The sequence below is a fragment of the Hippoglossus stenolepis genome, chromosome 1, assembly GCF_022539355.2.
Source record: "Hippoglossus stenolepis isolate QCI-W04-F060 chromosome 1, HSTE1.2, whole genome shotgun sequence".
NCBI lineage: Eukaryota > Metazoa > Chordata > Actinopteri > Pleuronectiformes > Pleuronectidae > Hippoglossus > Hippoglossus stenolepis.
This window is the reverse complement of record NC_061483.1, coordinates 32,268,795-32,340,883: the sequence shown is the minus strand read 5'-3', so window position 1 is coordinate 32,340,883 and position 72,089 is coordinate 32,268,795. Positions and strand designations below refer to the sequence as shown.

Sequence of the window (72,089 nt, the reverse complement as noted above, 5' to 3'; positions counted from 1 at the left end):
GAGACTCGATGTCCTGCTTGCAAACTTCAGCCAGCAACTGAACTGAACTGAACTCAACAGAAACCAGCAAGACGACACAAAACTGCGAACTGCACAGCAACTTCCGTTTTCCCCTTTCCACAGACTGGTAACACAACTGGGCTTAATAATTATACTAGGCTAAGCAAGACTGTTTATTCGATTCTGTGTGAGGTTTATAAGTTTGATTTGTGGTGTTGTGATATTTTGGGTACAAGTTATTGAGAAAGTAATGTTAGTCTGTTATTCCCTTACACACTTTCGTTGCATCCAATCTAGTAACTTTCTCTAATTTGGCACACACACAGACACACGCATAACTCTTCACCTCATTAGCTCTACAGGTCGTAAACATTCCAATAGGTGGGGGACGGGTGTTATCTCTTTGGCCAGCGACCATCTTGAAAGCACGCTGACTCACACAGACACACACACATGTATACACACATACCTATCTTTGTTTAGCAATTAGACCGTTAGTAATTTGTGTTTTTATACTTTATTATATTCATAATAAATGTTTTTCTTTCACAAATGTTTTTTTATTAATGTTGCATAAGTGAATTTCGCCAACCTCTACACTGTCAAGAACTCCATATCCTTCAACTTAGCTAACTATCTATATGGTAATTTTGGTTATAGTTATTAATTTAATTGTTAATCAGAGTTCCAAATTTGTAGTTAGAACCTTTATGAGACTTAATCAATAAATTGGCTATCTTTTCCCTTCCTTTGAAGGGTGGTGCCCGAGGTAACTTTAATCAATTAAAGTTATTATTTAATATTAATAATAAAATATTAATATTTAATATTTTTATCTTGATAACCAAATTTATTGAATGCCGAAAGGCACACCATTTTATGGTATCACGTTTGATGCATTATGGCACAACATCGGTCTGGCTCTTTCGCGTCCTCTTCGGGTTCAGAGGATGGTTGCTGGGAGAATAGCTGTTGGAGAACCTGTTCTCTGGTGAAATGCTCCTGACGTGACATCGTGTCATGGTCCGGGAGAGTGGCACACGGAGAATTCTATGCGGGTCTAGTATACCCCCCTAGATTGTAATTGGAATCAGGTGTGGGTCTAAATGATCCCACAGAGCACCACAGCGCCCTCTCTGGGGGGTCTAAATGACCTCCCAGGAGAATCGAGAATGACAAACCATTGGTCTGAATTACCCCAGGAGAATTGGATAATGACAATCCTTGGGTCACCCTAACCCTAACCCTGACCGGCCAGGGCTTGCGTATGATCACACGCACGCACTCACGCACGCACAAAACTCTTGACTCTTGGCCAAGCAAAGCTAACTCAAAGGCTCCACAAAGTTTCAAACACACTATGACTCTGGACAGAATGTGTTGATTTTTTGTCCCCTCTTTGTTGTGCCTTCTAATGCTAATCCTGTAGCCTTTGTCAAGCTGCTAGGCATGCTGAAAAACTACAGTCTCATTTTGTTTTCTAAATGGCTGCGGCCACTTTCAGGCCGTTTGCATTTTTCAGGTAAGTGTTTAAGGTCTGTGATGGAAATCTGAAAATATAAGAGGCTGGAACACCAAATTTATCTACGTGTATTTTAATAGGGGCTTTCTGCAGAAAGGATCAACACAGAGAGTTACAGGTCTCGCACCCCCGTCGTTCTCCACAGTACCTCCATGCCGACACTGTGAAAAAGTAAACAGGGGAAGCAATAAAAGGCATTACTTACAACACATCAAGTTAGCCAACTCCGTTTCTCATAACAAGAGCGGTAGAAGCTTCGGATGTAAGCCCATCCTCGATCACTTGCAGGCTGCTGAATCTGTAAATCCGGTCGGTCCAGACCAATCTCCTTTATTCTCTCTTTTTTTCTTCCAGTGAACGCCCTGTGAAAGGGTGTTTTATTAAAGAAATTACAGCATTCATTGCAGTTCCACTTGAAGTTGACATATGATGTATCTTCTTGTGAAGAAGTGGGAGTAACCTCAATGACGGCGGATGTGAATTGAAATACAGTGTAATTCGCTGCTGGGGAGCAAAGAGCTGCGTCCCGTGGAAAATCTGCAACAGCCAATTAAAGAGCAGCCTCAGGTCCCTTGGTTGACAAAACTTTAGGCACTTACATTAACTCTCGTTTGGCTGGCGCCCCACACCCGAAAGTATATGTATTTTTAGTCAGAAATTACCAAATACAATTTTGAAAACAATTTCTATTGAATGCTACTGACAGTCTACCAGGTGCATTGTACAAAATTATAATTCTCATTAAATTATGATTAACATGTTTAAATAGCTATCAAAACTGCCAGCCTGTGTTTACCATCATCAACAAGCCTTTCCACACAGTGCCAGCATGCCCAACGTGTGTGATGGTAAGACTGCAAAAGTTCAATGGGACTTTCACCCACAAAACGGGAAATCCCCTTTATTTGACGGATATACTCCCACATTATTAAGGCGCAATGTAAGCAAAGTGAAGAACAGCCTGAGTTTGAGATAATGATTTCCAGCTATTTAGCTGATTGCTAACAGAGTTCTTTCAGCCGCTGTGATATTTATTCTATAATTTTAGTTTGGGGCACTACTAACATTACATTACATTTCTAGCTTTTATCCAAAGCGACTTACAATAAGTGCATTCAACCATGAGGGAACAAACCCCAAACAACAGGAATCAAGTAAGTACAATTTGCTTTAAAAAAGCCAAACTTCAAGTGCTACATGTAAGTGCCATATAAGTGCAACTAAATTATTATTATTTGTTTTTTATCCAAGTAGTCAGTAGTCGGAAGAGATGTGTCTTTAGTCTGCGGCGGAAGATGTGATTTAAGAGCCAGGACGGCAAACAGTCGTGATTTTGTGGGGTGGCTAGCTCACAGTGAGGGAGCAGCAAGCCGATTGGCAGATACAGAGTGGAGTGGACGGGCTGAGATGAAAGGTTTGAACATGTCCTGGATGTAGACTGGACCCGATCCGTTCACAGCATGGTAAGCAAGTAATAGTGTTTTGAAAACAGATGCGGGCAGCCACTGGTAACTAGTGAAGGGAGCAGAGGAGCGAAGTAATGTGAGTGAACTTAGGTAGGTTAAAGACCAGTCGAGCTGCTGCATTCTCGATGAGCTGCAGAGGTCGGATAGCACTAGCAGGTAGACCAGCCAGGAGGGAGTTGCAGTAGTCTAGGCGTGAGATGACTTCTGAGTGAGAAGGGAACGTATTCTCCTGATGTTGTGCAGCATGTATCTACACGAGCGGGTTGTTGCAGTAATGTTGGCAGTAAGGGAGAGTTGACTGTCGAGTGTTAAACCCAGGTTCCTAGCAGTCTGGGTGGGGGCTACCAAGGAGTTGTCAAAGGTAATAATCAGGTCATGAGTGGGACAGCCTTTTCCTGGAAGGAAAAGTAGTTCGGTCTTGTCAAGGTTGATTATAAGGTGATGTGCGGACATCCACTGAGAGATGCCACTCAGACAGGCAGAGATTCATGCTGCTACCTGTGTTTCAGATTGGGGAAAAAAAGGGAATTAGTTTGATGTCATCAGAGTACCTATGGTAGGAAAAGCCATTCGAGTGAATAGTTGGTGTACAGAGAGAAGAGGAGAAGGTTGAGCCGAATACTCGGATGAAACGAGTTCTCCTTTCCACCTTTGAGTGAGAGCCAGGCGGCATGCAGGGGATCCAATGGCAAAGTCAGAGTGCACCATGCCTGGCTAGACTCATATGGAGCGAGCGCTCCTCTCAACAAGCCAAGTGAGTCAGTGTGAGCCAGGCGGCTCGCAGGAGCTCACCTGGCCGAGTCAGGGTGCACCATGACACACACCAAGGGAGCGCTCCTCTTTCTCACTCACTCACACACACATCCACCCCATATAATTAACAGTGTGTTTTACTTTATGTAGAAATAAAAAATACAATACTCCCCCCAAAAAATCTACAACAGGTAGTAAAAAATCCCTGTGATCAGTCACACACACACACAAACATCACACTGTTTAAATATAATTTTTTTAAATATAAAAGTAAATAAAAAATAAAATGTTGAGGATGAAAACCTGCATTTTACTTAATACTGCATATGTTGTGTTGAATAGTTCTATTACTCTTTCGATCAAAAACATTGATCTGAAGCTCTATTCTAAGGCTGTTCTGTAAATAGTTTTCTAATAAACAATAAATATACCCATATCCATGTCAGCCTTACAGTAAAATATCAACTTTCACCCGCTTCAGATTTAAGCCCCGCCCACTTCCAAGTACAGCTACAGATACAGATACAGATAATTTAGTAGGTTGAACCGATACAGATACAGATATTGGTGTACTCGTTCATCCCTAGTTTACAGGCTCCAATGTTCCGAAATCACTGTATTCAGCTCCTGCAGCCCCCTCGCTAGAAAGCCCAGTCTGCTCTGATTGAACAGCTCGGGATTAGTTCAAGTACGTCAGGACGAAGGGAAGCTGTAAACACATGTTGCTACAATTAAACACAACACTATCAATTATTTTTAATTCTGGAGATGTAATTAAGTTTAAATATGTTTTTAAAAAAACGCTCCACAGCCTGCTGGCTTTTGTAAATAGGCAAACTGTGTAGACTGGGAGACTTTAGCTTGGTTGTACTTAATAGTAAAAGAGTGAAAACAACAGTGCAGTGTAGGAAATGAGTAATTATTTGATTTGATAAAAGGCTGTAGCAAACAGGACATTTTTTTGCATTGATTTAAAAGAACTCAGATATACAGAGGACCTGCAGTTCTCTAGGAGCTTGTTTTACAGATGTGGAGTATAGAAACTGAACACTGCTTCTCCATGTTTAGGTTTGACTCTGGGGACAGAGAGCAGAAACCACATGTATACCATGATGATCTCTTCTGTGTGGCATAGCAATGGAAGAGCGCATGTGACAAACATGGTTTACCATCAGGGTCAATCCACACTGAGTCTTGAAATGTGGCGCCAGATGCCTTGCTTGATGCTGTCCTTCCTGCAACCATTAAATGTGAAGCTCACACTAACACCTCTGACCCAGTTTCTACAGGAAATGCTGCAGCGGATGCAGCTGCAAATACAGCGGCTGTTTCTGGTTCCCTTACTCATTCTACGGTAATTCAGCCTTTTAGTGAAGTCTCAGTTCTTCAATCACTCTCTATATAACAGGAATGGAATGGTTTGGTAAAGACCAAACAGCACATTCCTGTCTCCAGCCTCTACAGTGTCTTGTTTAGTGGAAAAATAAGCAACTAGTCCTAAAGATGGTTACATGACATCTGTTTTGACACAAAAAACATGGGCAAATTCTTTTGGTCAACAATCTGAGTAAATGGCAGTCCCAACGTGGGAGCGGACTGTAAAGAAGACAAGTCTGCTTCGTCAGTCCAAGTTAATTTTTCATGTGCACTTTGATTTTTACCATGGACCATGAAAGAGAGGGGTGCCCCTTTTACTGAATAGTTTTGGGAGTTTGTAGGAAGGCTGAAGTGAGCTCTCCTTGATATGTTTGAGCTGGGAAAAGTGGACTGTGGGATGGATCCTCATAGACTGGGGAAGGAGAAGGCGGACTGCTACAGGGTTGATAACCCTGGAGATGGGGATTGGTCCCATGAACTTGGGGGCCAGCTCCCTGCTTTCCACCCGGAGGGGGAGGTCACAAGTGGAGAGCCAGACGCTCTGTCCCGGAGCGTATTGGGGTGCAGGGCGACGAAGGTCGGTGTTGGCTTTGCGATGGTAACGGTCAGAGGAACGTGGAGGAACGCGGACCATTCCTGCATCCAGGTGTGTCGGCACAGACGGATAAAGGCCAGGACTGACAGGACCCTGGCCTCCTGCTCCTGCTCAGGGAAGAGTGGCGGTTGGTCACCCGTGGAGTACTGGAACGAGGAGAGGCCTGTGGCTGAGCTGGGGAGTGTGTTTTGGGCATATTCGACCCAGATGAGTTGTTTGGACCAGGAGGAAGGGTTGCGGGACGAAAGACAGCGTAGCGCAATCTCCATCTGCTGGTTCATCCATTGTGATTGACCATTGGACTGAGGGTGAAATCCAGAGGACAGACTGACAGATGCTCCCAGGAGTCTGTATAACTCAGACCAAAAACAAGAGGTATTTTGGGGCCCCCTATCAGAGACAACGTCCCTGGGGAGGCCATGCAGACAAAACACATGATGGAGCATAATATCAGCAGTTTCTTTGGCACAAAGTAGTTTGGGTAAGTGGATGAATTGTGCAGTCTTAGTGAGCATGATTGTGTTACCATCAGAGGGGGGGAAGTCCAGTGGGAATGAATGAATCTAGGGAGATGTGCAACCAGGGACAACAAGGCACAGGTAAAGGTTGAAGGAGACCAAAGGGGGCCTGTTGGGTGTTCTACTGATAGGAGCAGGTGCGACAGGCTGTGATGAACTCCCCTGTGTCTTCTTCCATGGGAGGGCCACCAGAAACACTGGGGCAGCAGGGCTAAGGTGCATCTCACCCCAGGGTGACAGGCAAGGCATGATGAGTGACCCCATTGAAGAACCTGAGATTGTAGTTCTGGATGAAACAGCGATAGCAGTTTGCAAACACCAGGAACTGAGATCTTTGCAAGTTGAGGGCACAGGCCACTTGGTGACTGCCTGCACCTTGGAGGAGTCCATCATGATTCCTCTGTTATTGATGTCCAAGCCAAGGAACAAGACCTTGGACATGTGGAACTCACATTTCTCAGCTTTGACTAACAGCTTGTTCTCCAGGAGTCTCTGGAGAACTTGACGTACATGCTGCATGTATTCCTCGGGAGACTTGGAAAAGATGAGGATATCATCCAAATAGATTAACACACAGACATTGAGCAGGTCATGTAGTACATCTAACCATGGCCTGAAAGACAGCAGGGGTGTTGTTGAGACCAAAAGGCATGACCACTGGGCATGTTGAAAGCAATCTTCCATTCATCACCCTGTCTAATACAAACCAGTTGATATGCATTTCTGAGGTCAAACTAAGTGAAGAGGGTGGCTCCCTGCAACAGTTCAAAAGCAGAGGCAATGAGTGGGAGGGGGGTACCTGTTCTAAACAGTGACATCGTTGAGACCTCTGTAGTCAATACAGGGCCGGAGGGTCTTGTCCTTTTTTCTCCACAAAAAAGGATCCTTCCCCGGCTGCAGATCAAGACGGGCGGATGATCCCAGCTGTTAACGACTCCTTGATGTATTTCTCCATGGACCTTGTCTCTGGGGCGGATAGCGAGAAGAGCTGATTCTTAGGGGGTGTGGAGCCAGGAAGTAAGTTGATGGCGCAATCATAGGGGCAATGAGGAGGCATCAACATGGTGTTCATGGAGACGTCCGTCAATACGGATGGCGAGAGCGACTAGGGCATCCAGATCCACTGGGAGCTCTGCCGCCAACTCATCCTTAATGTCTTCCGACAGTCGATTATAAAAGGCATCAGGTGGAACATTTAACAATCAACTTTGAAACTTGTTAAAAAATGTTTGATTGGAAAATAAAATGAAAACAAAACACTAGGTGCGGACGATATAGTCTCAAAATTATATCTTGGTATTTAAAGGAAATTTGCGATAACGATATGTGCGACGATATAGAAAAAAAATATTGAACAAGGTTTAATTGGTGCTTGCAGGCAGCAGCATTTATTAGTGCAAACAAAGGCAACTTTCCATCCTTAATACTCCAATGAGCTACTGTCATGGATGAATTAGAATGGCATCTAATTCGAAGTGTTTACTGCTTATAAAAATGGTGTCAAAGCTTAAATAACAGTTGCCTTGCAACTTTTTGGGATTCCCATCAAATGAGGTAGAGTATCAGTGCTGGAACTGTACAAGTTAACACTTTTAGAGTTAGAGTTTCAGCTGGCAGACATATCACAGTCAGAGCTTTAGATTCTTCATCAGGAACACGAGCATATTCACTGATGTTGGCTTCAGAGCGGATCTTTGACAAGTTACTAAATTCCCTCCAGTGTTTGAACAGCCTCTCGGAAGCAGTGCTGGTAGCTGGGATGCATAGGTATTTCTTGGCTAAACGGCAGATCCAAAGAAGGTTCACCTGATGCGTTTTCCAACACATGAGGGGATCACTCTCGCTGTCTGCTGGTGGACAGTTCAAGTAGCTGTGTAGTTCAGCTGTGATCTTCTCTCTCTCTGACACGCCTGTCTTCTCTGTTGCTTTGCCCTTCAAAAATCTTCCAGGGTTCTTCTTTGGTCTCTTGGAGGCACCTTGTGTCAGTTGGGTGTCTTCTGATGTTTCAAAAGAGGGTGACTCTGCTCTGATAGAAGGGATCCACTTCTCCAACTACTCTGGCTTGGATGGCTTCGCTATCACTTTGGCTCATGTATTCTGTGCAGAAGCGTGGGTCAAGCAGAGTTGCCAGATTAATCAGTTCCTCTGTACTTGCTGTTCATGTAGTCCAGTACTGACTTCTTAATTGTCTTTGTGAGGTCTGTGTCATTCTCCTTTGCCTGTAGGATGTTATTACTGAATAACTGAAGAACAGGCTTCACACATGAGATGGTGACGTAGTCTTCAGCAGAGAATGTGTCATTGAATTCAAGCAGAGGAACCAGGGCCTTGCTCTACATCTTGCCACATTAGCACCAGGTGTCTGGTTGACCTTTCGGAAGCCAAGACCTGTGTGATGGCCTTCTCTTGTTCCAACAGTCGCTGGATCATCTTTTGTCTTGCCCCCCATCGTGTAGGAGATTCTGTGACCATTTTGTGTTGAGGTAGGCCTATTTTCCCCTGCGCATCCCGGAGTACCCGCTGCCGCTTCCAGCTGTGAGCAAAGGCAGCCACAAACTTTTTCCAGACTCCCACTGCTCTCTCAATCCTGGGGTCTTTTACACTCCCCTCTGCAGATAAAGAAAGATAAAATGATGAGAATGGTTGAAATTCGAGACAGAAGAGTTGAGGGTGAGTGTTTCATGTCAGAAGGAATAAAAAAAATTCTGAGTAAAATCAGACTCGAACTCTGATTATTTTGTTATTAATATTAGGATCAGTTACAGAGTTACTGAGGATGATATGACACACAATCCCAGCTGGTTATTAGACGCATGAACCATTCAGCACAGATGTCAGGTGTCACAGTCATTTATAACGTCTTTTTAGCAGATCAGATTGTCATAAAGCTATAGGTGCTTACAAACACATTTTAAGATATTTTTTATCACAGATTTCTCCCAAAGTTGTTGCTGCACCATCATCAGTTTTAAAACAGATTGAATCAACAATTGTATTATTTATAATAGTCTAATCTGTGCAATAGACAAATGAAAACACATCAATAACACTTATACATATTTTAACTAAAGGCAGGAATTATTGCCTATGGCAATATGACCGATGACAATAATTGTTTTTGGACTGCCTGCTATTATGAATAGGCATGGGAGTGGGGGTTCTAATAGAGAGGATAATAATTTTGGAATTTGTTCTTACTTGATTTTTGGGGAAAAAGTGACAGACATTTCTCATAAAAATGAATTAAAAGTTTAGATTTTTTTTATTTTTATATTCTTTACTTTTTGACAGTTGTTTTCAAAAACATACATCACCCCAAGGGCAATTTTCTTTCTTCTGCTGTCAATCTTTTTCAAAATTGGGTAACTTTGTACATTTTGGGAGAGGTATAGTGTGTACATGTAGACAATAAGCACAGATCAAAAGAGAAAAAACAAATAAGTGAATAAAAACAACCCCAAAAAAACAAAACAACAAAACAAAAAAAAACAACAACAACAACATGCTAGGGGGTGACTTGAGAGAGAATGGGATAGAGGTCGATGAGGCTTGCTAAATTAAGGCAACATTACAGGGTCATTCATTCAATACCTCCACAAAATCTGGCCTTAAGGGTTTTACATATCTCACCCATTTCTTCCAAAATTGAATGAACACAGTTTTCCGAAGACGAAGGGAAAAAGTAATCCTTTCCATAACATAAATGTCATTTACTATATCTATCCACTCCTGTATCGTGGGGGGCCCAGGAAGCAGCCAGCGCCTTGTGAGCGATTTTTTACAAGCGGTTATTAGTATGCCAATCATATATTTATCTGGGCGCCTTGTTTGGAAATCAACATTTCCTAAAAATAATGTTGTAAATTGCAGGGGCAGGTCAGTATTAAGAATGCTTTTTAATGCTTTATGGAACTCTGCCCAGAAAGGTTTTATCACTGGACAATCCCAGAATATATGCCAGTGATTTGCTTCCCGAGACCCACATTGTCTCCAACATGTGGGCTCCCCTCCAGCAAAACATGCTTTCTGCTTCGGTGTAATAAAGAAACAAATAACACTTCCACCCAAATTCCGCCACACGTTAGAGTTGGTGCATTCCCACTGGAATTTACATACATCCAACCAGTCCTCATTTGATATTTAGAGGCCACCTTCTCTTTCCCATTTTTCTCTAACACATTCAGCAGTGTGGGATTTTTTTGTCTTGAGGCCTTTGTAGAATCTAGAAATAACTCCTTTATTTGAATCATTTTGGTATCAAGAAATATTCTCAATATTGGGTCAGCAAGGTCTGTTCTGTTTCTAATGTTATGCTCAAAATAACTGCGTATCTGGAGGTACCTATAAAAATCAGATTTTTCAAGACAATATTTTTTCCTCAGGTGTTCAAAGTCCTTTAATTGCCCCTTTTCTGTAAGGGAATAGAATGTCGTTATACCTTTTCGAATCCAAAATTTAAATCTATAGTCAATTTCATTTGGCTTGAACCCAGGATCAAGCACACCACTGAAGTATTTGTAGTTTATGATCTAGTTTATATTCTCCTTTAATTGTATTCCAGATTTTTAATTGGAATTTGATCCATGGATTTTGCACTGAGTTGTCTATGAGTTTTCCCAAATTTTTATGTGCCAATACTGCATGAATTGGGGGATCCTCCAAGATGGAGAGTTCAATGTCTTTCCATTTGGAACAAAAATTTGGGGTACATATGTTAATTAAGGGTTTAGTCTGGGCAGCGTAGAAATAATCCTTAAAATTAGGTAGACCCATTCCTCCTTGCTCCTTTAGGAGTTGTAGAGTTTTAAATTTAACCCTGGGTTTTTTCCCTTGCCAGATAAATCTTGAAATCATTTTATTCAGTTTGGAAAATTGTATTGAGGGAATTTCTGCTGGAAGTGCTTGAAATAGGAAGAGATATCGTGGGAGAATGTTAATTTTTACAGAGTCAATTCTATGGCTGAGACTGAGGAAAGAAATAGAGTTCCATCTGTGTATGTCATCTTTAATTTTTGCTAGGAGGGGGGCATAATTTATCACTGCCAGTGTTGGGATATTTTTCGGTAAGTGTATTCCTAAATATTTCAATGAACTCTGGTCCCAGTTAAAATGAAATTTGTCTCTAATATTTTTTGGAGGCGTAGAGTTAAAAGTCAAAATTTGTGTTTTTTGCAGATTTAGTTTATATCCTGCATATCTACCAAATGTTTCTAGCAGGTTCATTCATTCTGAAAAAGAGTTTGAGGGGGTACTTAAATAGATCAGGATATCATCGGCGTACAATGCTACCTTGTGGTCTTCTCCATTTATACAGATGCCTTTAATACTTTCCGTCTGTCTTATCCACTGTGCGAGAGGTTCTATATAAAGTGCGAAAAGTAATGGGGAAATTGGGCACCCCTGTCTTGATCCGCGCTCCAATATAATGGTATCTGAGAGATACCCGTTTATTTTTATCCAGGCCGATGGTTTAGCATATAGTGTACGAATGCCCTTGATAAAACTGTTATGCATGCCAAATCTTTCAAGGACTTTATATAAGAAAGGCCAGCTAACTGAGTCAAAGGCCTTCTCAGCATCCAAACTGATTAGGTAGGCTTCAAGATTGTTCTGTTGTATGATTTAATATGTGCAACGATCGCCTGATGTTATCGTGGGTTTGTCTTTGTGAGATAAATCCAGTTTGGTCATTATGTACAAGTTGAGGAAGAATGTTTTCCAGTCTTTTAGCAAGTATGGTTGTGTATAATTTGTAGTCAACGTTCAACACTGAGATTGGTCTATAAGATCCACATTCCAGTTTGTCCTTTCCTTCTTTGTGGATAACGGAGATCACTGCCTCGCTCCAAGATGGAGGCATTTTGGCATCTGTTAAGGTTGTGTTGCAGGCCCTAAGAAGGCTTGGCACTAACTCAAATCGAAATGTCTTATACCACTCTGAAGGAAGGCCATCTGGACCGGGTGATTTATTAGCTTTAAGCTTGGAGATAGTGCTGTTCAATTCTTTCTCAGTTACCGCTGCTGTCAATATCTGATTTTGTTCTTCTGATAGAACAGGCAGATTGAGTGAATTGAGGAATTTGCCAATTTGTTGCTCGCTCTCTAGATGTGGTTGCGTATACAGAGATTTATAGTACTTTTTAAACGCTCTTTGTATTTCATCTTGTTTATAGTGTATAGATTTAGAAACCGGGTCCCTTATTTTGTATATAGTTCTGTCCGCTTGCTGTTTTTGCAGTTTTCTTGCCAGAAGTTTTGCTGATTTTGGGCCTGACTCATAATATTTCTGTTTTGTAAATATCATTTTCTTTTCAATTTCCTGTGAGTGTAATATATTTATTTTGTTTCTTACTTTTTTTATTTTTATCAGCACATTAGTTTTTTGTTCTCTCTTATGCTGTGTCTCAAGATCTTTTAATTCTTTATTAAGGTTTATTAGTCTTAATTGTTTTTCTTTCTTTTCATGGGCACAGTAAGATATAATTCTCCCCCCGATGACTGCTTTTAAGGCATCCCATACTATAGCTGAATCAACCTCCCTGTTATCATTTTCTTCAAGATACGTTTTTATTTCCTTTCTCATTTGGATCTTAAATTGTGGGTTGTTTAGAGTACTTGTATTTAACCTCCACAGTGTTTTTCCAACTTTGTGGCTTATAAGTACAGTGCAGGACAGAGGTGCATGATCAGATACATTTATACTTCCAATATCACAGCTATACACTCTATGGCGATCTCTCTTCAACACAAAAAAAATTCTATCCTTGAGTACGTATCATGGGGGCATGAGTAGAAAGTGTAATCACGGCCAGATGGGTAAAAGTCTCTCCATAGATCTAGTATGCCCAACTCTGCCATTAGAGCATTAACTCTTCTATGCATGGAGTAGTCATTATGTTTCTTGATGAATCTAGTTTTGGGTTAAGACGGATGTTCCAATCTCCACCACCTATGACAATTCCCGGTGCCCCTATCAATAAATCAGATATATTTCTGTCGAAAACAAAATCACTTCCAGGGGGGGCATAAATGTTACATAATGTCAATGAAACGGCATCTATGTTTCCAGAGACTATTATAAATCTCCCTTCTTTGTCTGTTACCTTTGACAGATGTTCAAATGATACTTTTTGGGATATTCAAATTGCTACCCCTCTCCTACGGCCTGATTTATAGGATGAGTAATATACCCTTGAAAACCCCATTCTCTTCAATTTTTCATGTTCTGATGGGCTGAGGTGTGTCTCTTGTAAGAACACAACATGTGCCTTTTCCCTTTTCATTTTTGATAGAATTTGACTTCTCTTTGCTGGGTTTAAAATCCCTTTCACATTAAATGAGATAACTTTTAGAACGTTCTCATTCATAGTTTCCAGCTTCGATTAGCACAAAAAGACCTCTACTGATATCCCTGATACCACAGAGGTTGTACACTAAAAATATCTCTCCCAAGGAACAAACACAATACAAACAAAAAGGGGAAACGTTTTTTAACGGAACATCACTGAAACAGTTTATAAGAGTTGTTTCCAGTGTAGAGGCTCGATTCAAATGAGCCTTAAAGGACTTTTTAAAGTCAAAGTCCCCATAAGGGAAAGACCCACTTCATGTCAGTGGTGGGGCCCTAAAGTGTGGCTTCATGGTAGCGCAGATCTAAACAAAGTTGAACTAAATCAAACCATGGATAACAAGCCAATTAACAAGTCCAGACTCCTTTAATTTGACAGAAAATAAAACTGTAGGAGTAATTGCCTGTTTTAAACGCCATGGCAGTCTTCTGGGCAACTAACCAGAATGAGTAACGCTCGAGTCAGTTACTACTTATCTGAATTTCTATGAAAAATCATCAGTCTCTTGTCGAAGGGGATCGCCTTCTGAATTCTTGTAGTTTATCCTTGTATTGAGATACTGGGTGTTTTTGGATTGTGTGGAGCCGTCCGCTGCGCCGGGTTCCTGCTCTCCACTCCGGTCACACCGTCTTCCCGCCACCTGCCATTCAGACAGGAGGCGGGTCTCCTCTTGGTCCGGAGCAGCAGAGGACTTCACCACCGTGACTGGAAACCCTCGTGAGGCCATGTCCCTCGTCGCTTCTGCAGCATCCTGGAATAGCCAGGTGCCATTCTCGTAGAAGACCCGCCGCATCCTTGCGGGGTACGGTATCTGGAACTTTATTCGTTTTTCTTTCAGGACTTTCTTGGCTTCGGCGTATTCACTGCGTTTCCTAAGCACCTCCGGGGGGAAGTCATGGTCAACGTAGAAGCGATCATTGTTGAAAAACACTTGTTTTTTCTGCCAAGCTCTTCGGAACACCTCTTCCTTCATCCGGTAGCTCCCGAACTTGACCACTATCGATCTGGGTTTTGGCTGTGGGCCGCTCTGCTTTGGAGCCAGAGCTCGGTGAGCCCGTTCTATCCTGAGGTCTCTGTCACGGGGCAGGTCGAACGCGTCTTTCAGCAGGTTATCCAGAAAACCAGCCATGTCGGTGCCCTCTCTGTCTTCGGCTATACCGTAAATCCTTAAGTTATCCCTGCGTGCCTGCCCCTCCTGGGGTCTCATTTATCACCGTTGCGTAGGCACAAAACGGGGCCTGAAATGTGCGTACGCCACTTCTCACGCAAACGTTGGGATTTATCAAAACAAACTTGACGGGAAAATTTGCGTATTTCCACGCAAACTCTGACCCATGCGTACGAACGTTTTGGAGACGGGAAAGTGGCAACGCAGACGTGAGGTGGTGAACTGAAGCAGATTATTGATCCACTTCATCATTTACATTAAAACCAACAGCTTTAGTTGTGCTCGCGCGACATATCTGTTCCACACGAACCTTTTAATTAAAAAATATATAAAACAACTTAAAGCAAATTACGTTCAGATTCCATTTAACAGCGGAGTTACAGATCCGAGTCATTAATAGTTTTTAATAATATCTTCTAACACTGTGCGTGTATCATCAGATCACTGCAGTGAACGTGACTGTGCCATCAGGCGCACAGCGCACACAGAGCGACCTGGAGATCACTTACAAGAAATGAAGAAACTTTCCAAATAATATCCCAGAGTGGAGGTTAGGATCCACTGATGTGAGGGAATCGGTCCAATGCTCTAAATAAATAAATACTGCCGTGACACTGGTGCGGGGTTCTGCGTGATGTGTGCATGCGAATGGAAGGATGAGGAAGAATAGAGGGTTCAGCGATGTCTGATCAGCTGATATAGATTCTATTGATCTGTGATCAGTGATCTCTTTTTTTTACTTCAGGCTCGGTTCTTTCTATCGTCTTCACTCTCACACAGTGTGTTATCCACAGCAGCGGCAGAGTATCAGTGTATTTTATTTATTAGTGACATCACTGCTGTCCCATAAAATCGCTCTTCACCTCCACCTCACTAACAAACACCTCAATGTCAGTTTCAGAAAGTTTCGCTTCCTCTTCTCATCGCTTGATGCCGCGACTCCGTCACGACTCACGGTGGAAACCCATTGGTCAGCAGCATAATTTAATATTCATGCCGTGCTTTGCATTGACCATTTATGGTTGAAAGTGGGCGTGTGGAGGGCGGATTTGGAGGCAGATCCACGTACGAACGTTTCCAGGTGGACTGTGATTTATAAAGCGAACATTGCGTTCAGGTGTGCGTGCGCACAGTTTTATAAATCGGACTTTCCTTTGGCGTACGCCATTTCCGGCTTTTGGGCGTACGTACACTTTTAGTATGAATCCTACGCAATGTTTGATAAATGAGACCCCTGGTCTATCAGCCTCGCTTCCAGGTTAGCTTGACGCTGCATTAGCCGCTTGATTAGCGTTGATGTTGCTTGAAGCACGGTCTCAGTTTCTTCAATTCTCCCCTCTGCCTCGTCCAGTCTGTCGTTTGCTCTCTTTAATTCGTGTTTGATGTCAGTGAGTTGTACCCTGTTATCTCTTCTGAAGTCCCGGACTTCGTTGAGAATGCTTCGCAGGCTAGCTTCGGAGTTTTCCTCGTCAGGTGAGGACGGGCCCGGGGAGCTGCTTCGGTTGTCTTGTCTCACTTAAGGATCATATTCCATCACATTTGTGGTCGTCCTACTTCTAGTAGTAACCCCTTTCTCCATTATCAAAGAAAAATTGCTCTGGGATTGATAAAACTACAGAGTTTTGGGGTTATTTAACAAAACCGTCGGGGAGCTCGAAAATTAAGCTGTCATCCTCTCAGTGGCGGAACCGACGCAGGACAGCCAGTTTAGAATTTATTTATTTTTAATGGTAAATAACACCTACCAATAGCAATGTGACGATGGCCAAAGCATGACAGTCTGGCCCAGTTATTGACAGCCATGGCTTTGACAACATTGGCACCGCTGTCTGTTGTCACACGTCAGAGACAGCTTATGGAGCATCTGTCCTCTTGGACCATCTGTCTGGTTGGCGTTTTGGTGTTTCTGAGGCAAATATTTGATTGTAGGACAGCAAGGACAGTTTGGGTGTGAGACTGTGACAGAATGTGGACATTCTTTGTTTGTATGTTGTACATTTGTATAGTAGACCTGCTGTCTAATACTGTTAGCAGTGGAGAGAGACAAAAAGTCACTTCAGCACCTTAGGTGGTGTGGAGCCAGGAGGTAGGTTGATGGCGCAATCATAGGGGCGGTAAGGAGGCAGCAACATGGTGTTCATAGAGACGTCCGTCAATACGGATGGCGAGAGCGACTAGGGCATCCAGATCCACTGGGAGCTCCCATGCCGCCAACTCATCCTTAATGTCCTCCGACAGTCGATTATAAAAGGCATCAAACAGGGAGGGTGTGTTCTACTTAATCTCGGCAGCAACCTGTGGGAACTTGATATAGTAGTCTGCCACTGTACGCCCGCTCTGGGTGAGGTTGAGCAGACCCCGTGCTGCCTCTCTTCCGGGGGTAGTGTGGTCAAAAAGCTTATGGAGCTCGATGGAGAACGACTGGAGTGTGACACAGGAAGAACATTGTCTTTCCCACTCAGCAGTTCCCCATTCCTTGGCTCGGCCGTAGAGGAGCGATATAATGTACGCCTCTCATGATTGTTCCGTGGGGAAGGAAGAAGGCTGGATCTGGAATGTAAGAGAACACCAGGAAGGACCGACAGGTTCCAGGAGACCCTGAATAGTGTTCCGCAGGAGGAACAGCCACAGGCTCGGAGATGATGAGCCTCTGTAGGTGGTTACGGAAAGACTCCAGGCTGAAGCCCCCGTTGATGGAGGTAAGTCTCTGTTCGTGACGTTGAATAGTCTCCGCGTGAGCCCTCAACTCCTGCTCGAGATGGTCTGAGTCGGCTGGGTTCATACTGGCCAGATTGTTATCTGATGACTAGAGACAGAACTGAACACAAAAGCATAACAGCAGACAAACTCAAGTGCCAAGAAAAAGGTGTTTTATTAATTGAAGGTAAAGCAAAGACAGGCAGGAGGGTCAAACAAGGATATCAGTCCAAACAGCAAACAAATCCGAAGGGGCAGGCAAAAAGGGAATCCAATATCCAAACAGGGTAGTAATCAGGTCAGGAACGGGCAGGCAAGAATACAGGAATAGAATGCTGGATAACTAGGCAGGAACACACTAGACAATCTGGCGGAGGGTGAATGCAACTAACCGGTATAAATACAAAGAGGAACTAATGAGGGAATGGGGAGCAGGTGAGTAATGACGGAACACAGGTAAAGTCTGTATTCCACTGATGAAATATATGTTTTACTTTATTATTTGTTGCTGTTTGTTGTTGTTAACTCTTTGGTTCTTGTTAGGATCCTATAAGACTAATATGACTGTCACAAATGTCACGATTTGAGCCGTTAGGGTGAGGGTTAGATCCTTTGAAGCTTTGATCTCCAGAGCAGGTTAGAGATGCAATTTAAGTTACCATGGGGTAACTAAGAAATGTACTACCATCACAACCCAGAAAGGTTCACTGCAAGTGGATAATTGATCCTGATGGTGGCAGTGAAGGAAGAGCCGGAAGGTTCCAACAACATTGGGTATATTGGGTATAATGGGTTATACACTGCAAATGATCAATGGATGTAGAGGCTGTTGCAGAATGCCTAAAGATGGAAAATCAAATCGTAAATAGTCTGTCATTTACACCATATTTTAAGCCTGTATGTCCGCATCTGGCAGTGGCAATGCTACCAAGCACCCCGTGCTTGCCCATGGGCAAGAGCTTGTATGCTGTGTTTGCGTGTTTGAAGTTTGAAGAAGGAGTCACCAGTTACTTCAATTGTATTGGATTTGGCTGCAACGCTGTTTACCCCTGAAACTCCAAAAGTGTTTTGTGGACTCAAACACTTCACCCACCCCTCCATCGGCATAGTGGTAAGAAGATAATGAGTGAATTTTCATTTTTCGGTGAACTATCCCTTTAACAAGGTGATATATCCCCTGTCCTTAACCCTCAATAAGTGTAAGGAAAAACTATGAATCCTCAGAGAGGCGCCACATGAGTAATCCCTCTCCCAGGACGGACAGAAGTGCAATAGATGCTGCGTGTATCTGAACACATCAATAAAATTACAATATTTACAACATTGATTAGAAGACACAGTTTTATGCAAGGAAAGGTGTGACAATTGTCTAAAGTATTTCAACATAAGAAGGAAGGTACATAGATTGATAATAACAATAGATTGATAGTTTCCAGTAAAGTGGTGTTTTATCTAGGGGCAGTCTTTTATTGAACGTGTGTGTGTGTGTGTGTGTGTGTGTGTGTGTATAAATAAGCTGATGGGGTTTACTGTAGGTCAAGGATTAGTTTTCCAGGTGGTTCTCCATGAAGCACCTCTTCTAATTTAATCAGCAGTTTGCTGAAGCTTTTCTCACACACACCCACAAACACCTGAGAGTATACACGGTCTCATTACAGCTTCGACGAAACACAGGTAGGTTAACATTTCTTTACTATAATATGCAAATGTAGAGTTTAAATAGGAAAACTAACGTAACCATTTACTTATGATTTTTAATGAGTGAACTTTACATTTGAATGTATCGTACTTCACAAACACAAAGGAATATGAATAAATTGCGTCAAATATATATATATATATATAAACAAGTAGCATGTAAAAAGATACCTCAACATCAAAACCAATTACCTATATTAATGATATGGCTGTAAGTGTTTGTGTTTTGTACGTCAGAGACAGCTTATGGAGCATCTGTCCTCTTTACTGCATTAAGTCTTGGACCATCTGTCTGGTTGGCGTTTTGGTGTTTCTGAGGCAAATATTTGATTGTAGGACAGCAAGGACAGTTTGTGTGTGAGACTGTGACAGAATGTGGATATTTGTTTGCATGTTGTACATTTGTATAGTAGACCTGCTGTCTAATACTGTTAGCAGTGGAGAGAGACAAAAAGTCACTTCAGCAGGAGAGAAATATTCCTGTAAAAGAGGTGGTGCTTCTCTCCATATTTTATTACCCCAACCGTAATAACTGGACACTGGACAGTTTGTGGAATCACCTGTTTATTATTGAAGCGTAAGTGTAAATGTAAGTGTAAGAGTGTAATAGCATTTTGCCGAAAATGCAATGAGCCAAAAAATCTTGTGCTGATTATGCCATTATGATTAATAAAAAATCTATATTGCAATTAAAAGTTTAAATAAAATAATTACAGGAATAGTTCATCCAAAAATGAAAATTCACTCCTTTTCTAATCACCCCTATGCCGATGGGGTGGGTGGGTGAAGTGTTTGAGTCAACAAAACACTCCTGGAGTCTCGGGGGTAAACTTTGTCAAAGCAGAATCCAATACAATTGAAGTCAATGGTGAGTCCTTCTTCAGACGTAATAAAACAACAGAAAAAACACAACATGCCTCCATACTGCTCCTGTGGTGTCATCCAAGTGTCTGTAAGCCCCGACATTTAAATTCAACTCAAAACGGGGTCATGAACATTGTTTTAAGATAGGTCACTAATCAGCTACACTGTTTAACCCTGAAACTCCAAAAGTGTTTTGTGGACTCAAACACTTCATCCACCCCTCCATCAGCATAGTGGTGAGTAGATAATGAGTGAGTTTACATTTTTTGGTGAACTATCCCTTTAAGAGGTATCTGGCTAAATTTAGCAAGATCTCAATAACCTGCTAGAAGTAATATGAAAATGATGCAGCCTATAACTTCCTGTGTATGTCTTCAGAGAAAGTCCGGACCCAATTCTCAGGTGATCCTCAGCAGGTCATGTCTGAAAATGGCTTTTGTCTCAGCACATCCATGAATGGCTAGAATTGCTGTCACTCTCTATGTTACATGTAGGTGTTCCCATCCTATTGGATAGTTAAGCCTTAGTTTGCATTACTAAATCACATTGTGTCCTTACGTCTTGCCACTGGTGAAATACACAAAAGAGTTAAAGAGAGTTGAAGTTGGTGTCTCTCTGTCTGGAGCATCTGAGTTAGATATGAAAGTCCCTAAGCGTAGACACTACAATGTACTGTTGGTTGGCCCTTTATCTATAACCTGACCTTTGGTGCTGCTTAAAGAGAGAATGGAGTATCTGTGGAATTTAGACAGGCACTATTCTCCTGTACAGATATAATATAATATTAAATTATATACATAATATATAGTGGCATATACAGTATAGTGTGTGAGGATGGTCAAAAATGTCCTCAACATAAGCAGCATGGCTAGTGAATTAATGAATGACATACGGTGTGTATATATATATATATATATATGTCTAAAATCAAACTCTGTGTTTGTGTCTCTCTGTAAACTGAGTAGTATGGATGGGGTCCCTCTAAAGATGCCACAGGCTGTCTCACAGGAAGTCAAAGAAGATGTCAAAGTCATTATCACTGATTATCTCAACATACTGCAGGACACAGAGGTGAGTGTGATTAACACAGCTGTACAATAAATCTGTTACCTCATCTGTAAACATAACACTTTTCTACAAGCACACGCTGCTCACAAAAGTACATATACTCCACCTTCTTTGCTGCTGTAGTTGTGCTTACAGTTTTGCCTGGCTTTATCATTCTTTTTTTTTTTAAACAATATTTTTATTGAATTTTCAAGTGTATATCAATACAAAACATCAATGAACAAATATATATATATAAACAATGTCACTAAGTTTTGGGGTTATCCTATAGATATATATATAAACAATGTCACTAAGTTTTGGGGTTATCCTAACACCCAGGTACTTAAGTCCATCCTATGTGGTCATAACTGGTGTATTTATTTTGGGGTTGAGCCATCTTCTTGATTTGGAAGCAACAAAACTTAAAATAAATAAATTAAGATTTATTAATTCTATATCCAGAGAATTTGCCAAACTTTTAAATTAAAGTAATCAGATTTGGGATACTATTCTTCAAGTTTGTTGAACTTTGTAGGCTAAAAGGTTTAGAAATTATACCAGGGGTCTTCAACGTTTTTCAGGCCAAGGACCCCCAAACTGATGGAGAGATGGAGCAGGGACCCCCTACTATATATATTGTATAAAATTGTGTTTTTATAAACAATTTTAAGAGGTCCTCCTCTTTGTGTACAGGAGGCTTGGAGGGACAGGTCTAGGCTAGTCTCGTGCTGTGAGTGAACCGGTGCCCAGCTTGAGAGAGCTCCTCTGTGTCGCTGAATGTGTGCATTGCTGACTGAAAGATAACTCTGTTTGCTACAATATGTTGGATTCATGTTAATGTTTATTTAAAGACATTTAAATTTGTGGGAAAAAAATTGGTTTGAAAAAATATATATATATATAAAAAATTGTCTAATCAACCAAAAATTGAAGACCTCTGAATTATACTATTAGTCAATATTTCTGCAGTTGGGTTTGTATACAGTAATTTAGTCCATTTGAGAAAGGTTTCACCTAATCATTATCTGGGAAGCAGCTCAAAAAGGTATCTCCACTCTATTCTGTCAAATGCTTGGCTTGCATCAATTGACAACATGGCAGTATCTTTTGCATTTCTATACTCAAATAATACATTTAAAACTCCCCTTATGTTGCGAAAGCCTTGTCGTTTTAATATAAAGCCATTTTGATCATTACTGATCAGCTGAGGAAGACAATGTTCTAGTCTTTTAGAGAGTCCTTTGCAGAATATATTCGTATCGCATCACATTAAACTAATGGGCCTAAAAGATGAACAACTGGTTGGTAATTTGTCAGGTTTTAATATTACAGTTATCATAGCTAGTCTTAACGATGGTGGAAGAGTTCCTATTTTATATGATTCAATAAACATATCTAATTAAGGTTGTACCAGTTTCTGTTTGAACGTTTTATAAAATTCTATAGGTATCCCATCAGGACCAGGTGCTTTCCCACTGTTCATGCTGCTTATAGCCTCACTAAGATCCTCTACTGTTAATGCTCCGTCCAGCACTTCCTTTTCATCTTCGGATAAAGTCTGAAATTGCAGTTGGTCCAGAAATGTATCTTGTTGTTGTTGGGCATCTGCTTATTCTGACTTGCATAATTATTCATAAAAATCTCTGAAAGCAGCATTAATTTCAACTAGGTCTACAGTTAAATTGCCAGACTTTGTCGTTATACTGTTTTTGTTCTTTGAGCTTGCATTTTCTTAACCTGCCAGGCCAGTAATTTGCCTGGCTTTTCTCTCTGATCGTAGTTTGTTTGTTCCATAAAAGGTTTTTAGCAACTTTGTCAGTTGTCAGTTTATTGTAATCAGCTCTCATTGCTGTAAATCTTTGCTGCTTGTCCATGTCATTGTTCTCATGAATTTCTAATTCTAGTGTTTTAATTTGTTTTTCCAATATTTGTATTTTCCCGTTGTATTGTTTGGTCTTGGAACTTGTATACTTAATCATTTCTCCCCTTATATAAGCTTTGAATGCTTCCCATCTTACACTGGCGGTAGTTTCATGTGTATTTAGTTGGAAATAGTTAGCTATGCAAGCTTCTATAAATTTAAGAAAGGATGGATCTTGTAACCAGTATACTTGAAACCTCCATCTTGGAGAATGTTGGGCAAATTTACCTAGACATATTTCCATTGACACAGCTGCATGAACACTAATCACTACGCTGTCATACCAGCAGTTTTTGACATTCGTCAGCAATTCAACAGATATTAAAAAATAATTAATGCGTGAATATGTTTTATAAGTAGAAGAGTGACAGGAGAATTATTTTTTGTTTGGGTTTTGTTTCATCCACACATTGACCAATCTTAGATCTCTTATGAATTCAGTCAGTATTTTCCCAGTCTGTATGTGTGAGGCGTCCACTCCAGTTAGCCGGTCCATTGCTGGATCTATAGTACAATTAAGATCCCCTCCTAAAATACAGAGACCTTCTAGGGTGGACACAGTCAACAGTAGAATTTCAAAGAAAGGTGGTGTGTCCACGTCAGGACCATAAATATGAATTAAATTAATTTTACATGACATAAGGATCCCCTGTATAATAATATATCTCCCATTTGGATCTTGAATAATTTTTGTGATTTGAAATGGAATTGACTTGTGTCCAAGGATGGCAACACCTCGTGCATAATTATTATAGGAATCATAAATCACTTGGCCTGGCCATCTTTTTCTAAACAAGGTATATCAGACTCCATCAAATGGGTCTCTTGTAAAAACACAATTTTTGATCTTAGATGTTTCAACCTATTTATAACTTGATTCAGTTTAGTCAATTTTCGAAGCCCCTAACATTCCAACAAGTAATCTTAATTTCTGAATTATTCACTGACTTTGTTTTATCCATATATAATATATTTTAGTAAAGTGATAAGGTTATAATTATTGTTGATCCTGCTAAAACCATATACATACTGTACATGCAAATATCACACACTGGACGGGAAAAGAAGAACAACTGCGGTATCAACAACAAATAACCAAACAACCATAATGTCTTCTATCTTAATGTAAACCCCTATTCGTCTTCTCCTATAGAACCAATTCAATTTCCCCTTGTGCAGCACTCTCATTTTACAAGGATTATGTTGAAATCCTCGAAAGGATCCCATGTCCACAAACTGCTTCACAACTGTAGTGAATCCTCGTTGAATGCAGACCGTTTCTGCAGACAAATTCTGAGAGAAAGAAAGCTTGGCCCTGTCATGCTTGATTTCTCGCTGCCTTTTTTCGCGATAGACAAATTCCTTCTCCTTCAAGATTCAAGAGTTTATTGTCAATGCACAACAATTACATGAAGCAATCGCTGGCAATGCAATGCTTGGGTCACAGGCTCTCTTATCGCAATGCTCAGAATATTACAGCAAAAAATATAGAATAAAATAGAATATCAAAAATAGAAAATAAAATATATATATCTAAATATACACTACCGTTCAAAAGTTTGGGGTCACCCAGACAATTTTGTGTTTTCCATGAAAACTCACTTTTATTTATCAAATGAGTTGCAAAATGAATAGAAAATATAGTCGAGACATTGACAAGGTTAGAAATAATGATTTTTATTTTAAATATTAATTTTGTTCTTCAAACTTTGCTTTCGTCAAAGAATGCTCCATTTGCAGCAATTACAGCATTGCAGACCTTTGGCATTCTAGCTGTTAATTTGTTGAGGTAATCTGTAGAAATTTCACCCCACGCTTCCTGAAGCACCTCCCACAAGTTGGATTGGCTTGATGGGCACTTCTTGCGTACCATACGGTCAAGCTGCTCCCACAACAGCTCAATGGGGTTGAGATCTGGTGACTGCGCTGGCCACTCCATTACAGACAGCATACCAGCTGCCTGCTTCTTCCTAGTTTAGCATAATTTGATTTGAGGCTTTGGGTCATTGTCCTGTTGTAGGAGGAAATTGGCTCCAATCAAGCGCTGTCCACAGGGTATGGCATGGCGTTGCAAAATGGAGTGATAGCCTTCCTTATTTAAAATCCCTTTTACTTTGTACAAATCTCCCACTTTACCAGCACCAAAGCAGACCATCACATTACCTCCACCATGCTTGACAGATGGCGTCAGGCACTCTTCCAGCATCTTTTCACCTGTTCTGCATCTCACAAATGTTCTTCTGTGTGATCCAAACACCTCAAACTTTGATTCGTCTGTCCATAACACTTTTTTCCAATCTTCCTCTGTCCAATGTCTGTGTTCTTTTGCCCATATCAATCTTTTTTTTTATTGGCCAGTCTCAGATATGGCTTTTTCTTTGCCACTCTGCCTAGAAGGCCGGCATCCCGGAGTCGCCTCTTCACTGTAGACGTTGACACTGGCGTTGTGGGTACCATTTAAAGAAGCTGCCAGTTGAGGACCTGTGAGGCGTCTATTTCTCAAACTAGAGACTCTAATATACTTGTCTTCTTGCTGAGTTGTGCACCGGGGCCTCCCACTTCTCTTTCTACTCTGGTTAGAGCCGTTTTTTGTGCTGTTCTCTGAAGGAGTAGTACACACCGTTGTAGGAAATTTTCAGTTTCTTCGCAATTTCTCGCATGGAATAGCCTTAATTTCTAAGAACAAGAATAGACTGGCGAGTTTCACATGAAAGTTCTCTTTTCTGGCCATTTTGAGAGTATAATCGAACCCACAAATGTGATGCTCCAGATACTCAACTAGCTCAAAGGAAGGCCAGTTTTATAGCTTCTCTCACCAGCAAAACAGTTTTCAGCTGTGCTAACATAATGCACGAGGGTTTTCAAGGGTTTCTAATCTATCATCCATTAGTCTTCTAAGGCGATTAGCAAACACAATGTACCATTAGAACACTGGAGTGATAGTTGCTGGAAATGGGCCTCTATACACCTATGTAGATATTTCATTAAAAAACAGACGTTTCCACCTAGAATAGTCATTTACCACATTAACAATGTATAGAGTGTATTTCTGATTAATTTAATGTTATCTTCATTGAAAAAAACAGTGCTTTTCTTTGAAAAATAAGGAAATTTCTAAGTGACCCCAAACTTTTGAACGGTAGTGTATATATACACCTAAAGAAAAAACAATAGTGTAATTATGTGCAATAGTGCAAATTTGCTAAGGTGCTGGTTTAGTGGAGTTATTGCAGATTGGAGGAGTTTAAAAGTCTTATGGCCTGGGGGATGAAACTGTCTGTGAGCCTGGTGGTGCGGGCCCGGATGCTGCGGTACCGTCGGCCGGATGGCAGCAGGCAAAACAGTTTTTGGCTGGTGTGATAGGGGTCTTTGATGATCTGGTCAGCCTTCTTCCTACACCGCTGGGTGTAGAGGTCCTCCATGGATGGCAGCTCCGTCCTGGTGATGTGCTGGGCAGACTTCACCACCCTCTGTAAAGCCTTACGGTTGAGGGCGGTGCAGCTGCCATACCAGGCAGTGATGCAGCCAGTCAGGATGCTCTCTATGGTGCACCTGTAGAAGTTGCAGAGAATCCTGGCATCCATGTTGAGCCTCCGCAGCCTGCGGAGGAAGAAGAGCCGCTGTCTGGCCGTCTTCCTGATGGAGTCTGTGTGGTTGGTCCAGGTCAGGTCATCACTGATGTGGACCCCGAGGAACCTGAAGCTGCTGACTCGCTCCACTGTAGTCCCGTTGATGGAGAGGGGGCGTGTTCTACTCCTTGTCTCTTCCTGTAGTCCACGATCAGCTCCTTCGTTTTGCTGACGTTGAGATGGAGGTTGTTGTCCTGGCACCAAGATGTCAGGGCTCTGACCTCCTCTCTGTAGGCCTTCTCATCGTCGCCGGTGATCAGGGCTATGACAGTCGTGTCATCAGCAAACTTAACGATGGTGTTGGAGCTGTGGGTGGCCACGCAGTCATGCGTGAACAGGGAGTACAGGAGAGGACTGAGCATGCAGCCCTGGGGGGCACCGGTGTTTAGAGTCAGGGTGGAGGATGCCTATCCGCACCGCCTGGTACTTTAGAAAGCGGATAAGAACTGCTCGAATCTGTTTTGGTTTGGCAAGACCCAGCGTGCGATGAACTCGCTCTAGAGTGAATGTTTTTCACCAGAACTGAGTTTACCACATCGTACAATGGTTATAGTCCGAGCGGAGGGACTTCAACTCTGTTAGCACATCAGCTACACTAGTCATGTTGCTAGCTTCTGTCGCTATCGTCGTCGGAGCGGTAGTAGCAGTAGGTCTTCGTAGTTGTATTGCGTGTCCTAGTGAAAATCGCACACTGTTTTGCTGCAGATGGTTTTGACATGTTCAGAGCCACTCTGTTTACTCAAAAGTTTAGGCACATTGTTGTTTTTTTTTATCAAGTTTGCGTTCGGTTGTGTGGAGCATTTAGGCTACTCCGCCATCTTGGTCCAGGTCACGCAAAACCCCCAGCTTTATCATTCTTTATGAAATGGCAATATATATTTGCCTCATGTATCTAACTGTATATATTTTTGTTTTACAATTGTTGAAACCAGCCTTTTATTTTAAATTATAATAATTTTGTGTTAATAATGTAAATGTTAACTTATTATTTATATAGCTTTTAAAACAACTTGGTTGACTAAAGTGGTTTAAAAAGTAAAAGGTATAACAACAAAACAGCAATACGTAATATATCAAAAATACTAATATGGAGTGGTAAGCTGTTCCACAAGTTTGGGGCAGCTACCACTGCATGAAATGAAGAATTTGCGTCAGTTAATGCCCATGTAAATTTCTGTGGAAGTTCAGGTTAACAACTGTTCACAGGAATCTGCAGGCAGCACAGAAAACTGCCAGGAACTGCCGGGAATTGATGTGGGGTTCCAGTTTCGGGCAGTTTTACAAGCCTGAGAATGTTGGCAGTTGACCCCCCTGCTCCTAGGTCTATGGGGGGGCTTTTACATGTAAATGACAAAACTGTGATCTTTAGAAATGCAAATCAGGATAGTTTCATTTAGTGGTGCAGACGTTACACCTTTTTCTAACAGGTACTAACTCCCTTTTAAGAAAATCTCTCGTATAAATACCTCAGGCTTAGTATAATTATAGAATCATAAATTGTAGCTTGAATAGATTTGCCTTATATAAGTAAGTATGCTATAATGAGTGTAATCAGTGATACAATTTCCAGGCTACATCTGATGATACATTGTTAACATTGCATGTTTGTCAAGCTCATCCAAGAAAATCTGTTGGAATGGAGAGAGTGGCACCACTGTACAGTTTTCTAAGAGAAGTCTTTCTGCTGACACCAAAACACCATTTGGACTTCAATTGACCTATTGTTGTTATTAAACTTTCCCAGTAGTCCATTAATACACTCTTACAATAAGTGGAATTCAACTATGAGGGTACAAACCCAGAACAGCAAGAATCATGTAATTACATTAACTTAACACCAGAAAGAATAAACTGGTCCTCAGTCACCTACTCATCGTATATAAATGTGAAGTACAATTTAAAAACTGTTATAACCGCTGTTTCAAAAGTGAAAAGGTCATATGTGAAGTTTTACTCTGAAAACGTTACACTCAGCTTATGAATACGTCCATTCCTGTAGATGCCATGTCAGTCATTAACGTCATCATGTTAGAGGGCTCGTCCAATCACAGCCTCGTGAATGAAGCGTCTGTCTCCCGCAAACAAGAAACTACCGGCTGTTGTTTTGCGTGGTTCCATGAATGACTCTGTTTTCGGTGTAAAAAACTTGCTGAATTTAACACGACACTGTTTCCCTGAGGAGAGGATGAGTGCGTTGGAAAGCAAAGCCGCGGGTCCAGTGTGGAGGAGTTGAAGCAGAGAAGACGGGCACACAATCCCCAAATTACGGTAAGAGCTAAACTACAGAGAGAAGCCATTGCTAACTGCTAAGCCAAGTAACACGATCTGAATAGTGTGTAAACAACTGTGGGATTAGCGAGAAAGTTGCTAAAAGAAGAAGAGAGCATCGAGTGCTTGAGCAGAACTAGTGCATGTTAAAATATGTACGAATTGCTTAAACTTAAAAGGGACATTGTATGCCCATTTTACCACAAGTTGATATGGTTCCTTGGGGTCTTAATGAAATGTCTGTAACATACTTTGGTCAAAATACCACAAGGATCATTTAAAACAGCACCCTTTTTACCCTGTCTAAAACAGCCCTCCACAGAGTGACCTGTTTTGAGTGCCTGTTCCTTTAAATGCTAATGAGCCAGCTCCCCTCTCCCCCCATGATTTTAAACGATATAAATTACATATTTTATATGATATAAATTATCAAATATGCATCCCATACTTTGTATTCCCTTCTGTTGTCCTGGAGTTTTAATTTTCCCAATCACATAATTAAATGTCCCCTCTGCCCATCCACTACAAGCACACAAGCAGACAGACAGAGAGAGAAAGAGGGTGGTGGGGGGGCTATGAAGACCATCATTTACCCCCGAACCCCGACATTCAACGGGCACAACAACAAGCGGAGAAAGCAGAATCGCGGGCTGACCTTATATATACAGTCTATGGGGCTGACCAGCGGAGAAATGCACGTCCCGTGTGAACAGCCAGGCGGCTGCGCGCTGGAGAACGGCGCTGCGCTGCTTTGCAGCGGCGCTTCCGCGTCCGGTGTAAACCCGGCGTGACGAGTGGGGGGGCTCTGTGTGTTTGTGCCAGTGTTACAGTAGTGCTGAACACTGCGGAAGTCTTCCACACTGCTGGCTGTGTGGCGTTGACACAAATTCCAGCTCACGCATGGGAGAGCGAGCGGTCGCGCCCGAGCAGCTGCTGCAGCCTCCCAGTCCCAACGATCCAGACAAATGCCACATGTGAGTGAATCGCGGGCTGACCAGCGGAGAAATGCTCGTCCCGTGTGAACAGCCAGGCGGCTGCGTGCTTGGGAACGGCGCTGCGCTGCCTCGCAGCCTCGCTGCGTCCGGTGTAAACCCGGCGTAACGAGTGTGGGGGGACGGGGGGATGAGGTGGGGGGTGGGCCAAGGCCATGTAGGGAGACTTCCAGTGCATTGATACGACACAAAACCCAGGAAGCTCAATCGAGTCACTCAAGCATGACGTTTCTGACTTAGAGGAACTATAACAAAACGCGCAAGTGTTTTTTTCCCAGAGTTTTTGGGTTGGTAGACATGCCAGATACCCACATTAACCTGTAGAAGCACTAACAAAGTGGAATTTGCATGCTATGTCCCCTTTAAGAGTTTGTTCTCGGTAAGTTTTTTCATAAACGTGACTTTTTGTCCTGTTGTATTTTATAGGAAACTGTCCGTCGTCTTCACACCTCTGGAGCAGATTCGGACAGAGTCCCACCAAGAACTTATGACCCAGAGGCGGCAAAGAGACATTTTAAGCATCACCTGATTAGTTTTTCACTGGCTAGGCCAGTTGTGTTTTTACAATATTTGTGCTGTATGTAAATAAAGCTTTGACTCAACATGTACCTTGTAAATTTTTTACATATAACATCAAGCATCACATGAATAAATGTATAGGCTTCAGTAACTGCAGTGCTTTGGTATAGGCTTATTAATGATTAATATTTATAAATAGATTATTCGTAATAATAACTATATATTAATTATTATTATTATCGTGTGGGAGGGGTTTACCCACGTGTGTATTATAATGACCCAGGGTGACCAATAGCAACAGATCTACCAGCCAATCACAAGTGACTTTTCGTTTCAAAGGTCTGTGGTTTCATCCAATGGTGAAGTGAGATAAGTTCTCACCAGCGGTTTCACTGCGATTCATATGCTAATTAGATCACACTGCGCTACCAGGAGTACGTCAATTTGTGTCACGGCCGAACGCGGACTTCACATCCTGTAAACAGCCACTAACTGCCAGGAATTAGGGGAGTTTGCAGGCGCAAAAATTTGGCTTTCGTGCAGTGTACTGCAAAGGGTGTGAACATAAAGGAGTTCAGCTAGGTAAGGCGTTGCCCGTTCATTAAGAGATTTAAAAGTTAACAATAAAATGTTTCAATCCTGTAACAAACAGAAAGCCAGTGGAGGGAGCGCAACACAGGTGTATTATGGTCCCTCTTTTCTTAAGCCCACATACAAAGAATAACAGTAATCAGGTTTAGAGGTTATGAAGGCTTTTACCTTAGCTATAAGTCTTAACTGAAAGAAGCTAGACCTAACAATGGAATAAATCTGCTTGTCAAATTTAAAAACACTGTCAAAATAAACACCTAGGGCCTGATCTACTAAAGGTTTGCGTGTGTGAAACGTGTGCAAACTTGATTTCACCCGCAAAAAAACATGCAAGCTGATCTACTAATGGTGCGCACTGAGGATTGCTTGCAGAATAATACGTTCTGTCCATTAAGTTTGCCTTAATGAATATGCAATATCGGGCGTTTCTACCCGAGTGCGCAAAATATTGGGAGGAGTAGATGCAAATACTTTAATTTAGCACACGCATTGTGATTTACAAAGTCCTCACCACTGCCTGTACCCCATCTTCGATACCTCTTTCCAGGGCACTGATGGCCATCGTCAGACCAGATACAGCGCTGACGTGCTGCCTGGTGTGCTATAATGGCCCGCGTGTCGCGCCTGAGCGCTCGTGCAACAGAAAGTGAACTGCACCTGCTGCTCAATATTTAGGCATCTCTTCCAGTCCCCCAACAGGTTTTATTTGCCCAGGTTTTATTATGAGCTTTTTTTTCTTTTGTTCTTCTTCTTATGTCCTGCCATCTTCTCTTAATTTCATTGGTTGTTCTTTTTATTTTACCATCAGCATTTACTTTCTCGCAAATACTCTCCCATATCATGTTTCTTTGAGTTATATTAATATTTCTTTGCTGTAGCTCAACATCGTGTTTGTTTGCCTCTTCCACTAACATCTCCAATTGCATGGCATTAAATTTCACTTTGTGCTTGCAGTCACTCTGCTCTCCGTAATGTTCCACGGAGGAAAACAGTTAATAAATACTACTCCCTCTACCATGTTTGCACCTGTTATCATTTAAGCAATTATTTTTAGTAGATCACCCGCAAAACACCCACCAACCAAACAAGCTCTGTTGTATTGTAATGTTTTCTTTATTTTCTCTCTACGCAGACCGATAAAAACACATATATGCACGCTGGCTCTCTCGCCAGTCCTTGTCTCCTTCTTCTCTGGGGGCCCGTGTCCCAGCGCGCTACTGCTGATAAAGAGGAGAGAGTCATTAGTTAACATGGAACACATGTGCACAATCAGACTCTCTCCCTGGCACCGATCCCAGAACCCCATCCCCACTCTCTCCCTCCTGCAGCCAACGCTGATCACACCCCACTACCACATTAGTAGGTATCTTTCATGCGGTGGAGCCACTGGAGCAGAGCATGGTGGGAACAGACAGTGAATGTGCGTCCACCGGAGGTAATAACGTAGGGCAGGCATTCCCAAACTTAAGAATGCCGCGGCCCAATTTGAAAACTGAAAAATTTGTGCGGCCCACCCACACCTTTAATCACAACTATATGATCCACACACAGGACTAGAATCAACTATTACCATACATATTATTCATTTTATAGCTAAAATAATTGTATATGAACGTAGGCATATGCAGTGCAAATCCAATAACAGCCACATTTAAGCGTAAAAATTTGCAAAGCAACCAATGTAAAAAAACATGAAGTGCAAAAAGTGGATTGTTAAAAATATATTCTTGCTGTTTGTATAACAGAGCACAACACGAATATCAGGGAGAAGAAAAACACATTTAAGGCGTAACCAAATATACTTAAGGCGTTTAACCTCAAGCAGTTTATCTCGATATATTTGATATTGAATCACATATAGCGTGAAGTGACATTGTGTCACCTGTAACTCACCCAATGAGAGGGTTGATGTTGCCGCGTAGCTGGCTCCGATACTGTCAAGCGTGTTTTTAATTCTGGGGGAACAGATTGGTAAAACACTTCTCAAACTTTAACAGAGACACTTTGAGATTGGCGACAAACCACAAAAGTTATTGGCAAGACAATTAAAGGGAGAACAAGCGAAATGAGCCATCTATAAAAAAAATTTTTTGAATGTTTTTGAATTTGTATTATGTCCTGTCAACACTTTATGTATCTGAAAATTGTAAATAAAGTATTAAAAAAAAGGGTTGTCACCTTTAGCAGTGTTGCCAAAAACCTTTTACCGCCCTGCCGCTTCTTCCGTTTTTCGCAACAGCTTGGGTAGCTTCACTTCATCTTACAGCCGTTTTACACCACCTCTCTCACTCATTAATAGGGTTAGGCCGAATACTCGGATATTTGGGTATCCGGTACCGATAATGTAATTTTACAGGACACAAGTACCATACGAGTAAAATGTGTCAATATCCATACTCGTGATGAATGAAAATCCTCATTGGATAGCTGTGTCCACATCATTCCTTGATAGGCCAGCCACACACAGAGCTCTTCCACTACACAGAGCCTATAAAAAGCTCACTGCTGCTGCGCCACACAGCGCCACACATTACAATCATGTCGTTGTCACGGCCACTCTGTCCACTGGGATACTAACGCTTAACATCGTTAACTATGATCATATATCCTCAGCGTCCACTGGCCGAGTCAGAATGTGCCCAGCTAGACTTACACGAAGCGAGCGCTCCTCTCCACTAGCCGAGTGAGCCTGACGGCATGCACAGGCTCCACAGGCCAAGTCAGAGTGCACCACGCCCGGCTAGATGCATATGTAGCCAGATCTCCTCTCCACAAGCCGAGTGAGTGAGTGGGAGCCAGGCGGCTCGAACAAGCTCCACTGGCCGAGTCAGAGTGCACCATGCCCAGCTAGACGCACACGGAGCGAGCGATCCTCTCTCTCACACACTCACACACAATGTCATTTTTAAAAAGTAAAAATAAAAATCAATAAAAAAAATGTGTATGAAAACTCGTTGAGTTAAGTATTACATGAAATGTAATGTAGCAATGGTGTACTCACTCATCCCTACTCATCAGTCTCTGTTTACACCCCGAATCACTTACGTAGATGCGCTCATGGAATAGTCCGTTGTAGTAAAGTTTACTACACACCTAATAAACACCTAATAAACGTATGGTTTACTAAACGTATGGTTTACTAAGTAAACCATACGTTTATTAGGTGTTTTATGGTAGTTCGGGGCCCAAGGCAATTGCAGACCTTTGCCTAATGGTTAAGTCTGCCTCTGCAAACAAGACCGGCCAAAACTTTTGTGTGACCACCTTTTCAAAACCAGCGTGAACAGCACAGTGGTGTCAAACTCAATCACAGAGAGGGCCAACATAAAATACTGGGACTACGTCAAGGGCCAAACAGGGTCAACATTTATTAAACATGATAGACAGGATATTGGATAAAGTGCAAAAAGAAAACATATTTAGGTAGGCTACATCCTTCTTTTATGTGCCAGAGCTAGATGTCATTAATGTTTGGGGTTAGGTTCTGTGCTGTGGAAACCCTCAAGATGGAGTGAAGGTGTGCATCAGTGAGACGACTCCTGTGTGGGTTTTTGTTCATCTTCATCACAGAGAAAAGCATGTGGGTGAACTTAACGGGGCAGGTACTTGGATCTCTGGAACGCTGGAATTTTTTTTAATAACACCAAATACTCGGCAGGTGAGGAGTGGCACTCGCTCTGTGTGCGTCTAGCCGGGCATTGCGCACTGTGGCTCGTTCAATGGCCCGTGCATTCCGCCTGGCTCTCTGTCCTGCGAGGCTGTGTGCACTCTGCCTTGACTAGTGGAGCCCGTATATGCTGCTTAGCTCTCTGGCCGGAGCGAGATGTGGAAAGAATGACTGAAGGAAAAAGAGAGAGAGATAAGCCTGAGAGACTTGGTGAACTTGACGGAGCATGCACTGGGGGCTCTGGAACACTGGAAAAATATCATCAAATATCATCAAATTGGTGAGTGAATGGAGATGAGCGCTCTCTCGCTCTGTGTGCGTCTAGCCGGGCATTGCGCACCGTGGCACGGCCTATGGAGCTTTTTATTCACCAAAAAAAGTGTGCGTCCTACTTACTGGCAGGCCAGTTAAGATAGACATATGATATTTTATCGCGGGCCATCTAGAATAGCTATATCATTAGATGATGCATTTCTAAGGTGTTTAGGGCAGAGTATTATAACCTCTGTTTTGTCTAAGTTTAATAGGACTTTCGCCATGGCTGTCTCCGTGCTGTGATATGTGCTAAACCCTGACTGAAAGTCTTAATATAGATTACTTTTCTGTAGAAATTCACACAGCTGATTGGCTATAACTTTCTCAAGTAATTTAGACAGTAAGGGGAGGTTGGATATCGGTATGTAGTTTGCTAAAACCTCTGGGTCCAGTGTCGGTTTTTTGAGAAGGGGTTTGATTACAGCTTACTTAAAAGATTGTGGTACATATCCTGATGATAACAATCGATTGGTTATATTCAGTAAAGTCCTATTTTATAAGAGGCAGAATTTCTTTAAGTAACTTTAGAATGGGATCTAGGACACAAGTTGATGAACCATTCACTTTTTAGCATGCCTTTTTTTTCTGATGGGCTACCGCCACACAGTTTTTCCTCATTAGTATAGGTAAACGACCTGCCAATGCCCATAGAAGGGCATGAGTCTGCAGTGCTGTGTGCACACCATACAGTCTATTCAAAGGTCATAAGTGACTTCTAGAAGGGCAGTCTTATTGCTGTGATGCTGATGGAAACCTGATTGGGGCTTTTCAAAAATACTAGAATTTTCCACAGCTGCAAGAGCTTGCTTACAAACAATTTTTCATAAACTTAGAAATAAAAGGATATGTAGAGATTGGCTAAAAAAATGATCATGGTGGGGTTTTTTTAGGACTGGCTGGATACAGGCACATTTATAATAGTCAAGGATATGCAGTAGGCAGTTGACATGGAGCAGTATATGATAGACAGCAAGTAGGATAGTTAGAATATTTTAAAAAGGGCTGGAGGATATGCTTATTCGGGACATGGTTTAAAGAAGTTCAGACGTAGGTAAAGAGATAGAACAGTGAATCCTGGTAGGATTTTGGGTAATGCCAGACCTTAAGTGCAGTAAAAAGATTTCACAGTCTGCATCTCAGTCAGAAGTGGCAGAGGAATCTGGGATTGTGTGAGTTCAGAAAAATATGTTGTTGCTCTTTCACTGTCCTATTATAGAGGATTAAACACTTCCTAGACACGAAGTGGACCTGAACACCGGATTTCTTCCATGATCGCTCTGCTTTTCTGCATCTCCTGTTACATATTCCAATACTGTCATTTAACCAAGGCTGTTTAATCGTGTTAGTGTTATATATATATTTTTAGAGGAGCAATGAGGTCTAACATTGAAGAGCACAGGGAATAAAGAGTTAACCAAGTCATTGGTGTGGTACAAATCAGGGACCACATTGCCAGAGGAATTAGATTGTGCACTACTTTTAGGGGCACTCTGCTGGTTGAAGATGCAAGTTAGTTTAGAGTTGGATGAGACAGTGCTAACAGTTTGTAAATTCCTTTAAGATCTTCTCAGTAGGCAGACGCCTGCCTAGCTCATAAAATAGTGCCCACTCCAACAAGGTCAATTGCCCGGCATGGTGACATTATATCTTTGAAGTGACATTACAATGACAGAAAACCTTAAAATTATCAAATGTTATTTTATTATTTATTTTTTATTCACTGTTCATTTCATTTTATTGATGTTTTTGATACATTGTATGTTGTTGTGTTTTTTATCTGCCGTGTAAGGTGACCTTGAGTGCTCTGAAAGGCGCTTATAAATAAAATGTATTATTATTATTATTATTAATGTAACCTCTTCTTTTTTTTCTAAATCTGCCAGTGGCGATATGCCTTGAACAGGTAGAAGACTGGGGCATTTCCAAGACGCACTCACAGCATGTTTAAACTTTAACCCACCCAACACCTGACCAAACAATAAATAAAAGTGTGTAATATGGCAATAATTAAAAAATTCAGTAACTCAAATAATAATGAATTAAATAAATTACCCATACACAGAAATAGGGCTGTCAAACGATTACAATTTTTAATCAGATTAATCACTATTTCTAAATGCCCGAAAAATTCCCATTTTCTATGTATATTGTTGTGGGAATGGAAAGATAAATGACAGAAGGCGGATATATACATTTAACATTTGTTTTTTATTGATGACAAGTCCAAATGATAGTTATTAAGATTGAAAAATAAAATAAAATCAAACTAAAACATACCACACCATAATTAAATTTGGCTGTCTCTTTGCTATGCCTCTGAGCAAACATAGGATGATGTTATTTAGAACTTTTTTTTGTATCAAACTTAAAGATAACCTTTATCCTAAACAATTGGGGCATCTTAGCCTTTGCTCTTTTATTTTTTTAGCAAATATAGGATGGTTGAATAACGCTTTTTTCTTTTCTTTTTTAAATTAAACAAACAACCAAACCTTTACACAATTAAATGTGAATGTGAAATTAGAATCTGAGCCCATCTGTAGAAGCAGTGTTGTGCCAGTTCACAGTTAAAAAGAGTTCCAAGTTCAGTTCATGCAGATGAAAATGAACTAGTTCAAGTTCATAGTTCATTTTTTATTGGGATGATTTAGGTGACAAACCTACGGTCATGTGTTCTGTTATGAATCGTTGGTGTCGGATCATGTCTGCATGTCGCTGTGCTCATTTTAACACTGAGTCCTGACTGTGAGCGTCACGTCTCGTGTTGTACTGAGCACAAAATGTTGATGAGTCATTTTAATGATGTTTAGATGCAGCCTCATAAACTCTAGAATCAAACAAACACTAAGTTACTTCATGTACTGATCAGGTCCTGATAACTAGTGATGAGTGTTTATTAGGTCAAGTGAGAGCAGAGTGGAGGAGGACACAGAAACTCCAGCTCGGTACAAACGAACTGCAGCTTCTGCTCTGATCAGGACGCAGCTGTGACCAGAGAAACTCTGTGTTTCACTTTTCTTCTACAAAGTCACTGACCGGCTGATTAACATGAACGAGCTATGATCTCACTGTGTGTGTCACTCTGGGCGAGTGAGTGGGGACGGGTATACGTACATGGAGCAGGTCATTCTGCACATGCGTTAATGCGTTAAAAATTACGCGTTAATTCCACAAATTAATCATCCCGCTTTAACGTGTTAATTTTGACAGCCTTATAAAGAAAGTAAATTACGTGATAATCATATAAATATGGCTATAACATGAAGTTCCATATTAATACCTGCAACGTGTGTTTTGATATATTTGACTTTTGACCAGTATTTTACCAACAGATAAACTAACATGACATGCTAATGTCACAGTTGAGAAAAAATTATGGACATATAAAGAGAGAGCTTCATAGTGGACCTCAGAAACCTGGAACTTAAGTGACTCTATCACTAATATTTTGTGTCTCCATGTAACAGTATGACTTCTGCCTGGAGAACTGGGTGCTAACAGGGCTGCAGAGTGGTGTCACCAGTCATCGGCCTCAGCTCTCTTCCTCCTCATCAGGACTGCTGCCATCCTGTCCTCCATACTGGATGATGTTTAGCAGCACTCAGCAGAGCTGCGTGGCAAACCGACATAGCTCTGACTTCTGGGAGCCCAACCCTCGACAGCGCTCCCACAGCCTCAACGCCGATATAATGTGCACCAAGTTTACCATCTTAGATTCTGAAAATGAAGGGGAGAGCATGGCCCAGAATGCAAAAACATGTGTGTCAATGACAGTCCACCCAAATGGAGCTGCTTCACGCCAGCGTGGTCAGCAGAAAGCATTTATTGCAGACCTGCTGAACCCTCCAGCCTGTTTGAGCAGCCTGCCACACCAGCGCAGGAAGAATCTACGACAGTGCTCCCTGTCTGTGCTGGAGATGTCCTCACAACTTGATCCAAATGAAGACAACCAACATAGTCTGTTCTCACACAGAATCCTTCACACCAAGACCCCCAACACCAGAGTTTCCAATTCTGCAATCACCATCCGAGTTCCAAACAACAGAGCTAATACAGTCCAAATGCTGCCCAGCATCACTAACTACAGCACAATGGTAAGATATTAATATTTTAATATCTGTAGACAGTGGTGTTTGAAAAATGTTTTGGTCATAATTAAAATTAACTGTGAAAACTAAACAGACTATTGTTTTATTACCCTAGAATGAATAATAAGGCCACACATAAAGTTAGAAAGAAAAGGAAATGGAAAATGTTAATTCTTGTAAAATGAGAATGCGAAAATGTATAGTGACAATGAAATAAGTAAAATTGCATTTGCAGTTTACAAATGTTAAATTCAAAATAGTAATGTTTCATCTAATCTTCTTTTCCATTTGACATGCTCTGTCTTTTGACATTTATAACTATATCACCCACAGTATGTGTTTTCTGTGTTTTTCTATCAATGTACACATCATAAACAGTGATGCATTTTTAACTGTTAATATTCTGTCCTTAAGCATACTGTATCTGAAAAACAGTGAGGTCAAAGTGCCAACTTGTAGGGACTGTGCTCCAAGTTTATAAGACAAACAAGAGTCATCAAGGTTCAACAGTAATAACTTTGGTATCATAATAGCTTAACATATCTAAAAAAAAAAGGGATAGGGGAGTGATGAACAGATGAATGAGGAAAACAAAACAAAAATACTTTATTAGGAGTACTTGTAATTGTGCTTGCTCATAATTTGACTATACAATCACATGTTATAGGAACCATTGCAGTTGAACTCACTTTTGAGTGTTGCTGACAGTACACTAGGCGACTGTAGTGGCTCAGGAGATACGATGGGTCATCCACTAACCAGAAAGTTGGTGGTTTGATCTCTATTTCCTTGGGAAAGATACTAAATCCCAAATTGCCCCGACGACAGTGTTTAAGTGATGTATGATAGAGAAAGTGCCGCACATAGATGCACTGTGTGATTGTGTGTGTGTGAATGGGTGAATGGCAAAACTGTAATGTCAAGCGCTTTGAGTGGTCTTTAAGAATAGAAAGCGCGATATGAATACAGTCAATTTATAATTTAAAGTGGTGTCTAATGGCCTGTTTACAAGCTGAATGATCATGAGATTACTCATTCCTGTTACCCCATTGGCACTGTTTTTATCCATGAATTTATTCATAATTTTAGCCGTCTCAGGGGTAAACAGTGTTAGAGCCGAACCAAATACAAATGAAGTAATTGGTGACCAAAGCCTACAGAAAAAAACATAACATCCAATTACGTCAGAAGAAGGACTCACTATTAACTTAAATTGTATTGGATTCTGCTCTGAATTTTAATTAATCAACAAATACTTTTTTTTTATTTGTACATCACAATCTGTCACGCTGCTTTGACAATGCTGTTTCATCCACGTGGCCTCAGCGCTAGAGATTATAGAGCGGCTTAGGCAGTTAATGCTTTGCACACTGCATTAAAGATAACCCTCAGTCTGAGCTGGGGTGTTGACTTTTCCTGGAGCATGGTTTAAATATACTTACTTAAACCAGGAACAAACAGGCTTCATAATGACATGAACACAATCAATCAATCAAATTATATTTGTATAGCCCATATTCACAAATCACAATTTGTCTCATAGGGCTAAACATAAAGTTGCGACATCAACTGCTCTTAACCGTCAGTCAGGAAAAACTAACAAAGAAACCTTAAAAGGTTTACATGTTACATGTGAGGGATCGCTCTCCCAGGATGGACAGAAGTGCAATAGATGCTGAGTAACTGGAAGAGGAAATTCATCCTCATCTTATAAGTTTTTTCAGCACACATTTCAAGAATGTTTTCAGGGTTCTCAACCCTGAAAATAGACTGTAAAGTCTGCTCCCTGAATCCTTTTAAGTTATAAGAGGTTCATCGGGATTAATAGGATAAGGATCCTAGCAAAGCTGGATCCAATGGTTACTCTTCTCCAGCCTGCTGTAAAATGTGACTGACTTAGCAATTACATTTGTATAGCGTATATAAACATTATCTCTAGGCACTTAAAACAAGACCTTAAAAATTGTAGCGAAACCCAATAGTTCCCACAATGAGCAAGCGCTTTAGTGTGTGGAGAGAAAAAAAGTGTCTTATTAACTGGAAGAAACCTCTAGCGCAGACATGTCAAACTCACTGTCAGCCAGTAGTACCATTATATCCGGCCCGCGATAAAATATCATATGTCTATCTTAAGTTGCCCGCATCTATTTATTTTTTAAATCATCATCGTATCAGGCCATCATGTGAAATACCAGGAGCAGGCGAATGTGTGTGTGTGTGTGCTCCCAGACAGCGCACACACACACAGGCCCGAGGGCTCCGCCCCCCCGCCCCCACTCACTTGTTCAGAGAGACACACACAGTGAGATCAGAGCTCGTTCACGTGAAGCAGCCGGTCAGTGACTTTGTTGAAGAACAGTGGCAACAGTGAAAACACAGAGTTTCTCTGGTCACAGCTGCTCAATGATCAGAGCAGAAGCTGCAGTTGGTTTGTACCGAGCTGGAGTTTCTGTGTCCTCCTCCACTCTGACCTGCTCTCACTTTAACTAATAAACACCCATCAGTTATTAGGACCTGATCAGTACATGAAGTAACTTAGTGTTTGTTTGATTCACTCCAGAGTTTATTAGACTGCATTTAAACATCATGAAAAATGACTCGTCAACATTTTGTGCTCAGTACAACACGAGGAGGTCGCAGTCAGGTCTCAGTGTTAAAATGACCGGAGCGACACGCAGACATCATCAGACACCATCGATCAATAACACATGATCATAAGTTTGTCACGAGACTGGGAAATGTTGGTGGACGTGGTGCAAGCGGCTTACAGTCCCATCACATATTGTCACTACCACCCTGAGACCACACCTGATACTCTGGTCCAACATCCTGCGAAAGCAATAATTTGCCCTGTGGAGGTTGGATGCAGGGGTTTTATTGGAACATCCAGCATCAGGTTGTTCAGATATCTTAGAATCCACGGAAAAGCCCTGCGCCAGACCATAAAATAAACATCACGGACTGCAGAACGCAGCAGCCAATGGCTCTGGATCAGGAGAAAAGATCCCAAATGGGCCCCAAGATGCTAGGGACATGCACCCAGATCTGTTGTGGGCCTGCCTTAGAAGAGGGTGTATTGTGATTAATAGGCTGAAACACCTGATGATGCTAAGGTACACAACTGAAGACATGTCCCTAACATCCACTAACATCAAGTGGTGTTAGGCATTTTAATTAGTGTGGTAGAACATACAAAGTGTGGCGCTGTTGAGCTATTTTACCTCAGCTGCCAAATATTGTCCTTAGGGTGTGTTTATGTAGTGATTCTCATTGTACACACAAGTTTTAGGCATTAAGGAGCATGTGCAGAGATGTTACAAGCACTTCCTGTTTGTTGGCGGAGAGGGGGAGAGAGAGACCAGGAATTTGAATTGAGTTTGAATTGTGGACTATGGTGACATCCGATCATGATGGTGGATCATGATCGTGGTGGCTGCTGACCATGGACTATGATTACAACAAGAGTGCTTGATATACAATATGTCTACTTAGATACTCTACCATTACTGAAAATAATCCATCAATTAATTTACCTTCATTATGCTACAAACTGTTTCTTCTAATCAATTCTGTAAATAATCTGATTTTTCTGATTTTCTCCATTACATGTGGTATCTTTTGCACTTCTGTCCATCCTGGGAGAGGGATCCCTCACAATTGGCTCTCTCTGAGGCTTCTACGTTATTTTTCCCCTGTTAAAAGTTTTTTTTTGTTGTAGTTTTTCCTTACTCTTGTTGAGGGTTAAGTGACGAGGATGTCCCGCCTTGTTAAAGCCCTATCACTATCACTTATCTAAACAAGATTACAAGTGCTTCAAACAAAAGTCCATGGCAAAATTAACATTCGATTGACATAAAATATATTCTGTTCAATTTAAGAGCCAAATCATAACATAATAAGGTCAAGACCTGAAGTTTATAGAGAAACCCAACAGTTCCCACAATGAGCAAGCACTTTGGCGACTGTGGAGAGAATAAACTCCCTTATTAACTGGGAGAAACCTCGGGCAGAACCAGACTCAATGTGGGCGGCCATCTGCCTAGAGCGGTTGGGGTGAGCGGAGATAAATGGGGAAGAGAGGAGGGGGTGGCAAAGAGGGAGTAGAAAAGAGAGAGAGATGTGGGGGGGTCCGGAACATCACACTTGAACTCTATAAGACAGATTGTTGTAATGAAAATAATTACAAGTCGCATGTTAGAAATGCTTTTCTGTAAAAATATGTTTTGGGCAGCGATTTAATGATCGGTAGTGTATTGGTGAGCCTAAACTCGTCAGGCAGGGAGTTCCAGAGCCTTGGGGCCCTGAGAGAGAAAGCCTGGTCACCTTGAGAAGCCAGCCTTGACCTAGGGACAGCCAACAGGGACAGGCTGGCCGATCTCAGGTTACGACTGGAATTATAGGGAGTCAAGAGCTGCAAAATGTATGTGGGAGAAGTTATTAAAATAATCTTGGAAAAATTATTAATCGCATCATTTTTCTTTTAGCAAACATTGATAACGGGTCCCACAGACCCGAACACCACACAAGGGTTAAAGAAAGATAAAAACTTTCCACAGTCAGTATTTGAAGTGGCTAGAAGGGCAGAAGGAGCAGGGTTTATAAGTCTATTGATGGTTTTGACTGGTTATTAGTTTGGAGAAATAGTTAGCTCTTGCAATTTTACTTTTGTTATTATAGGAAGTTAAGAGGTCTTTCATATATATCAATCAACCAATCAATCAAATTTTATTTGTATAGACCATATTCACAAATCACAATTTGTCTCATAGGGCTTTCACAAGGTGTGACATCCTCTGTCCTTAACCCTCAACAAGAGTAAGGAAAAACTACTAAAATAAAACTTTTAACAGGGTAAGTATATAAGTAGTGGACATGCAGTTTGGTCTTTTTAAACTTCCGTTGAGCCTTTTGAGTTCTCGTAGCCTGTCATCAATCCATGGAGAGGTGATAACAGGTGATTTCAATCTTGTTTTATTAGGGCCTATGAAATCCAGTGTGGTTTGACAGGTATTATTAAAGCCATTGAGTAAAATATTGGATCGGATGACTCATAAGGGTTATGGTCAAGAAGACCCGTGGAAAAGATGGATTAGTATTTTGAGGCACTATGGTCATTTAAAATGCGTGAGCTTTTAGTGGTTTTGATGTTTTTTTTGGGCAACGTGGAACAGGGAGTCTAACTTAACACAGAGATGGTCAGAGACAAATACATCCTCTAAGGTCAAGGAATTGATGCTCAGACTGAGGGTAAAGACTAGATCTGTGTGGCCATGGTTATGAGTTGGACCAGCAACATTTTGGATTAGATTAAAAGACTCTGTGATGTTTAAAAATTCAGTTGCGAAACCATTGGTTGGGTCATCAATGTGGATATTAAAATCCCCAACAATGATAGCGCTATCATAGTTAAAAAAAATTAACGATAAAGTTCATAGAATTCTGGGGGCAAAATTGACATTTGGTCTGGGACTGCGATAAATAACTAGACCAAGGACCGGAACGGTGCTGCAAATTGTGAACTTAGCAGCCTCAAAACTAGAAAATGTCTCTCTCTTTTTTAAAAACAACAGCTAGGCCACCTATTCTGCCATTATTCCTGGGAGTGCTTAAATATTCATAGTTTGGTGGGCAAAGCTCTAGCAGCTGGGTGTGATAGGGGATAGAGATATGGGGACCGAGATTAGGTGATTGGACCTGCGAGCTATATATATATTGGCCTATAGTTAGTAACAACAGGGATACAATAAGTAGCCAGTGTGTGGGAGAGGGGCGGAATTTGCTGTGTATATTTATTAGTCGGTGGCTGGTGCGGCCGTTTGGGGTAGCTAGTGGGGGTAATACTCTGCGGTGCTGCACTCGATGCTTGGAGATTGTGGTGTGTGAGTGAGTGTTCTTTATTTTCTTTTTCTTTTTGTAAATGATATTATTTTCACCCAGTTATTGGTGAAAGGTTCACAGTAGTTAATAGTTTGGTGTTTTTCTTTAATTTTCCCTCACCGGTGTCTTGTCGATGGCGTGGCAGGTATGGCCAGCGGGAACTTTAAATCTCTAACCCGCAAACATGGCATTAAAATCTCTGCCACCTTCCCCTGCAGCGTGGAGAACATTGGCCTCGCTGTGGGGGAGAAGGTCGGCCACAGCAGTGTTGTGTCGGCCGTGCGGATGAACAGCGCCGTGGTCGTTTTCCTGGATTGGTTGGAAAAGGTGAACTCAGTCGTCGAGACGGGAATCACTGTGAATGATTATTTTGTACAGGTGCTGCCTTTGTCCCAACATTGGACAGGACCACCTTGGTCACCACCAAGGTGGTCCTGTCCCCAATGTCCCTCCCTTCCTCACTGATGAGTTCCTCAGTAGAGAGCTGTCCAGACATGGGAAGGTGGCGTCCCCAATCAAAAAGATGCTGTCTGGATGTAAGTTTCCATTACTGAAGCACGTAGTGTCTCACTGCAGACAGCTCTACATGATACTCAACAACCGGAATGAGGAGCTCAACCTCTGCTTCCACGTTAGAGTAGATGATTATGACTACGTGATTTTCGCATCTTCATCAGGGATGAAGTGTTTCGGTTGTGGAGAGGAGGGACACATGGTGAAATCCTGTCCGAGACAGAATGACCCGACCCCACCCGGTCCTGGGACACCTACGGGCGCTGGGGCGGAGGCCCCCGCTACTCCACTGGTACCGGAGCGGCGGAGGCCCACTGTCGGCGGACAGGCTCACTGGGCTCCCCGCCCAAGTGGCTGACCTCTCCGCGGTGACCCGCTGCTGTGTACGACCCAACACACGGGGATGAGTTCTGTTAATGCACCGGGTTGCAAGGGAGGTGGGAGGTGAAGGGGAAGAAGAAAGGACCATGGATGTGGGGCTTTTAAACGTAAATGGTGCAAGAGACCAAAAGAAAAGAACTTTCATTTACTAAACAGCTAAAATAAAAAAGATAGATGTTCTGTTTTAACAAGAAACATATAGTGATTTTAATAATGAGTCTGACTAGAGGAGGGAGTGGGGAGAGGAAGCCATTATAAGTCACAACACTTCTCTGAGTGGAGGAGTGGGCTTCCACTTCTCCAGGGCTTTTAAACCAAACTCACTGGAGGACCAGCATTTTATCGAGGGGAGGCTTCTATTAGTAAAAGCTCAGTTTGACCATTTTACTGCTGTTTTTATCAATGTTTATGCTCCTATGAGAAAGGACATGTCTGATTTTTTAGATGTTACGCAAGTGAAAGAAGGCGGTCCTAGAAATTTGTTTTAAGTGAGAATTAAAGGATCGAAGATCACTCCCAAGTTCCTGACTGTTTTATTGGAAGCAAGGGCAATGTCAATATGTAGATAATGTATCTCTAAGGTGTTTAGGGCCAAGTATTAGAACCTCTGTTTTATCTGAGTTCAATAAGAGAAAAATTGCGGGTCATCCAGGTTTTTATGTCCTTGAGACATGCTTGGAGTTTAGTTCATGATTACACTGTTCAGGTTTTATTGACAAGTATAACTGGGTGTCATCAGCATAGTAGTGGAAATTTACAGAGTTTGTTTCCTAGTGGATGCATATATAATGACAATAAAATTGGGCCGAGCACAGAGCCCTGTGGAACAACGTGGTTAACTTTGGTGTGCACAGATGACTCATCATTAGTTTGCACAAATTGGAATCGATCTGAAAAATAGGATTTAAACCAGTTTAGGGCGGTTCCTTTAATGCCAATGAACTGTTCTAGTCTCTGTAATAAAATTTGATGGTCTATTGTGTCGAATGCTGCACTAAGATCGAACAGAACGAGGACAGACAAAAACCCTTGATCTGAAGCTATTAGAAGGTCATTAGTGACTTTTGCAAAGGCTGTCTCTGTGCTATGATTAGCTCTAAACCCTGACTGAAAGTCTTCATATATATTACTTTCCTGGAGAAACTCAAAGCTGATTGGCTACAGCCTTTTCAAGGATTTTAGACAGGAAGGGGAGGTTGGATATCGGTCTGTAGTTGGCTAAAACCTCCGGGTCTAGGGTGTGTTTTTTGAGAAGGGGTTTGATTACAGCTAGTTTAAAGGACTGTGGTACATATCCTGATGATAATGACAGATTGATTGTGTTATCAATTAGGGGCAGAATTTCTTTAACTAATTTTGTAGAGAAGCTGTCTCAATAATTTGTAAGATTCTCAGCTGTTCCTGAGATTTCTGTTCTTAATAGGGTATTAGTGCCAACTGAAGGCAGGAGATGGTTGATTTTATTTCTAATAGAAGGTCATAAAGATATTGCTATTCAGGGATCGAGGAATACTGGGTTTGGTGGAGGTGTGACTCTCTGTCAGCCTGGCTACAGTGCTGAAGAGAAACCTGGGGTTGTTTGCTTTGTGGAGGGCCTTCTTATATGCTTTAACACTATCTTTCCAGGCTAGGGGATTTTTAACACAGTTGCTGGAGCACCACTTCCTTTCTAGTTTTCTTGACGCTTGTTTTAATTCATGTGTGTTGGAATTATACCAGGGAGCTAATTTACTATGTTGTACACGTTTCTTTTTTAGAGGCGCTATTGAGTCTCATGTTAATCGTAATGACTTTACAGAGCTATCGACAAGATGGTCAATCTCAGTGGAGCTAGGGTTTTTAAAGAATTCGTTGGTTATATCGACGGATAATAGGGGGTTAAATGTAATTGGAATTATTTCCTTAAATTTAGCTACAGCACTATCAGGTAGACATCTAGAAAAGGAGTTTTTTATAAGTGGCATGTAATCTGATAATGAAAAATCGAAGGTTATTAAATTATGGTCTGATAGAATCGGATAATGCGGAAGTACTATTAGATGTTCAATTTTGACACCGTATGATAATACAAGGTCAAGTGTGTGGTTACAACAATGAGTAGGTTGGTGTACACACTGACTGAAACCTATTGAGTCTAGTACTGAAATAAATGCAACACTAAGGCTATCATTATTATTGTCAACATGAATATTAAAGTCACCGACAATAATAACTTTATCTGTCTTTAGGACTAGGCTTGATAAAAACTCAGGGAATTCTGTTAAAATTCAGAATAAGCCCCCGGAGCACGGTAAACTACAGCAAATATGATTGGCTGTTGGTATTTCTTGGATGGGTGTGGAAGACTAAGAACAAGACTTATTGTAAGTCGCTTTGGATAAAAGCGTCCGCTAAATGAAATGTAATGTAAAAATGAGTTGTAGTTTAGTTTAGGTTTAGGATTAATTGATAGACTGGAGTTAAAAATAGCAGCAACTCCACCTCCTCGGCCAAAGTCTCGGGGAATGTGTGTATTTACATGACTGGGGGAGAGTAGATTCATTTAGGCTGACATATTCATCAGGATGCAGCCACGTCTCAGTGAGGGACAATAAATATTTTTTTTGATCTGAGACTAGTTCATTTACTAAAATAGCCTTCAATAGCAGTGATCATATGTTTAAAAGTCAACATTTAAATGTCTTTGTTTGTTGTGTTGTTGCAGAGGTTGTGTTAATTTGTATTAGTTTTTTTTGTGTGGAATTCTCCCTCTGTTAATGTTTGATTTAAATAATTTAATGGGACGGGGAACAGACATAGTCTCTATGGGGTTGTGGTTGTGTGACTGATCCAGAGGGAGTGCAGAGAAGTGTGTAGCACTGCAGCTCTGCGTCCTGGTCCCAACTCTGGGTTGTCATTTGGGGTTTATAAACTGAGTAATATTCCTAGATAAGAGAGCTGCTCCATCCCAAGTAAGATGAACGCCGTCTCTCCTAACAAGACCAGGTTTCCTCCGAAAAGTTTGCCAATTGTCTACAAAGCTCATACCATTTACAGGACACCACCTCGACAGCCAGCGGTTAAAAGACAACATTTATCAAGGTGTTTTTAAATCATGGGCCCTTTTTTTACCATAAAAGGTGCCCAAAAGATGACTCTCTGTACTGGTTGTTGAGAGAACCATTAATCCACGGAGCCAGACTCGACATCAGCAACCAAACTACACCCGGCCTGATGGCGCTGCTGACCCGGTCTGGGACTCTGACCTTGCAGCAACTGGTGGATGCATTGGGGCCGGCGCTGGACGACACCCAGTCCCTGGGCTCTCTGCTGGGGCTGCAGTCGACCCGGGTTGACCAGAGGATCCTGGAGCTCTGGACCCAGAGCCTCTCTGGGAAAGAGAAGGGCTTCCTTATGGCCTACCACAGCCGGGAAACTGAACCTGATGCTGCAGACCCCTACCCTGAGATCATCCTGAGCCTAGGGCTGGGGGAAAAGACGGGCCCCCTTCTCACTGTAGTGAATGAACTAAAACTGACCCTACACAGAGGTGACAAGGAAACTCTACAGGAACCATGTGAAGAGCATCCACCAGTCCAGACTGAGCAACAGGCCCCCCACTGTGTGGTCACAGAGGTGGGGCGAAAATGGACCCAGCTCAGGAGGATTTTATGTAAACCTCCCCTCAAAAAACGGACTGTCGACCTCCAGTGGAGAATTTTACACGGTGCCGTTGCTTCCAACACTTTTATTTCTGTTCTTAATCCAACTGTTCTTAATAAGTGTCCATTCTGCAACCTGTGTGAGACTGTTTATCACGTTTTTACTTAGTGCAAGAGATTGACAAGTCTCTTCTCTCTTTTTTAACGGTTTTTAACGTAATTTTTACTGAGAAGGTTGGAGGGGGATACAACAAATTTAACAAAGACAAGTGGCAGCTCCTTAACTACCTCTCAGGTGAGGCCAAAATGGTAGTTTATGTGAGCAAAAAATTCAGAGTGGAGAACAAAGAAGGGCAGGAAGCAAAGGCAGTGTGTGTGTTCTCGTGTTCAGTTTTTACAAACATGTCTCTGATCTCGAGTCTTTTAAAAAACATAATCTGCAATTATCAGCTCTCTTTTCCACACTTTTTAACTGATTGATGTATTTTTAATTATTTATTTACATCAGCACTATATTGTAACCTACAGATTGTAACAAGGAAAATATGTAAATAAAGTGTATTTGTAAAAATAAAATGTTTTAAAAAAAACCCGCTCGGCTCCCTTTTGAATCTAGGGAGAGTTGATTGGCCAACTAGTCTCAGCTGTGCCAATTCCGTCTCCCTGGTTCACCTGGAAGTGCTCACTAAGCCACCTCCACAGTGACAAACCAGAGACAAGTGGCACAGAACAAACAGGTGAAACAAATCAAGGCAAAATTAAAAACTGGAGGGAAAAACACAAAGGCAGGAATTAAATACAACAGAAACACATGAGGGAGATCAGAACTTCTAAATAAAACAGGAAACACAGAACTAAAACAGATAACCATGACAGTATGTGATGCTTTCTGATGACTGACTAAAGTAAGCATATGCAGAGTGAAAGATATTGGTCCAAGGACTGCATTTTCTATCCTCGTTGCTTTTTTCTACTCTAGAAACGCATACACTCACTTCACTGTCGTTTCCAAGAAATCTCCCAATCCAGATTCCTGTGTGAACCCCCCTGTGACCTCGAACCCCCGAGGTCTCCCCTCATCTGGTTCAGACTCGTCAGCAGAGCTACTGTCAGTTCTGAGCCCAGAGGAGAGAGAGCTACTGGGGACCATCACAGCCCAGGGCTACCCCGTCCATACTGCCATCATTGCCCTGCAGAGGACAGGTCGGCAGAGTCCAGATCAGGTGAGTCATTCACATACAATGATACCTCTGACTTTTCTTTGCTGTCTGCACTTCACACAGACCTCAGACAGCTATAGTATACTGGCCAATGCGTGTGTAGTGTGCATGTATGCGCACACACAAGGACACACAGTAAAACATAATATCTGCTGTAAACAGTGGGGTCCAAAAGTTAACATTTTACATGTTTCCCACTTTCCAATAATGCCTGTCATGACAATAAAAATTGTCGGACGATATATTGTGCCAGAAATTATTGCGATAAATCATATTCAGTCAGACAACTCAAGTTCAAATTGTTATTGCAACAGTAGAACAGGTTAGTGTTTGGCATCAAGGCTCCGACTTAATCACTCCCCCCGATATGATTACATAGATATGGGAGTGATTAGCAAGTACTTGTTACCCCCCCCTGTCGGAGCCTACAGGTGGATGCTGGGGTGGTGGAGGGGCTGAAGCAACTGGCAGCAATACGACACAGCGGGGCAAGCAAAGGGAGTGATGGGAAACATTTTTCTGCTTAACTAAGGTGGGTGTGTATTAAAGATGATTGTGGAGAGTGAGGTATGTCACATGATGTATGTCACATGATTGGAGGAGCACAACTCAAGTTGGTTGACTGAAGTAGCTTGCAGGCATCGCTCCATTTCAGTCAGACAACTCACGTTCAAACGTTTATTGCAACAGTAAAACAGGGTAGTGTTTGGGGTCTAGTTTCCGACTTAATCACTCCCCCTGATATGATTACATAGATATAATGGGAGTGATGAGCAAATACTTGTAACCCCCCAAAACCACACAAATTCTGAGCCTGGCGTTAAGGATCAGTATCTTGTATGTGTGGGCCATTCATCGTCGGGGTGTGGCCATTCTCCGTAAGCGCATTGGCCTGCAGGAGAATATGCTACCTAGTGAGACTGCTATGTGTGCGCCATTCACCGCTGCAGTGTGGCCATTCTCCGTCGACGCATTGGCCTGTAGGAGAATATACTAACTAGTAAGACTGTGATGTGTGGGTGATTCACCACTGCTGTGTGGCCATTCTCCGTAGGCGCATTGGCATGCAGGAAAATATACGTACTACCTACTGAGACTGCTATGTGTTGGCCCAGCACCAGCCGCCGTGAGGGTCGTAAGCAACGATTCCATTAGGCAGCAGAGCACATACATATTATTTAATCAAAGTTTTTGCTTGTATAGCCCATATTTACAAAACACGATTTGTCTCATAGGGCTTAACAAGATGCAACATTCTCTCCCCTTAACCCTCAACAAGAGTGAGGAAAAAATACCCAAAACCCTATTAATAGGGGGAAAGACCTGGAAAACCTCAGAGAGCCACATGTGAGGGATCCATCTCCCAGGACAGACAGGAGTGCGATAGATGCCACGACAAGGGTGCAGCGAATCATCAGATATGCAACAATGGCATTAGGCAGCAGAGAGTACATATTAAAGCATCAAGGGTGCAGTAATTGATGTTCTTTAACAATCAATATTCCTTCTTGTAGAGGCTGACATGGCATGGTAAGCATGGATGATGGAGACCTGCGGTCGTAGCTGTGCCACTCCTTAGGGAGTAAGGGGAATAACGTTTAGGTGTTAGGCCGCAGCTCTGGCAGAGATGCAACGCTTTGAGGAGATCTCATCATGGTTTTCAACCATTGTTGGTGAGCAAGGGTGCCAACAGATGGTTTGGAGAGCAATGCAGGTGTCAAATAACACCTCTAATTCCACTCTGCTCTCCGTTATGTTCCATGGCAGAAACCAGTAACACACACAAAACACTCATTTAAATACTAACGCTTCTACCATGTTTGCACCTGTTATCATTTATGCAATTATTTTTACTAGATCACCCACAAAATGTCCACAAACCAAACGTGCAATCTATTATAATGCACAAGCAATTGAGCACTCTTTATTTGGGATCTTAATAGATCAGGCCCTAAGAGAGGTACAAGGCTTTTAACTTTGAAGATGCTGCTGGCAGGGGGCACGAGACAAGGTCAATTACTAGGAATTCATCCAAAGAGTTGAAGAGAAACTATTTTAACACATCTGAGAGGGTGTTGAAAAAGCAAGGGCTACTTTGGCAACCATATGTGAACACTATTTATAACAAAATAGCATTGTAAGGGGAAAGTGACATAACTTAGAAGGCATCTGTGATATTGTGCCTTTCCCAACAGCTCACGGCAATGTCAACGGAGGCATTTTTAAATATAACATTTTATACAAAATGTATATGAAAATTATACATGCCACATTAAGGATGATTTAGAGAAGAGAACATTGGAGTGAGAGCTGGAAAGTTCTTACAGGACAACATGACCAAAAGAAAGTAAAAAGATGATAAATTATTATCATTAACATTCTTGTTTGACAATATTGATAATTATCAGGATAAATGTTGCATTGTTAATATTTATTTTAGTATTAAAGACTGATTATTCATTTACCTCCATCCTGGGTGAAGGCTGTGTTCTTAAATTCCTCTCAATGGGCAGAGATTTTATTTCTTTATTATTATTTCTTTATTTAATAACGTTTGTTTCACAAAATATATATTATTAATAATTGATATGTACCATTATCACGGCAACATCACAAGATAGTACGCGAGAGGTTAAAGACAAAATATATACAGTAAAATAAAGCATAGTTCCTTGCTTGGGGTACACTGCATCAATCAGTCCTTCATAACAGTGTTTCTTGGCTCTACCTACTGGGTTTACATGTATTCTATTTATAATTCAAATAAAACAGAGCCTCAAACTAAATGTCCATTATTTAAAATATATTATTTTATAAGTGTCCATGGCTCTTGTAAATCATTGTCTCTCTAATGCTCATGTATGGCAGAGGCTGCACGTTCCATGTTTATCAGCACTATGAGGTCCTTTAGCCATTTATTTCTTTGATTATTTTAAATAAACAAAAAAAATTTTTTTTACTTTCCAGTTGATAAGTATGGTTCTTTGCAGATAGGAATGCCAACATTATCAAACTGTGTGTTACTGCAGATTGTGAACTATCCATTTTATTTCCAAGCAAGCATATCTAGGGATACTGATACATCTTCATTTATTATAAAACTCAGTGTTTGACTCCTTTCCAGAATTTCCTTACTTCTGTGCATAGAGAATGACTCTTGTTAAGAGCAAAACTTTATCAACCTGAGAAGATCAAACAACATATATATACATATATGCATTACACATTTGCTATATAATGATTTATACTGCGATGATTGTTGATATTGTTTTATTGCCCATCCTTCTGTAGCGCCCCCTTTAATTTCTAAGCCAATGGTAGAAAGGGTTAGAATTGCTAACATATCTCTAGGTCCGTGAGCGGTTGCCTTAATAAAAACTCACAAGAGGAGTTTAACTTTGTTGAACAGATGACAAATTTATTGCCTAACAACAATCAAAATATATTCACAGTACTGGATTTGTGGTATAAAACACAATGAAAATAAAAAATAGAGCTCTCTTAAAGTGCCAAATAAAATAGGAAAATAAAGTCCTTTAAATGTGGGGATCTGTAACCCAAAAAGGCAGTCAGTTATTATAAGAACACCTGAGACGCTGAAGAAACTGGCAGCAATACTGATAGCAGCGGGGCAAGCAAAGGTAGTGATGGGTAAAGTTGGCTGCCTGAACTAGCTCGCAGGCATCGCTCGATTTATTTTCATCATTTTGAGACCATTTTGTACCACTGCTATAATTATACTATATAAGTATAAAAATGCAAGTACACCCTTTGTAGTAGCACAATAATACAAGAGTTTTTACAGTCTGCTCTTTTGTTTTCTCTTATGCTCTCATGTCCGCTTAGAATTGTTTGTTTTACATCAGAGAAACAGAAAACGTGCATGTTTGGATCTCCGCTCAATAGAATAGGGACACATTTTCACTAAGCAGGCTGGCTGAGTATGGCAGGTATGAAAAAAAAACTGAAAGGTGATGTTAAATGGGTGGCTGTGGCTGAGGGGGTGGCTGTGGCTGAGGGGTAGAGTGGTCGTCCTCCAACCTGAAGGTCGGCAGTTCGATCCCCAGTCTTCCCCATCTGCATGCCGAAGTGTCCTTGGGCAAGATGCTGAACCCTGAATTGCCCCTCATAGAACAACAAAGTGCTGCTAATAGATGCACTGTATGAATGTGTGTGTGAATGGGTGAATGTAAAACTGTACTGTAAAGAGCTTTGAGTGGTCATCAAGACTAGATATATAAATAATAAATACAAAACCATTTACCATTTAAAGACATTTCTGAATGATGACCTGACAAAATCTTGGTGGTAGAATTGGTCCTTATATACAGATTTCCCCCTGTAAAGAGCTTTGGTGCTTTGGTCCTATATGGTGCTGCCCGTGGAGAGAGCAGACATCCTCCGTGAGCTGGTATCGTCATGGGAAATGTAAGATCTCCCAATAAGATGGACGAGTTAGCAGTGTTGAACTGGCATGAGAGGGACTACCAATAGTGTAGCATCATGCTGTTTACAGAGACCTGGCTAACTGTAGCACCAGCGGACATGGTCACCGCGCTGGACGGATCCAGCTGATACAGGCGGACAGGACAGTGGAAAGCAGGAAGAGGGCTGGCAGTGTTTGTGAATGATAGATGGTGTAACTCTGAACAAACCACTATTAAATTCAATGTGCAACACTGTATGTTCACACTGTACATGTTCTGTTTACACTGTATATGTAGTTTTTACTCCATCTATATTTTTTATATTTTTCTTATTTCTCCTTACATTATAAGTATTGCATGCTACTTATTATTACCTTATTCCTTAATGCCCTTTTGCTGCTTTAACGTTGCAAATTTCCCCACTGTGGGACTAATAAAGGATTATCTTGTGTGTAGAGAACACCGTACTCACGATTGTATGGTATTTCTCCAATAACAATCCGTGGATTAATCGGGACATAAAGGCCCTCCTCAAGGAGAAAAAGAGGGCTTTTAGGTCAGGAGACAAGTAGGAGCTGAAGGCTGTTCAGTGGAGCTGAGGAGGAGGATCATTGAGGGGAAAGCTGATCTGAACCACAGCACTCATGCCACGTTTCATTACACCTTGCAGCTCGGCCCTCAGACTGACATCACACCCGACTAACTAGAGTTGATAGCGTTCCAGTTGCAGAGGAACAATGTTTACAAAACAGTTCATAATAAGGCATTATAATAATAATAATAATAGCTTGAATTTATATAGCGCCTTTCAAGAGACCCAAGGACGCTATGCAGCATTTCAATTCAATCAATCAATCAATCTATCAGTCAAATTGTATTTGTATAGCCCATATTCACAAATCACAATTCGTCTTATAGGGCTTAACAAGGTGTGACATCCTCTGCCCTTAACCCTCAACAAGAGTAAGGAAAAACTATCACTAAACCCTATTAACGGGAAAAAAACGTAGAAACCTCAGAAAAAGCCACATTCAAGATTCTTGGAGTCGCTGGCAATGGAATTCTTGTGCCATGCTGAAAAATATTTGAAAAACCACCAAAGCAAAAAATGTTATTAAAAGAATTGAATATAAAAAATAAATTAAAATATATTAAATATATTGAAATAAAAATATACACCTAAAATATAAATTCTAAACTAAATAAAAGTATCTTGCTGAGTAGAATGAATGAATGAATATAAGTAATACTGATTGGGTTGTGCAAATTTAGTTTAGAGTTAGTGTTTAACAGTCTTATGGCCTGGGGGATGAAGCTATCTCTGAGTTTGGTGGTACGGGCCCGGATGCTGCAGTACCGTCGGCCAGAAGGAAGCAGAAACAGTTTATGGCGGTTGAGAGGGGTCTTTAATGATCCTGTTGGTGGCAGCTCCGTCCTGGTGATGCGTTGAGCAGACTTGACCACCCTCAGTAAAGCCTTGCGGTTCAGGGCGGTGCAGCTGCCATACCAGGCGGTGATGCAGCCAGTCAGGATACTCTCTATGGTGCACCTGTAGAAGTTGCTGAAAAAAATCCTGGAATCCATGTTGAGCCTCCCAGCCTGCGGAGGAAGAAGAGCTGTCGTTTGGCTATCTTTGTGAGTCTGTGTGGAGACTCCAGGTCATGTCATTACTGATGTGTAACCTGGCTCCTACTCTACTTTGTGATGGAAATCTGGAAATACAAGAGGCTGGAAACCACCAAAGTTATCCACGTGTATTTTAATAGGGGCTTTCTGCAGAAAGGATCAACACAGAGAGTCACAAGGATCTCAGAGGGAAGATGCAGGACACTCAAATACAAGCATTTTATATAGGAGAACTGAGGGCTGTCTCTCTGAACCAATCCAGACTGGTTCTCTGTAGGCGCAGGAGAGAGAGGAATCTAAACACAAACAACTGATTTACATGCGTTTCCTAAGGAGATAAGCAGACATACATTCCGTTCTTTGGAGGGTAAATAAGTGGCAAAAGGGTCTGGCAGTTTTCAGGTCATAAACAGTTCAGACCATAAAACAGCTCAGGTCATAAAAGTCTTTAGACAGGGATGCAAAAGTTACTCTTCAACTATAAAATAGGTTTCAACCACACTTAGTTAATTTTTCCAGTACATTTCCCTCCTTTTTGTCATTTATGACAACATAAGAGAACTACTGTAAAAAAAATCAAATACATCAATTCACAAAGATTCAAAATGCATCATCATCATCACCGTAGTGCAAAGCAAACTGCCATTGTTGTGGACACAGGTATGTGTCGCAAAAGGGAGTAAGGACTGATAAGAGCCGACTAAACAGCCAGTACAACATCATCACATTCTTCATCGCAGAGAGTTATTCAGGGCAATTGCTCTTGTTTGCTGGACGTCCGAACAGAATCTTAAATGGGCTCAATCCATATTTTGGTCTAATTCTCATTCTCATCTGTATGAGAACAAGCGACCATGACAATCCAGTTTCCTCCTAAAATTTAGCCAAATTGTTTTTTAGTGTGCCATTTTCTCTTTCCACCGCTCCACCACTGGATGGGTGGTAGGCACAATGTTGTCTCAAATCAATGTCCAAATATTTACTTTATTGTTTTAATGCCGTACTAACAAATGGAATCCAAATCATGCATACGTGACAACATTTCTGAGAGTAGTTGGAAAACCCCTTTGTTAACCAGTGTTGTAAAATTGCAGCCAACATCGATCCTTTTGAAACAGATAGTTTGGCAGACAAGGTTTATCATCAGAGCCCACCCACACCCCATCTGTGTACGTGCAGCCAACATCTCCTCCAAAGTGCACGCTCATCTGCTGTGGCTCTAAGTTGGAGTTCCTGCAGGTCAGCTGTGGGGGTGGTTGGGTCGACCTGAAAGAGAATGTGTGAAGCAGGTAGCGGCTGGCGAGCAGTTGCTCTTGCTGTTGCATCCGCTCCGGCATTACCTTGTGATACTGGGTCATTATTAGAAGTGTGAGCATCACATTTACATACTGCAACCTGTTTGGGGAGGAGGACAGCATCAAGCATCAGAGACACTAGAGCATGATGTGCAATTGGTTTGCCTCTGTTTCCAAATCGTGAAAAAATCATGTACTACACCAAATGCATATCTACTGTCAATGTAGATTTTCACCCCTTTCCCCTTAGCCAATTTGCATGCTTCAATGAGAGCAGTGAGCTCTGCTGCTTGTGCAGACAGAGAAGCAGGGAGTGGTCGTGCAATCAATGTATCAAGTGCTGTTACCACAGAGAAACCAACTTGAGTTGCTCCTGTGTCTGAATTGCGAGATGCTGATCCATCCACAAACAGTTCAAAGTCTGGATTCTGCAATGGTGTTTCCTGTAAGTCTGGTCTGGGGGAACAAACTTCAGTTATTGTTACTACACAGTTGTGTTGTTCACCATCTCCTTATGTTGGAAGAAGAGTAGCTGGGTTTAGAACATTACATCTTTTCACAGTGATGTTTGGCATTTCCAACAGAATAACATGATATCGAAGCCAGCGTGCAGCAGACAAATGAGATTTCTTTTGTTCCAACAAAATCATAGACACAGCATGTGGGACCAGCAGTGTGAGTGGGGAGTATCCTACTACATCCTTGGATGCCATGACAGTCTTATCTGAAGCTGCTACAGCTCTAAGACAAGTAAGGAGGCTTGTATCAACAGGATCAAGTTTGGCTGAGAAAAATGCCACAGGTCTCTGTTTGCCCCCATGGTCTGGGAGTAGCACTGATGTCATGTAGCCCCCCTTCTCGTCAACTGCCTGTGTGAAAGGTCGGTCAGGGTTGGGTAGTCCTAAAGTCGGGGTCGTTTGTAAGGTCAGTTTCAAGTTAGCGAAAGCTTTCTCTGTGTCATTAGTCCATATAACTATACTATATGCTTGTAGGCCTTGCCCGTGTGCGATTGCGCTGAGGGGCTCCTCGAGGACAGCATAGTTAGGAATAAATGATCTGCAATAAAAGCAGATTCCCAGTAATGACATCACTTGTTTCTTTGTAACAGGTTTAGGAATATTTTGAATTGCTAATACTCTCTCAGGGGAGAGGGATTTGCCCTCTGCTGTGATCACATGCCCTTAAAAATTAAACTTGTACTTTTACAAACTGCAGTTTTTCAGGCTTGCCTTATGTCCTTCTGCATTTAGATGTTTTAGTAGAGCTACAGAATCATTTTCACAATATTCTTCAGTTAGAGCACAAATCATTAAATCGTCAACATATTGTAAAAGTGCACTTCCTGGTGTTATCTCTAATGATCTTAAGCTTTCTTTTAGTGCCTGGTTGTAAATAGTCGGTGATTCACAATAGCCTTAACGAAGGCATGTGAATGTATAACTTTCTCTGTTGAACTCAAATGCAAACCAGTATTGGCTGTCTTTATCAATTCGAACGCTGAAAAATGCATTTGCCAGATCAACAACAGAGAACAATTTACTATCCTTCAGAACTTGCTAAAGAATTGTTAAAGGATTTTGAACAGACGGAGCGCATTGTTGTACTGCGGCGTTGACAACTTACAAATCTCGGATGAATTGCAAATCATCAGGTTGTGATTCATCAAAAATATGCTTGACCGGAAAAATCGGAGTGTGCACTAGTGAATCCTTGCAAAGAACAATTACACCTGCCTTCAATAGAGAGTTGAAAACTGGTGTAATACCATCGATGGCTTTCTGTTTCAGTGGATATTGTCAGATCATGGTCTGACAACCACAGGTTCCATGTTTTAAATTAAACCCACTTCATGATTACCTTGAGCCCTTGAAATGTTGTTTGCATAATGTAAATATACATATGCATATTGGGCATCTATATGTGTGTCTGGTACCAGTTAAACAGTCCTGAATGTGTGAACAACAGATGTAAATCATTTTCTAAACACTTTCAAAAATGGATTATACTGAACCATAGGATCTGATGTCTTTTCCCAAACGTCAGCATTGACACATTTTTTTTATCCACGGTCCCAAGTCTTGCCATTCATCATTTTTGTGTTTTGACAGCAAGTCATGTGAGTGTGAACCAGGAACGTCAAAAAAGGAAAGCATCCTCTGAATATCTGTGAAGGAATTGAGAGGGTGACTTATTTTCTGGTTGGAGTAAAATTACAGAAACAGCACATCTATGTTCATTCCAGAACATGCAACTTAGTGTTAAATTCTCTTTCAAACAACTTTCTCTAAACCATCTTTTTTCAAAACATGCATCTCTCCCATAAATCTTCTGGATGCATACACGTGGTGTCTGTTCTTAGTGTGACTGAATGTGCCTTATCCACTAGATCAGTGTTGATGGATGTGACAACAGATGAACAGAGCTTCCACTCATACGCATATAACAGTGAAGCAGCATTACACTTAATGCACGTGTAAATCTGTGGTGGATCCAGATCAGCCGTTCGGACCACTATGACTCCTGATGGGGTGGAAACGATAGAAATATCCAAAAGACACATTACATCTCTTCCCATCAAATTAATTGGACAACATGAGGATAGCAAAAATGAACACTTGAATTTTCAGTGATGCCATCACTACATATTAAGGGAGTCATGTATTTTTCAACCACGGTGCTTCCTGAATCCAACACAGATCTAACAAATCATTCGCTCATTTTAGGATGTCTGTCAAACATATCACTCTTGATGACAGAATGTGTTGCTCCTAAAACTATAAGGAATGTAATCTCTTTCCCTAGCACTGTGAGTGTGTGCGTTGGCATATTAGCATATACATCTCATTGATATTTAACATATGTTCCTATCAGTAGTTTGTCTTTCGGAAACCTGCATTTTGAGACACTGAGACATTTGTGAGGTGTTATCTGTCCCTGCCAGTGTGTGTTTTCTGTCCCTTTGATGCAATTCTTCTAACCACATTCCACATACCTTCCTAACTGCCTGAAATTTAAGATTTACTTTTCTGGCCTGACTTACTTTTTCTCCTCTAGCTTCAGTCTCAGCTGTTTTAGCTGTCCCCCCAGCTGGAAACCCACATTCTTTCATCCACACTTGTATCATACTTAGTGCTGTGTCACCATAGTTCCTCCACATAAAGTTCATATTAGGATTACTCCGATCAGTTCCATTATCCAAATCATCAAATTTTTCATTTACCTATGTAAAGACATTTTTTTATTTTAAGTATTAGTTACCTTAAGTCTTCAATCAATCTCCAAAACGCTATCGTAAGGAGCAAATAGGAAACTCAGTAATATAAACATCCTCAAAATAATGTAATACCCCCTACATAATATTACCAATAGTAATTTCCTTTTAATTACTTGGTCTCTGGTAATTTCTCAATTTATCTCTTTTTTTTTTTTTTTTTTTTATCCATTTAAAACACATTCAAATATCCTGCCTTATCTGAACATGAATCATAGTGCCTTAAAGAAGTTCTCTACATAGCGCGCTTTTGGTGAGTTGCCTGACACAATGCAAATACAACTCAGTATTATGTCCTCTCTGTGGTTGCAGTCGAAACAACTCTATAAGGTACCTCGTCAGTCTACCTTCCAGGTTTCTTCTAAACCTTGGTTAAAAATTTACAGCTTTCAACCGTCTGGAGGATCTTATACCCTTAGACCAACTTCTTCGTAACACTATGTTTGCTGGTAAAAAATAATAAATAAAAATACACTTGAAATCTCAGATCCTCACCAGATAGATCGCAGCGCTGAGACGATCCGGGCTCGGGTCTCGGTCCCTGCATCTCATCCGTCCTAATGGGGAGGTTAAGGTTGGAAACTTTTTCCCAAGAAGATCACTCAACCATAGACACCGAGTCCAGATGCGTCCAGTCGTGCGATCCCACTTCTGACACCAAATTGTGATGGAAATCTGGAAATACAAGAGGCTGGAAACCACCAAAGTTATCCACGTGTATTTTAATAGGGGCTTTCTGCAGAAAGGATCAACACAGAGAGTCACAAGGATCTCAGAGTGAAGATGCAGGACACTCAAATACAAGCATCTTATATAGGAGAACTGAGGGCTGTCTCTCTGAACCAATCCAGACTGGTTCTCTGTAGGCGCAGGAGAGAGAGGAATCTAAACGCAAACAACTGATTTACATGTGTTTCCTAAGGAGATAAGCAGACATACATTCCGTTCTTTGGAGGGTAAATAAGTGGCAAAAGGGTCTGGCAGTTTTCAGGTCATAAACAGTTCAGACCATAAAACAGCTCAGGTCATAAAAGTCTTTAGACAGGGCTGCAAAAGTTACTCTTCAACTATAAAATAGGTTTCAACCACACTTAGTTCATTTTTCCAGTACAACTTTTAGAGACTTTAGGGACAACAAGTAAGCCTGAATTCTGGGAGTGCAATGCGCTAGTGGGGTGATATGGTACTATCAGCTCTTTAAGGTATGATGGTGCCATATTATTAATGGCCATGTAGGTGAGGAGTTAAATTTAACCAGAAGTGTAGTGAAGCTAATACAGGAGAAATGTGATCTCTCTTCCAGGACATGTGCTGCAGCATTTTGGACAAGCTGCAGAGTCTTTAACGACTTACTGCTGGAGCCTGATAATAAGGAATTACAATAATCAAGTCTGGATGTAACAAAGGCGTGGACTAGTTTTTCTGCATCTTTTTGAGAAAGGACATGTCTGATTTTTGAGATATTATGCAAGTGGAAAAAGGCGGTCCTAGAAATTTGTTTTAAGTGAGAATTAAAGGACAAATCAGGATCGAAGATCACTCCCAAGTTCCTGACTGTTTCATTGGAAGCAAGGGCAATGTCGTCTAGGGCAGCTATATCATTAGATAATGTATCTCTCAGGTGTTTAGGGCCAAGTATTAGAACCTCTGCTTTATCTGAGTTTAATACGAGAAAATTGTGGGTCATCCAGGTTTTTATGTCCTTGAAACATGTTTAGTTAATTGATTTTATTGATAGGTATAACTGGGTGTCATCCGCATAGCAGTGTGTCCTGATAATGTTTCCTAGTGGAAGCATATATAATGAGAATAAGATTTGACCCAGCACAGAACCCTGAGGAACACTGTGGTTAACTTTGGTGCTCACAGATCACTCATCATTAATTTGCACAAATTGGAATTGATTTGAAAAATAGCCCATTGTTATTCACTCTCTCAAGCCACTAGCAAAAGCCATCCGCTGTTCACCCATTTCATCCCCAATCTCAATTAAAGGAACGCATCATCATATTTTGGAATATGCTGACAGTGTATTATTGTCTCTCCTCATATTGTCTATTTTTGAGCAATACAGCAAGTTATCTTGTTTCAATATAAACTGGTAATAAAGTGAAGGACAACTTTAATTTGAGCATTTTTTCTCCATTTGTTTTTGACCCACAAGGTCTTGATGTGTCCTGTATGAATAAACTTTTGTGTGTTTGTGTCTGCAGATCTTAAGTTACCTGGTAGCATGTGACCACCTGTGTCAGCTGGGTTATGACATGGCTGAGGTAGAAGAGGCTCTGGAGATGTTTCAAAACTGTGAAACAAAGGTGGGACATTCAAAGAGCCACAGCATCTTCTTTAATCATCTTAGAGACAACAGAACATTACACATTTATAATCAATATATAATCTCTTCTTCTTGAGGCGGAGGAGTTCCTTCATTTGCTGAGTCAGTTTAATGAGATGGGCTTCCAGCAGAACACCATCAAAGAGGTACTGCTGGTCCACGAGAACCACAGAGAACGAGCCCTCGAGGAGCTGATGATGCGTGTGGCATGATGGAGCAGATAAACATACACACACACACACACACTTTACATAACTGCAACCTCTATGGGAACTCAAAATTTGACAGTGTGACTAAATGTGTGATGATGGGGATAATGATGAGGCTTTTTTGGATTGTTGTTTTGCTTTTTACTAGACTATATATGTTGTTGTTAATTTGTTGACTCTCATGGGTAATAATATCATTTTCTGGATCTCAACTTTGTATTGTCTAATACTGTGAAATTGTAACTATATTTAGGCAGAGGCTTCAAAATAAGCCTACTGGATTTTCTGTATATTATTATTTGACATTTTTTTAATGTTTTTTTTCCCTGTGATAAATACACCTAATAATGGTGGGGATGTATGTTTGATGTGTGTTATTTTCACACTTTGTTTTGGTATAAAAATGTATGATTAAAAGTAATACAAGTAATAGAGATATATTAAGCCAGAGTCTTGTTCCTATACTTGACACGTAAGATCCTACACTCTTAAAAAACCAAAAGTGGTTCTCCGCTGTGATGCCATAGGGGAACCTTTTTAGGTTCTGTAAAGAACCTTTTACTTATTGGTTCTTCAAAGAACCATTTCTCAACGAGATCTCTAAAGAACCTTATTGGGTTCTTTAAAGAACTAAAATTTAAGGTTCCACAAAGAACCGTTTGTTTATAGGTTCCCTGAAGAACCAGTTCAATTGGGTGCTTTAGAAAACCAAAAGAGAACTAAACTAACTAAACTAAATTTCCCTCGGGATCAATAATGTATCCATCTATCCATAATACATACATAATCAGGCAGATAGATAGAACTCAGCAAGAGTTTGTTGAAAAGTTTGTTGAAAATCTACAATTGTATTTTTTAGAAAACTAAAAGTAGTTATTTTGAAATCTACCTGCTTAAACCAAGTTCTTGCTCCTCGGGAAAACCCATCAAGTTTTTCCCTTAGAAAAACAACAGCACATAAGTGATGAAATGAAAATTATTTGAACAAATGAAATTGAAAAAACAATTCAGTCCAGTGTTTTTTTTTTTATTGAATTAGTAGTTCAACCTCACAATAAAAATAGAGACTTTACCTTGACAACAGCATTTTTCCCATTGTGTTGGTGATCAGAATGACAGTTTTAGCTTTTCATTACAACATAATGTAAAAGCAACATCAAGTTAAACATGTATGGTTGAACATCTAAGTAACCATCCAGGACACCACAGGGCATCCGGAAAGGGCATTGTCTTTCTCAACTTTTTAGGGTACTCAACATGGACAATGTGATATAATAAAAAGGCAGCAGCCAGGTCAAGGGTGATGTCCACGCTGGCATCATCAAGAAGCATCTAAACACCATGCATCTTCACAGTGATGGCCTGCTGTGTAGGAGGGAACTGGTTCATCTATTTTCTCGTCTATTTTCTTTACAATTTCACCTGTCTTATTTATTTGGGGATAGGCAAGATGTTTTTAAGGAAGCACAATAAACCTGTCCCAACAGTTAGGCAAGGAGGCTGGGGAAAAATTCATATATACAAAAAAAATGAATAAAATTGTTGTTGTTCCTGACCAATAGACCAGAGGATTGATCCGATTCTGATGAATTAGAAAATACAAGTATTGTTAAACATGAATTTGAAACCTTAAAGTAGAATAAATGTTATGTTTGAATAAGTCATACAACAAACACAAAACTCAAAATAATTACAGAACGTGAGACAGAACACTTCACCTTATCAATAATAAACAGCTGTTGTGCGTACTGCAGCATTGACAATCTGGCCTGAAAAAAGCAAAGACATTGTAAAGACAAAGGTGATATTCTCAATAACACATGCCATGGAACAATACATGTAAATTCATTAATATACATATAATTTTTCAAATGATTACTTACCCTTTCTTGTTAACTGATGCAGCTGTGCAGACTGCAGGTCAAACAGCAGCGCAGAGCTTCACGCTCCTTCATGGTCTGCAGTGGTAGTAATAACTTCCGGACTAGTTCATTACACAGTTTGAGCAAATCTGGCAAGAAATCACCCTGATAATTATTATTTTTATATAACAAAATATAATTGTAAAATATAACTTTAGAATCAATCTAATTATAATACAATATGCATTTGCTGTTCTCCCACATAAGTTAAACCTTTAAAATCTGCCCAAACACTAAATATATAGTAAATAGTAGTAAATAGTAAATAGTTTCTATTGATAGCGATGCATTTTAGCACTTTTTGTCATGGTTTTTGTGGTCTTGTCTTCTGTCTGTGTTTTATAATTTTGTACTGTTTTGGATGGATGCCTTCTCTTTTTATTGCTGCAAAACAAATCTACCTATGGGTGCAAATAAAGTAACCTTAACCTTATAGTATCAGTGATACTATCAGTTATTAATAGTTTATAAATAAATCATACACTTAGCGTTAAACATGGAGAAAGCAACTAATTCAACATACTATTATTTGTTGAATTGTGTGTTGTCATGGGCTTCACTTTAACAGCCTCAAGAATGGTGCTAGTGGGTAATGTTAGCTAACACAGCTAACGCTAATGTAGCTAATGCTAACGTGGCTAACGCTAACTAGCAAGCTCATGCAAAGTTCGCTCTTTATTTAAACGGTGTGAGAGAAAAAACATTACAACGAGGTAAAAGTGTTATTCTGCGTGAAATTTAATTTAAATCACAGTTAACTAAGACTCCACCACAGATAAATAATGTCATCACATTGTTTGACTGAATTTACCGTGAGTGTAGGGCGGGAAACAGACAAAATGGCGACGTTACATTCTTCTTCTCTCCAAAAAAGATGATTTAACATGAAAAGGTGGAGCTAGGCGTGTTTTGAAGAACTCTTCTTTTTAATTCAGTTCCCCAAAGAACTATAAATAACAAAAAAGGTTCTTTAGCGAGAAAAGGTTCCCCAAAGGTGCTCCAGAGCACTTGTGAAGAAGATTAAGATTAAGATTAAGATTCTTTTATTGCACAGAGACCCGACGAGACTATTAACCAATTTCTTGCTTCATTACAGGAGCTAGCTGCACTGTGTGAATTCAGCGACATGGAGAAGCAAATGCTTCGTGACCAACTGATAGAGCGTGTGGCCACTACGCGCATACGAGACAGACTCTTGTTAGAACTGGACCTGACCCTGGCCAAAGCTACTACACTGGCTTTACGGATCGAGGCTGAACTACGGAATGCTGATGTTCTCTCTGATGCTACTACCGCTGCTGCTTCTGCATCGTGAGAGCCATAGACAAGTAGCCACGGAGGAACCACCAGTGGGACAAGAGGAAATCCGTTTCAAGGGCAGCATCTGCCGCGGTAAAGACAACTGGGAATCATCCCTCCTGCTATCCATGTTGATCTACCAACCACTTAGCTAATAAGCCTTCATGCCCGGCGGCAAAGGTAACATGCAATTCATGTGTAAAAGTTGGACATTTTTCTAAAGTTTGCCATTCTGTTCAAAAGGAGGTACGCAAGGTTGTGATATCTGAACTGACTGTATTATACATGAACAATCCTGATGCTGTTAAAATTCTCTGTACTGTACAAGTGAATGTGAGGGAGCATACGCATGATGAGCTAATTGTGGATACAGGTTCATTTGTTTCTATTATTCCAGAGAGTATGTACAGAACCCTCTTTCCTACATGTGTCCTAGCTGAGCCTACAATAGTGTTGCTTACATATTCAAGACAGAAAGTACCTGTTAAAGGGTGTATGCATGCCACAATAACTCATAATGGACATTCAACAACAGGCTCATTTGTTGTGGTTAAGTCAGGCACTGCTCTGTTAGGGCTAGATTTATTTGTAGCTCTGCATATGTGTATTAAGGTTTACACAGTGGTTACTGCTACAAGCCCTACCGACCTTAATGTGCAGTGTGCATCTACGATACCAAGCACATCCCCACAGCTGCACCAGAGGCTCAGTTGCTGGAGATGGGATGTGCAAAAGGATTTGTGCACAAAATACAACTTAAACCGGATGCTGTCCCAGTACAACAGAAACCGAGGAGGCTTCCATTCTCTGTGAGGCAGGCTGTGACTGATGAGCTCAAGGACTTACAAGAAAAGGGCATCATAGAACACATTGATGCATCCCCCTGGGTCTCCCCCATTGTTGTGACTCAAAGAAAAGAGGAAGGAAAGCCTTGCATGTGAGTCAACATTAGGGAGCCAAACAAGTCGATTGTATGTGACTGTCATCCTATTCCACACATGGACGAGCTGTTCACTAACTTGTGAGGGGATAATGTCTTTTCTACCATAGACCTAGCTTCTGCTTATAGCCAAATGCTGCTACATCGGGATAGCCGTGATTTAACTGCATTTATCACTCATGAGGGCATTTTCCGTTTCTGCAGAGTTTCATTTGGCCTAGCTTCGGCTCCATCAGCCTTTCAAAAAATGATGTCAACCATACTAGCAGGTCTACCAGGAGTACAGGCTTATCTTGATGATGTGATATGCTATGGTGTCAACCAGCAGGATCATGATACTAACCTACGGAGGGTGCTGCATGCTCTTAATGAGGCAGGACTCAAACTGAACATGCAAAAGTGTAGGTTCAACCAGACATCACTACGTTTTCTGGGCCACACCATATCCAAAGATGGTCTTATGAGACTTATGAGACTTGCCCTGAACTAACACAACTTCAATGTCAAATACAAGCAGGATGGCAAAAATGCAGAAAGAAAGTCATCAGAACTTGCTCCGTACTTTCTTGTCAAGATGAACTGGCAGTAGTTAACTCTTGTCATGAGAGGCACTGATCGCGTGGTCGTTCCCACTTCATTGCGGTCTAGAGTAGTAGGCTTAGCACATGTAGGACACCAGGGAATAGTGCATACTAAGCAGAGACTGCGTAAGTTATATTGGTGGCCGCAAATGGACAAATATGTACAGACTAAGATAGCTTCATGTGTGTCATGTCAGTACAATGTCAAAACAGCAAAGACTGCACCTGCACCACTTACACCTGTGGAGCTGCCTGATGGACCATTGGAAAAGGTAGCCAATGATATAACGGGACCCTTTGGGAGGGCCACATGGGACTTGGGATGAAGAAAGTTGGACCGAGTACTTAGTGTACTTCTCAGTGATGGACGGAAGTCAAATGCATCAAAACTAGCACACTTTCCAAAGCAAGCTTAAGCATGCACCAGTAAGGACAATGAGATTGTGCTTGATGGGTTAACGGTGCCAGAGAATGTTGTTCCTAATCCACTGGAACCAGGCCCAAGACGAAACTTTAGTCAGAAACCCACCTCAGTGTTTTTGTAAGGTAAAACCAAACCGAAAGTAAAATACTGTTAGGTGAGTTCATACTGTTCTGAAGACTGAGTTATATATAATATTTACAAAACCGTATAAAACTGGAGTACCAAAAGTGAATGTGTGTATTCATGTTGCCATTCATAATGTGATAGTTACTTTGTACTGTATAAGTGATTTAGTTGCATTAATTTTTACACTTAAAAAATGATTTTGAATTTGTCAATTCCTCTGTCTCTACTATGACAGGATGTTTTGTTAACTAAAATGTTTAATTTTACTAAATTACCTAAGATGTAATTCCTTCAAGAAAAGGGGAAATGTTGTGTCCTGTTAATGAAACAGAGGGCGCTGTACGGTAAAGGTGTGAAGTGCAAGGTGAAAAGAGGAGAAGAAGTTCAAGTGAAGAACAGTATACATCTCTCCAGCTAATATTTTATACAAGTGCAATACACCACAGATAGTAGTGAGGTATACTAGTGTAATGGAAAATTTTACCATTATACAACACTAAATATTATCTCTGCTTATACATTTGCTTGTGTAACTGCCAAAATCAATCAATCAAATTTTATTTGTATAGCCCATATTCACAAATCACAATTTGTCTCATAGGGCTTTAACAGGGTGTGACATCCCCTGCCCTTAACCCTCAACAAGAGTAAGAAAAAACTACTAAAAAAACCTTTTAACAGGGTAAAAAGAACGACATCAGGGCCACAAATCTGAGACTGTGCTGGGGTCTCATTTATAAAACAGTGCGTGGGATTCATACTAAAAGTGTACGTGCGCACAAAAGCCGGGAATGGCCTACGCAAAAGAAAATTCCAATTTATAAAACCATGCGCACGCACACCTGAACGCAATGTTCACTTTGTAAATCACAGTCCACCTGGAAACGTTCGTACGTGGATCTGCCTCTAAGTCCGCCCTCCACAAACCCACTTTCAACCAATGCAAAGCACGTCATGAATATTAAATTATGCTGCTGACCAATGGGTTTCCACCGTGAGTCATGACAGAGTCACGGCATCAAGCGATGAGAAGAGGAAGCAAAACATTCTGGCACTGACATCGAGGTGTTTGTTAGTGAGGTGGAGGTGAAGAGCAATTTTATGGGACAGCAGTGATGTGATGAATAAAGAAAATACACTGATACTCTGCTGCTGCTGTGGATAACACAATGTGTGAGGACGATAGAAAGAACGGGGCATGAAATAAAAAAAAAGATCCAATTCAAAGGTGGGGGCATAAAAAAAAAACACTCTCAGAATTTGAGGGAACTTGTTGTATTGTCTGTTCGTATTTTAATCATCCAAAACTGCAGGATTATTAAATTCAGAGACAGCTTTGATGTCCTCAATCTATAGAATTGAACAGAATTATTATTATATGCTCGTGTTTGTACTGGGATGGTTCAGTTCCGTCGGTCGATCTTAGTGATACAGGACTCAGTTCAGCACAACGATCACAGATCACAGATCAATAGAATCCATATTAGATGATCAGACATCGCTGAATCCTCGCTTCCTCCATATCCTTCCATTCGCGTGCATCCATCACGCAGCATCACGCACCAGTGTCACGGCAGTATTTATTTATTTAGAGCAGAGGTCACTAACAGGCGGACCGCGGTCCGGGTCCGGACCCAGAAGCCGTCCCGTACGGACCCGGACCGACAGCCAAAACAGAAGGTTATGATTTAAAACCTGACGGGGCGCTTCTATTTGTAACCGGCGCAGCTTTTGTAGTCTTTACGGTAGTGGTTTAGCGGATGAGGAAACGCACAGACCAATTGCATGCGAGTTAAGCCATCCCATGTGATACTACTCAGCCAATCAAGTCTGTGCATTCCAGGCTGTAAACATTGCGACTCCACAGTGCAGACAGATGAGAGAGTTAGAGGCAAGTTACACATGAAAAGACGGGAGAAAGAAAAAGAAAGATAGAGATACAGGTAGAGAAAACAGAGGGAGAGATACAGACGACTGAGCCGGAGAAAGGGAGAGAAACAGGAGTGAGTCGGAGAAAGGGAGAGAAACAGGAGTGAGACGGAGGAAGGGAGAGAAACAGAGGAGTGAGACGGAGAAAGGGAGAGAAACAGGAGTGAGCCGGAGAAAGTGGAGAAACAGGAGTGAGACGGAGAAAGGGAGAGAAACAGACAAACAAAGTGGGGGAGTGGGATATAAGAGGGGAAGAAAGTGATTCTAAAACTGTTCAATTGTTAAGATGTGTTGAGATTTATTATCTGTAAAATTGGTTGAGACTTTTGAGTCAAGATGTGAAACAGCAAAAGGGAAATTCAAGCTTTTGCTCCCTTTATTTTATTTTTCTGAAGTTAAGCCCTTTATTTGAACATGCACAATTTTCACATTTTATTTATTTTCTCTTATTTTGAAATGCAGCCCTACTTTTATTTAGTTAATGAGAGAACATACATATCTGCAATCATACATATATGTTCAGTTCTTTGTTACGTGACAATAAACATTGTCCAAAAGTTTTTGAATCGTACTGAATTCATTTGTACGGAAGCGTATTGCATTCACTTGAAAAAAAAACAGGAAAAAAAATTAATTAGAAAAACTTTTTTTACATACTTTTATTTTGAAAGTGAAGTTCCTGTATAGACGCGGACTTACTGTTATGAATCTGTAACTTCAGAAAGGAAAAGTTTGATGTTTTAGCGACCCTCCGAAGAGGCACACGCTCTTACGGTGTTGTTTACGGAAGTTTCAAATAAACCTGAAAACATCAGTTGAAAGTCTCGACCATCTTTCGGGGATATGCTGCAGATAGATAGAGGATAGTTTTCGTTTTTGTCCATAATTCATATATTTCGTTTGTTAGTGTAAGCTATTTTATTTAGTGGCTTTATTATGGAAGATTGATGTGTAGTTCCTGTTATAAGCAGGGTGTTGGTTGGGACTCTTGTTTTGAAAATGGTTCTAACGGAAGAGGGTTCTGTC

General features: G+C 41.1%; 1 protein-coding gene across 2 annotated transcripts; it reads left to right on the top strand.

Annotated features, from left to right (window-relative positions):
* The first annotated feature begins 19,034 nt into the window (after positions 1–19,034).
* On the top strand, positions 19,035–69,240 carry ubap1lb (ubiquitin associated protein 1-like b). 2 transcript variants are annotated; one of them, XM_035163737.1, is made up of 6 exons: positions 19,035–19,119; positions 20,973–21,078; positions 38,427–39,053; positions 50,473–50,682; positions 63,512–63,613; positions 63,711–64,920. In XM_035163737.1, exons 2-6 carry the CDS (start codon positions 20,974–20,976, stop codon positions 63,843–63,845), a joined length of 1,179 nt encoding a protein of 392 aa, XP_035019628.1. In that variant the 5' UTR covers positions 19,035–19,119; position 20,973; the 3' UTR covers positions 63,846–64,920. The 2 variants fall into 2 exon arrangements, with proteins under 2 accessions (XP_035019628.1, XP_035019638.1); XM_035163747.1 differs by lacking the exons at positions 63,512–63,613; positions 63,711–64,920 and adding an exon at positions 66,861–69,240.
* The last annotated feature ends 2,849 nt before the right edge of the window (positions 69,241–72,089 follow it).

Bases quoted from the DNA above. Each gene is read 5' to 3' on its own strand.
- ubap1lb (XM_035163737.1), top strand. From the start codon at position 20,974: ATGGATGGGGTCCCTCTAAAGATGCCACAGGCTGTCTCACAGGAAGTC. The intron at 21,079-38,426 runs GTGAGTGTGATT...TCCATGTAACAG, and splicing joins ACATACTGCAGGACACAGAG to TATGACTTCTGCCTGGAGAA. The intron at 63,614-63,710 runs GTGGGACATTCA...CTTCTTCTTGAG, and splicing joins TTCAAAACTGTGAAACAAAG to GCGGAGGAGTTCCTTCATTT.